Genomic DNA, 62,956 nt, shown 5'->3' with positions numbered 1-62,956 from the left:
AGTGGCTATGTTCTTCCCAGAAGACCTTCATGCTCTGCATTTTTGGTTTAAGGGTACTAGCCGTCAGCCTTTAAGGAAAAAGACATACCTTCTCTTAATGGAGCTGCAGACTAGATACATTATTATATGCCTTCGATATACTTTGCAAAGTCTTGTGAATTCCCTTAGTGAGAAGTATGTGAGTTATGAGTTCCCTGTTGCTTTTGCAAATGATATTAATTATCACTATGCTTTGTTTGTATCTAGGATCCAAACCAAGCAGATGAAGAAGCAATGACACAGATCATCCGAGTGTCCTAACCCCATGACATGTGATGGGGCTGATCAAAATCATGTTCCTCACCACTGCTTCCCACTGTTCCAGGAAACTGATCAACTCTTCCTATGGGACACTGACGATCTCATTCTGCCCTTTTCTACAGGACAGAAACCACTTAGTTTTTAATGAGTGGCTCAGTATTATAATTGCAGCGATGTCTGGCAAATTGAAGTTGCAAGCCTTTGTCTCACCCTTTGAGTCAGGACCTATTTCAGACTGTCGATGATACTGACATTTCATGGATTAGGATGGTGCAAGGGATCCATGCCAGCCCAGCGTACCACATACAGCAGTTACGCTGACTGGTGAAACCAGCCAACCATCTCAGCAGGGGAGAGCAACCTTCTCAACCTAAACTGCAATCAGGGAAGCTGCAGCCTATCCCTTCCCATGGAATCTAAATGGCATCCATCCTTCTGATGGGAGCTCTCAGGCTGACTAACTGAATGGACACTTTGTATTCAGAGATGGCTTCCAGGCAAGGAAGTTCCATCTTACGATATGGAAACAATAAATTATCTGAGATATAGTCATCTAATCTGTGGTTATAAGAATCTCTGTCTGCCCAGATGATAGGTTGGTATTTTTGGACACCAGCCAAAAAAATGCTAACTCTGGGGATAGAATGATAAAAGACTGAAGCACTAAAAATATAAATTGCTGAGAATCCTTTTTTTTAGTTTTGACAAGTAGTGGTCTGCTTGTCCCTCTGTTGACAGGTCATATGGACCATAGTTCTTACTATGGCAACTTTCAAGATAATTAGAGATCTTGAAACTGCCTTTCCTAAGTAGAGAAAATTTAACGTCTGTGCTGAAATACTGAAGACATTTTGTAGTAACTCCTAAACAGAGAGCCAAAGTAGAAATTTTCAATCATAGGCATTGTGACAGCATTTGAGGAATAGACAGGTTCCTGTGTGATTCAGTCTAGAAGAGAGAATTGTATTTATAAAGCTATGTTGTCATAAAGCATGATTTTCCAGTGGATGGATGCCTGGAATGGATTGTTAAGATGAAGAGGATAATTTACATGATAACCTTTATACAAGCATGGAAAGGGAGAAGTCTAAGGTTTGGTTCTTGACAATTTCTGGAACATACTGTTCAATCAAGCTGTCCTGAACATACTCCAGGTCACCTGCTAGAGTTTAAGGTGGATGTTGGCTTCACTCCTGCAGCGCTTTGTGCTGGCCTCAGAAAGCGAACATTCTCATTCTTCTCATGGCAGCTGATTTTTGGTGCCAGTTTCCATGTGTTTCCCCTTTTCTCCACCAGCCTTGTGCAGAAAGGTTTTCACATTGCATCCATATTCTGGGGATAAACTACAGACTGGAAATAGAGATGCCTGCAGGGTCAGGAACTGGGCCACAGTACCCAGAATCGGTTGTGCCTCAAACATCTGTTCTAGATGTTGAACCCTGGAAGAACTAAGATGATATTTTAAATGAGTTGCTGCCTTCTCTGGAAGCAGGAGGAGAACCTAATTCTTTTGACGAACATTTGGGTTTGATTGAAATACCACAAGTAAAAATTGGCTTTTTCTTTGATTTTGCTCTAGTTTGTATTAAGAGGAAAGAGACCTGCTAAAGAAAATGTCACAGAGGGAAATCATTGTAATGGTAGAAATTGGGAAACGGAGTTAAGCAGAGGCACCCGGAAGTGAAGGTTTCTTCCTAGTTCCTGGAATCTGGTCATCTGTCCTGGCTTCTCGATGTCAGGAGGGACCAATGACCTTTTATAGGCTCACTAGAAATTTCTTACTCTATGTGAGTTTGAGATGATAACTTTACCCAGTAAGCCCCATGTCTTTCAGATGATAGATTACTAAAAACAATGAGGATGGAAAAATTTTTATACCCCTTGGTTTGTTTTAGGAGTATTTAGGATGAAAGTTCAAAAAGAAATTCTTCATACCTAATTTCTAGTACTTAAGTCAACAGTTCTTAAATGCTATTTATTTGTGTAAGTTTGTACATAGTAATACAAGCCCCATAATGTAGGATGTATTTTTTTTTCTTCATGAGTTTGATTTGCGTTTTGTTTGAAATGAAATGCTTCTGTTGCATTTCAGATAGCCCATGGCCCTTTAATTGTGGTCATTTTTAAGTACACCATTATAAACCCACAAAGTAGAGAGTTGAGCTTTGGATTTTTCTTTTGTTTCAAGTTCTTTTATTCACTTGTACTTGTGACTGTAGTGATGCCTTCATAGAGAAAGAGTGAGTGGATTAGAGAATAATTGTTTAGTGTGTAGTTATTTCAGTTCTTGAACGCTTTTTTTTTTTTGCAGGATAATTGTAAATGTATGTATTTTAATTGCATTGGTACATTGAACATGTTAGTTTCTATACCACTGGACCAACAGTTATTTCTGCATATTGGGTGCCTGATAATAATGTCTTGATTTTCCTTTGGGACTCAAATATATATATGTATAGGTTTTCCTATATATATATATAGGTTTTCCCTCCACTAGTAGGGGGAGTACAGGTGATGGATCATTGATGTCATTGCAATTGTTATTTTTTAAAATAAAAGTAAAAATACTAAAAACTGAAGTCTACATCCTGTGTGTTCTAGGTTGTGTCATAATATCAAAACACATCAAATCTGTAGTGTCCAGGCCTTCTAGCTGTATCACCTTCTTTTTTGGTCTTCCTACTTGAAATTATTTTCTGTCACCTGGGGCTAATTTGATCTTTCTATTGGAAATGTTAATCAAAATATGAAGTGATTTCATGAGTAAAATTGGCCCTTAATTATCACCAAAACAACCTTGATTTATTAGGCATATGGAAATATACAGTGAAGACAGAATTTTAAAATTTTTTTAATTTCTGCAAGAACCTAAGAATACTTTCTCTGATTGTTAAAATCCACAAAATGCTCATCCTGTTTTCCATGAATCTAAGTAACAAAGACTGCAACTTCAAACGTGCGCGTATCCATAGCAGACAACCGACATAGAAGAAAGCCCTCCCTAACAAAGAGGCTTAACTTAGTCTGGCAATATTAAGTTTTGAAACCATCTTTATTTTGCCTTTTTTTTTTTTTTTTCCAGTCAGATGCTAATGGAACTTCCCCTTGTCAATTAAGAGGTAGCCCACGCTTCTACTCCGGTGTGTGAGGCGATGTCACCTTCCTGACAGTGATCCCGCCGAGGGGTCCACGCTGATTGGCTGGTGGGAGGGCCCAGGCAGGGCCGCCGCTGCGGATTGGTTGCCAGGCAGCAGGCCCTCCTTCCGGTGGCTCGGCCGGCATCCCCGCCGCCGCCATGGTGAGCGGTGAGTGGGTGGTGGCGCCGCCCCTGTGGCCCGTGGAGGCCCGGTTGGCGGCGCTGCTCCCGGATCTGTTAGTCTTCAGGAAGCCCGGGGGATCGGAGCCCGAGCTCGCCACAGCCCAGGGCGTCCTCCTCGGCGTCCACGTGACGGGTGAGGGGCGGTGCTGCTCTCCGGGCCGGCGGGGGCGCGGCGGTTGGGCTCCCCCCGGGCCTCGGCGGTTGCGCGCCCGGGCCCGGCCGGCTGAGGCGCGGCTTAGCTGCGCGCCGCCCCCGCGCGGCCGGCCGGGCGTGCCCCCCGCAAGTAGGCGGGCCCGGGGCCTGAGGGGACTTAGCCCTTGAGGTCACTTCAAATGTGATGAAATTGAGGCTCAGAATGAGAAACTTTTCCGGGGCCCCATGGCACAGGCTTTGAATCCAAGCTTTCTCCTGGCCCCGAGCATTTTCCAGTAAACATTCTGCCTCCTCCAGTTACTGCCTCGCTGGGGCGATTCGTTCTTTGGTCCATTCGCCTGTGCCCGCTGTTGTCCTAGGAGTTAAGGAAGGTTCCAATAACTACTTCGCGAGTCCTTCATTTAACCACCATTGGTGGAGTTCGTGGCATGGTTATGAAGATGAGTGATAGAAGTCCCTGTCCCCGACGAGCTCACCTTGAATTCTCCTTAAAGCGTTAATCTATTCGCCTTATCGGCGGTTTCTCTATCACTCATGCAGAGGAACCCTATAATTTGGCTTCTGGGTGAATCTTCACTATTTGCAACTCCTGGAAATGAGGAGAGGATGGCCCTCTGGTTTCCCAGAGGCAGCCGTAACCAGTCTGCTCTTGAAAACGTTCTAAGAACACCATTTAAAAGATAATGGAATGACTCGTCACAAAAATAATAGGGCCGAAAAGTTTAGGATTGCAGTTAACATGGTAATTTTTGCTTTGTTGGTCAGGGTTTACAGCATTAATGGACAGGTTCAGCCTGACATGCAAGTCAGAAGATAACATGGACAAACTGGCCCACATCTTCAGTTATTACATTAGTGACATCGTGGAGCGTGAGTGACCACTGTAGGGGAGCAGGGAGGTTTGGTGTAACAGAAGGGAACCTGGGGACTTTAAGAGTCGCTAAAGGGTCATTCCTTTAGTATTACTCATCTTTATTTCTTCAGACTGCCACTGACAAGCTGGATCTTTGCCTTACCTGCCGTTCTACCCAGTCTCAGCTGTGGTTTCAGTATTCACAAAAGGGAATAGAGAGCTCTTTTAATTTTTACTTTGCACATTTGTCTTTTGCTTCAAAATGAACTATTCCGCAGGTTCTCTTCTAATAGTAATGTAATGCACCTTATGTGTGCATATCACATATATTTTATAAGACAAAACACCTCATTACATTATTGTGTTTTGATCCTGTGAGGCAGGAATGAGTGTTTATTTTCTGCCATGTATTGAGTTTGTGGATACATGCCTGATCTGGAGGGGGGGAAATTTATTTGGGTAGCAAACATGTTTTGAGTAATAAATACTCTTGTGACACACACACACAGTGATAGGTTTATGGAGGGAGCCAAAATCTACTATTGAGTTTTCAGACTGGTCAGTCCTACTCTCACTTCTGCCCCTGAATCGTTACCTATTATTCCCTTCCTTTACTGACAGTGCCATACAGTCATGTCCACATTCCCGAGGTTGACCAGAATACTTTGTGATTTCACCTTTAGGAACTTATTTATTTGACTCACCCTTAAAAGTTCTCAATTTTTCTCATGACATTTAATGAAAAAGGAAGATAAAAAATATGCAATACATAACACCAGAAATTTCTGGATACTTGAAATACAGAGGAAAATAAGACAGGGTACCTGTCCTCACAAAGTTTCCATTTTAGTGGGGAAGACAGATAATAAGTAAACAAGATCCTTATACATTATACATCCTATAAAGGAAATAAATGGGATGTAAGGTAAACTGTAGGGTAACGAAGGGGGGTTCTATATAGATCTATATAGATAGGGTGGTCATAGGAGGCTCTTCTTAGAAGATATTTAATTAAGCAGAGAAGAAAGTGTTTAAAAGATGGGAGGAATGCCTTGTGATGAGCTAGGGTAAAATATTTCAGACAGAAGAATGCCAAGTACAAAGGTTCTGAGATGGGAGAAACTTGGTGTGTGATCTGGGGTCCAAGAAGGCCAATGTGACCTACAATGTAGCTAGTAGTGGGAAGAATGGCTTAAAGTAAGCTTGGAAAACATGAAGTTCTATAGGCCATGTTAAGAAATTTGCTTATGTATTTGTGTGCTGAGGGACACTTGAAAGGTTCTAACAGGGAAATAGTGTGATCTGACTTTTTTTTTTTAAGCTGCTTTATGGAGATTGGATATAGATGCTGATGGGTGAATAGGTGGTAAGAATGGAAGCTGGAAGAGGCAATTAGAGCAGTTGTGGAGAGAGGAGATGGAAGTTTGGTCTACAGTACTGGTTGTACCTTAAATCACCACTGGAGAGCTTTTATTTTTATAATTTTTTTTACAACATTTTCCATTTTTATACAATGTATGCATTTTTCATCTTGGTTATAGTCCCCGTGAAATTCCCACCACCCATTCACCCATGAACTATCACCATGGTCCCTTGTGCTCTTCCCACCCTTGTTTTGATCCTCCTCCCTTCTCCCTCCTCCCCTGAAGTATGTCTCTGGTTTATAGTTATCTGTTGGTTTTGATTTTTTACTTTATTATAATTTTTTTCCCTGGCCCTTTATTTGGCCCTCTACATTCCTCTTATAAATTAGACCATCCGGTATTTTTCTTTTTCTTTCTGGCTTATTTCACTGAGCATGATCCCTTCCAGCGCCATCCATGTTGCTGCAAATGGCATGAGTTTATCTTTTTTGATTGCTGGGTAATATTCCATTGTGTATATATACCACGTCTTCTTCATCCAGTCATCTATTTTTGGACATTTGGGTTGTTTCCAAAGCTTAGCTATTGTAAATAGTGCTGCTATAAACATAGGGGTGCAGCACACTCACTCTTGAAGTGAAGCATGTAGCTGAGTCAAGGACCAGTCGTTAGTCCCGCACAGCCCTGTGGGAGCTGATGGTAGATTACCTATTGTAAATAGTGCTGCAGTAAACATAGGGGTGCAGGTGTCCTTTTGAATTAATGTTTTTGTGTCCTTTGGGTGGATACCTAGGAGTGGAATTGCTGGATCATATGGAAGCTCCATTTTTCGCAGATTGAGGAACCTCCATGCAGCTTTCCATAGTGGTTGCACCAGTTTGCACTCCTACCAGCAGTGGAGAGCTTTTAAAAATCCTGATGTCTAGGGTTTACCCCAGACCAATTAAATCAGAATTTCTTGGGGGCAAGCCTAGCATTTTTAAAAGTTGTACCAATGTGTAATCAAGGTTGAAAAAACTGGTATAGAGATATAGCAGTGATGCTCTGTGTATATGGATTGATTTGTAATCTCTTTGGCAGGTTCAACACATAGGATTTGTTGGTGTATTGAATTTCAATGTGATGTAGTGGTGTTTGTTTTTTGGCCTTCATAACTGAATTGATGGTGGTGTCAAATCAAAATGTGTATCTGGGGGTTTTTTTTAAAATTTTTTTTTTTTATGTACAAGAACTGGGGTGTAGGCCAGCAGTGTGGGGAGTGAAAGGATTCACCAGAGACAGAGTAGGAAGCAGAACAGGCAGATCTACTGAAATACACTGCTATGGGGAGCCGTGGTTGAGACAGGAGAGGTCTGCTGCGCCTTACACAGTGGCTGGCCATAGCTTGATAGCACTGAGACTTTAACCCCCTATGCCACCAGGGAAGCCCAAGACTGGGCTTTGAGAAAGAAAAGCAAGGGCGCTTGATATTTTTAATTCATTAAGTTTGAGATAACAGTAACTCATTCAAATAGAGCAATGATTGGGCCTGAAGCTCAGAGAATAGATACCTGTTAGTGATTAAAATATGAGTTGGTTTCACTTATAGGGGGAATATAGGGGAACCAAATAAGACATCAAGGGAAAAAAATAATAGCAATGTAAAACACAACAAAACAAAAACAGACAATTAAAAACCAGAGACATCCTGCAGGGGAGGAGGAGGGAGAAAGTTAAGATCAGAGGGAGGGAGGAGGGAGCACAGGGGACTGAGGTGGTGGTGCACAGGTGAATTGGTGAAGGAAATTCTATGGGGACTACACCTGAGGCGGGTGGGGGGGAGATAAAAAAAGCAAATGTTGTTTAAAAATGAACAATGATGTAAAATATTGTAGATGGCAGGAATGGCAACTGAGCAGGTTTTCTGATACCATGCAGACCGGGTAAAGGAAGAATCAGAGTTCTCAGTGGTTTTGCAGGTGTTTTATTGGGGTTCACGAGGTATATGGCAGGCAGGGGTGCTGGGGGGCCGGGAGGCTGGCAGTCCTCCCAGCCCCCAGCAAATCTTCACTCTCTCTGGGCTCCCCGGTGATCTCTGCTTCTGCTTCTTTGCTTCTCTCTCGGCTTCTGCTGGCGTCCCTGTGACGCCACCCTTAAAAAGCACAGTCTTAGCCCAGGTGAATCCTATCTACATCTGCCCACACCCTACTCCAGGTGCCTGCCATCAGGCATGCATTCAGGACCTCAAGGATCCATCATCTATCCTGATGACGGGAGGGCAGAAAAGCCTGACCTTTTCTTTACCCTACAGTCCACCCCCTCAGGGTTTTCTGCCATGCAGTCTATATATATATATATATATATATATACACACACACACACAATTTTCTTATCAAACAAACAATGTAGCCATGGCCCACAAAAGCAAATATATCACAATATAACAAAATACAACAGAACACAAATAAGTCCAGGCAGGGCCCCAACCTAGTGGCAAAAGACAATTATTGGTACCAGCAGATGAGCCACCACATCTGCTGCCGAAGGCACTGCTCATACGAGGGAGGGGAATCACTCACGGCATCTGCTGTAACACACCAGGAGCTGTCAGGCTTCCTGGCCTTCTCTGGCTGTAGTCTCGGCTGCAAGCCACACACAGCATCCACCCCCAGGATGCACTCGCTCTGGGATTGGCGATTCTATTCTGTTGGGGGTAATCGCCAACCCTCAGGGTTTCTGTCTGCAGTCGCTCCAAAATTCGGCCTTCATAGCCACCAATGCGACTCGCAGACCCCTGCACTCAGGCCACCCCACTGCACAAGCACATGGGTCGGGGATCCAAACTCTACATGCGGCCTCTTTCGGGTCCCCTCTTCGGCTTGGGCTCCACCCCAAGCCATGTTCCCCACCCGTCCCCCAAGGACGGGTTCCTCAGCTCCTCAGCCTCACTCGACAATGAGCAGGGCATCACCCACAGGTGATTTTACGAGACTCACAGGTCTTCAGCATACTCAGGCTGCTTAACAGCCGCTCAGGGCTTCCCAAACTTAGCATCAGCACCAGCTTTTGCCTTCTCAGTTGGCTTTTCTCCTCTGCCTGGCTGCTGGGCATACACAGGCTGCTTTTGGCCACCAAGGCCTACTGGCCACCCCCATATTCCCATCTCCTGGGGTTTACAAACAAAACTGTTCCACCCCCAGGGTCCCAAAACGTATCAACCTTCAAAGTCCTCCGCCTTCTGGCGGGATTGTCAGTCCAAGTTCATCAGTCCATGTCCGTCAGTCGAAATCCGTTGGCCTCTCCCTGCATCAGCACTGGCAAGCTCCGAATCGTGGTTCTCTCTTCTGACGATTCTTGCTGCCTCTGGGTCGTTGGCTGGTCCTCTCGGGCTTCTCCTCCTCCAGCTGAGGTCTCGTCCCACAGCTCCCGGATGGTGTCCACCTTCTTTGCCACCATGGCACCTCCAGCATTGTCACAGTCAAACACAGTCTGTTAGTCCCTCCAGGTCTTCGGAGGGCTCCAATACCCGTCTACATGGATCATCTTGCTGACTTACGCCAATTGTAAGGGCAGGAATGGAGACAGTGCAGGTTTTCTAGGATCCCATGCAGACCGGGCAAAGGAGGAGTCAGAGTCCTCAGTGGTTTTTTTGCAGGTCTTTTATTGGGGTTACCAGGTACACAGCAGGCAGGGGTGCTGGGGGGCCAGGAGGCTGGCAGTCCTCCCAGCCCCCAGAAAGTCTTCACTCTATCTGGGCTCTCCGGTGATCTCTGCTTCTGTTTCTGCTTCTTTGCTTCTCTCTCGGCTTCTTTTTCGGCTTCTGCTCAGCTTCTGCTGGCGTCCCCGTCACACCGCCCTTACAAAGCACAGTCTTAGCCCAGGTGAATCCTATCTACATCTGCCCCCCCCCCCACTCCAGGTGCCCGCCATCAGGCATGCATTCAGGACCTCAAGGATCCATCAACTATCCTGATGGCAGGAGGGCAGAAAAGCCTGACCTTTTCTTTACCCTACAAATATATATAAATTTAAAAAAATATGAGTTGGTGGAATAAAAATGCTACATAAAATAAGGATTGAGTCCACATGGGGAGAGTGTAAATAAAAAGAACCTAAGACTAGAGCTTGCGGGATTTTTTTTTTTAAAGATTTACTTTATTTATACAAGAACCGGGTACAGGCCAGAGGGGTGTTTGTGTGTGTTGGTGGTCAGAGGATTCACCAGAGACAGAGTGGGGAGCAAAATAGGCAGATCGAATGAAATACACCGCTGAGGGGAGCAGCGGGTGACACAGGAGAGGTCTGCTGCGCCATGTGGGTTGCTCCCTGGCTGGCAGGGGATCGAATTTGTGCTGCAGGGGATCGAACTCCTGCTGCAGAGTCTGCAGATAGCTTCACAGTGCTGTGCTCAACTGCCTATGCCACCAAGGAGGTCCCGGCTTGAGAAATTCTTAGGCAAAATTAACAATTTGGGAGAAAGAACCTACAAAAGGAAACTGTGAAGCAGCCCAGTAAGGTAGGGTATGCTGGTGTTGTCAAAAGAGAAGTAGTGTGTCTAATAAGATGACAGCTGGAGCAAGCTGGATTGAAATTAAAAGGTTATCAATAGTACAGTAAGGCCAAAAACATTGAATTTTGCTAGGTGAATGCTGTTGATGATTTTGATAATTTTAGTGACGTATAGAGATGGATGTCAGATTGGAATAGGTTGAGAAGAGAATGGTGGAGAAAATATATGAGTGAATAGGATATGAGGAGAAAATTGTATATAGCTAATTCTTTGAGAATTTTTTTTTGCTGTGCATATAGTTTAAAAATGGAACTGGGCCTCCCTGATGGCGCAAGGGATTAAGCACTGCTCTATGAAGCTATCCGCAGCCTCTGCAGCACAAGTTCAATCCCCTGCTGGCCAGGGAGCTACCCAAATGGCGCAACAGACCTCTGCTGCTTTGCCCGCTGCTCCCCTCAGCAGTGTGTTTCAGTCAGTCTGTCTGTTCTGTTCCCCACTCTGTCTCTAGTGAACTCCCTCACCCCCCACACCTCTGGCCTGTACCCCAGTTCTTGTATGTGTAAATAAATAAATCTTAAAAAATAAAATAAAAATGGAATAACTAGATGTAAGGGCAGGAATAGACACGGTGCAGGTTTTCTGATCCCATGCAGACCGGGTAAAGGAGGAGTCAGAGTCCTCAGCGGTTTTTTGCAGGTCTTTTATTGGGGTTCACCAGGCATATGGCAGGCAGGGGTGCTGGGGGGCCAGGAGGCAGGCAGGCTGGCAGGCCTCCCAACCCCCAGCAAATCCTCACTCTATCTGGGCTCTCTGGTGATCTCGGCTTCTCTTCGGCTTCTGCTGCTGCTTTCTCGGCTTCTGGCGTCCCTGTGACGCCATCCTTAAAAGCACAGTCTTAGCGCAGGTGTACCCACTTCAGGTGCCCGCCATCAGGCATGCATTCAGGATCACAGGGTTCCCTCATCTATCCTGATGGCAGGAGGGCAGAAAAGCCTGATACCTTTTACCTTACCCTACACTAGAGAAAATGGTAGAATTAAGAATAGGTGGGTTAAACTTGTTGTGTTCTGTTTTTTTTTAAGATATTGATAGAAATGAGAGAAGATGAGGAGGGAGTAAAGCTCTTTAGAGGTTGAAGGGGCACAAATGGAGGGGGCACTTTAAGAGAACAGGAGTACTTCCATTTAGAGTAAATAAATATAGATATGGCCGACTTCAGGAAAAGTCTGAAGAAAGGAAGTAGGAGCCTGAGTCTCAGGGTGAACAAATAGATCAGAAAAAAAAGAAAGAAAGAAAAAACTCAATTGGCCATTCTTTTGATCATATACAATGTACATCTCTGATTTTTATTCATTTTTCTCTTTCTCGTTCCATTTCAGATGTGCTCTGTTTTGGAGGCGATATCCTAAATATCACAGGTATCTTTCAGTTTTTCTTGATATTTAGATGACTGGAAGTAAGGAAGACTATTATTTAGGTGAAATTTGGTGTATTTATTCAGCATTGTTTACTTAATATATTGTATATACTGGGCAAGAGGAAACAAAGATGAGAATGATACAGTCTCTGCCTCAGGATCTCCTAGTCTAATGGAAAAGTCTTGCCCATGTGCTTGCTCACGTGTGCTTTACATTTTGTAAAGACTGAATGATAAGAAAATAAGTGCCTATAAAGCACTTTCATAAAAACCAGAGACACTTGGTCTTTAATAGCAGAACATAAGTAAGATAGGGAGGAGTCAGGAGTCAAGAGTTTCTTTTTTTTTTTTTTTTAAGATTTATTTATTTATTTATACAAGCACTGGGTACAGTCAGAAGCACGGGAAGGTGTGAGAATTCACCAGAGCCAGAGCGGGGAGCTGAACAGGCAGAACGATGAAGTACACTGCTGAGGAGAGCAGCGGGCGGCAGGAGAGGTCTGTGCGCCATGTGGGCCCCTCACTTGCCGCCAGGGATCGAACCGGCGCTGCAGAGGCTGCGGGCAGCTTCGCAACCCAGTGCTAACCACTGCGCCACCGGGGAGGCCCAAGTCAAGAGTTTCTTATCTGGAGAATTTTTAGGATCGTTAAGCACGGTATTACACAGAGTTGGCCTATCTTTTCATTTAAACTTAACTAAACCGATCATAAAATTAGAGTTGAACTTTAACCTACATTTTGTGAACCTCTTTACTAGTATTACTCCTTTATGTTAGTGTAACTATGGAGGGAAGATTACCAAAAATACCTTTAAACCTTAGGGAACATTTCAACTTCCACCTCATCAGTTTACTATATGCTAAATATTTCTAAGGATCTGAGGCAAAATCTTAACTTAGCAAAATGGGTAGTGCCAACAGACATTGCCTGACACCTTGTTATCTTCTGCATTATTGGAAGCTTTAACCTGGACCAGGTGAGTTCAGGTGTTTGACCTCTAGCAACCTGTCTTGTATCTCCGCAGGGAATGTGCTCCTGGCTCTCTGGACAGTGGAACAGAATCAACTGAGTGACATCATTACCCTCGTGGCAAAATGCAGTCTGGAAATACAGGAGAAATTTGGGATCTATCATACCATTGAAGGCCAGGACCTGCAGCTAAAGATAGGTAGTATCTACTAAAAGAGTGACCAAATTGGGGAGGGGGAAGGGAAAATCTGTAAAAAATTCAAAAAATAAATGAAAAACTGGGGGAAATGTATTTACAACACATCATGACGCAAAAGGTGAATTTTTTTAATTTAATTAATGCACTAACAAGATTAATTTTCTAAAAGAAACAGTAGGCAAAGGACATGAATGAATGGTACTTCTTTTTTTTTTTTTTTTTTTTTTATAGAGGCATGCTTTATTTATTTGTTTGCTGGTTTGTTTGTTTGTTTTGTTTATACATGCACTGGGTACAGTCAGAAGCGCGGGAGGGTGAGAGAATTCACCAGAGCCAGAGCGGGGAGCAGAGCAGGCAGAAGGACCGAAGTACACTGCTGAGGGGAGCAGCGGGCGGCAGGAGAGGTCTGCGCGCCATGTGGGACCCTCCTCCGATGGCCGGGGAGCAGCCGGGGATCGAACCGGCGCCGCAGAGGCCGCGGGCAGCTTCACAACCCAGCGCTCAACCGCTGCGCCACCGGGGAGGCCCTGGTACTTCTTTTTTAATGTGAAAAGATGGTCAGCTTCATAATAAGAAAATTGCCAATTGAAGGTACATTATGATCACTTCTCACCTAAGGATATGCAGAAATTCAGATGCCAACAACACAGTTAGTGGGCCTGTGAGAGAAAAATACTTTCTGGGACAGTGCTGGTGAGAATCAACAGTGATATAACTTTTATGGAGGGTGATTTAGTAAGCCCTAGTAAGATTACAAATGCATGTGTTCTTCAGCCCAGCAATCCCACTTCTGAACATTTACCCTACAGGCATACTTGTGTATATATAAAATACTATAAATATAATTAATTTCAATCTGGTTTGTAATGGAAGGTTAAAAACAACTCATCTGTAGAGACTGATTAAAAAATTAATAAAATGTCTACTCAAGGAGATTATCTACAATTTGGAAAAAAAAAAAAAGATGTTCTGTTATTGTAGTATCTCCAAAATGTGAGAAAACATAAGATGCAAAGGGAAATAATTAATTTTCTTGTTTGTTTATGTTTGTATAAAGAAATATAAGAAACAAAAGTTACCTTTAGAAGAAAATAATGTAGTTGGGAACATAGGTGGAAGCAAGACTTTTTAATGTATTTTTTATGTGGTTCATTTTTTTTTTAACTATTACATCATTTACATAATTTAATTACATAATTTAAAATTCTGTGAAATACGGGGCCTCCCTGGTGGTGCAAGGGGTAAAGATGCAACCTGTGAAGCTATCCGCAGCCACTGTAGCACGATCCCTGGCCAGCCAGGGAGGTGACCCACAGGCGCAGCAGGCCTTTCCTGACTTGCCCACTGCCCCCCTCAGCAGTGTATTTCAGTCATTCTGCCTGTTCTGTTCCCCACTCTGTCTCTGGTGAATCCTTTCACCCCCCCCCCACACACACACACACTTCTGGCCTATACCCCAGTTCTTGTATGCATAAATAAATAAATCTTTTAAAAAGGAATAAATAAAAATAAACAAATAAAATAAAATACTGTGCAATAAAAATTTTAAAGTTTCACCAGTGACAGAGTCAAGATTGGAGGAGAAGCTCTAGCACAAAACTCCTTCACAGGAGTCCAGAAACCTCAAGGGAGTTTTGAATTGAGAGTTTAAAAGCTGGTCCCACCAGGAAAATGAATAACTATAAGAAAGTGAAAATCAAAATCAACAAAAAACTATGAACCAGAGACACTTTTAGGGGGGCGGGGGCGGGAGGGGAGGGATTGGGGTCAGAATGGGGGGGGGGGGCTGCAATTGTATGGGGAATATAAAAATAAAATTTATTATTTAAAAAATAAATAAATAAATAAATAAATAAATAAAAAAGCTGGTCCCAGCTATTCATTTATATTTTGAGGGCCAGTTGTGAAGAATCAAATTCTGTCTTATATAGCATCTCTTCTGTCTTTCTATTCTTTTTTATTCTTTTGGTTTTGTTTTATTGAGGGATAATTTATAACTGATACTGTACATAGACATTTATACACTTTTGAAGCCGTCACCACAATGAGGATAATAAACTTATCCATCCCTCAAAAAAGTGGACTCGTACCACTTTTTAAGCCCTTCCATCACTCTCTTTCCCTGTCCTCTTGTAACCACTGGTTTCCTGTCACTAAAGAATATTTTGCATTTTTAACAAGTGTTATGTTTTGATGACTTTCATTCAACGTAATTATTTTAAAATTTATTCATTTTATGGCATGTATCATTAGTTCATTCTCCATTATTACTGAGTGGTGTTCTTCCTTATGGATACACTACAGTTTGTTTATCCATTCACTTCTTTTTAATTTAAATTTTATTTTTATATTCCCCATACAATTACAACCCTCTTACTTTGACCCCAATCCCTCTTTTCCTCACCCCCCACCCGCCCATAGAGTGTCTTTGGTTCATAGTTGTTTGTTGATTTTGATATTTTCTTTCTTATAGTTATTCTTTTTCCTGGTCCCTTATTTAAGTTTTCTAGATTCCTGTGAGTGAGACCATCCGGTATTTTTCTTTTTCTTTCTGGCTTATTTTGCTGAGCATGATCCCTTCCAGCGCCATCCATGTTGCTGCAAATTGCATGTGTTTATCTTTTTTGATTGCTGAGTAATATTCCATGGTGTATATGTACCACGTCTTCTTGATCCAGTCATCTATTTTTGGGCATTTGGGTTGTTTCCAAAGCTTAGCTATTGTAAATGGTGCTGCTATAAAAATAGGGGTGCAGGTGCTCTTTGAAATTGATGTTTCTGTGTCCTTTGGGTAAATACCAAGGAGTGGAATTGCTGGATCATATGGAAGCTCTATGTTTAGTAGGTCAAGAAATCTCCACACAACTCTCCATAACGGTTGGACCAGTTTGCACTCCCACCAGCAGTGCAGGAGAGTTCCTTTTTCTCCACATCCTCGCCAACATTTGTTGTTGCTAGTTTTTTTAATATGTGCCATTCTCACTGGTGTAAGATGGTATCTCATGGTAGTTTTGATTTGCATTTCCCTGATTACAAGTGATGCTGAACATTTTTTCATATGCCTGTTGGTTCTTTGCATTTCCTCTTCAGAGAAGTTTCTTTTTATCTCTTCTGCCCATTTTTTGACTGGATTATTTTCTTTGTTTTTGTTGAGTCTCATCAGCTCTTTGTAGATTTTTGTGATCAGTCCTTTATCATTAGTGTTGTGTGCAAAAATGTTCTCCCAGTCGGTGGGGTTTCTCTTTGTTTTGGTTATTGTCTCTTTTGCTGTGCAGAAGCTCTTTAATTTGATGTAGTCCCAGCTGTCTATCTTTGCCTTCACTATCACTGCTTTAGGTGATGTGTCTGTAAAGATGTCTTTGATGTGCATGTCATGTAGTGTTTCACCTAAATTTCCTTCTATGTATTTTATGGTTTCAGGTCTTCTGTCTAGTTCTTTAATCCATTTTGAGATGGTTTTTGTGCATGGTGTGAGGTAGTCAAGCTTCATTCTTTTGCATGTAGCAACCCAGTTTTCCCAGCACCATTTATTGAACAAACTTTCTTTGCTCCAATGCATATTCTTTGCTCCTTTGTGAAAGATAAGTTGACCATACATCAGTGGGTTTATTTCTGGATTTTCTATTCGATTCCATTTATCCATTCACTTTTTGATGGACATTTGGGTTGTTATCAGTTTTCAGATATTACAAATAAAGCTACCATTTACATCTATGTGTAGGTCTGTGTGTGGATATGTACTTTCATTTCTCTTAGATAAATACTTAGGGGTAGAAGGGCTACTTCTACTGGTAAATGTGTTTGAATTTTTAAAAAATTGCCAATCTGTTTTCCAAAGTAGTTGTGCCATTTTACATTCCCACTAGTAATGTATAAGACTTCCTATTTCTTTATGTCCTTATTAACATTTATGACTGTTTGAAGTACTTCATTTCACACAGTGTGGATTTGGTAGAGATGTGTTTGTTCAGCTCTTGTGTCTGAAAAAAATCTTTTATTTCACTTGTTTTTGAAAGGTAATTCCATGGATACTGAATTCTAGGTTGACAAAGTTATTTCTTCCCTTATATTAAAACTTGTTTTGTCCTGTATCTTGCAGTGTTTCCAACAAGGAATCATTCAATTATATCTTTGTTTCTTTGTATATAATGTATCTCTCCCCTCTCTTCTGCCCCTGGCTGCTTTTGAGATTTTTTTTCTTTTATCACTGATTTTAGGTAATCTAATTATGATGTACCTTTGTGCAGTCTTTTCATTTTTCTTGTGCATGAAACATTTTGGATCTACTGGTCTTTAGTTTTCATCAAATTTCAAATCTATTATTTCTTCAAATAATTTTTTCTTTCCAATTAGGCTGCTTGAAATTGTCTCACAACTTACTGTGCTGTGTTCATTATCCTTAGATTTTTTTTTTCTTCCTGTGTTTTATTTTGGATAGTTTCTATTACTATGTTTTCAAGTTTACAAACCTTTTCTTCTATAATGTCTAATTTGTCTTTAATCCTCTCCAGTGTATTTTTCATCTCATGCATTGTAGTTTTCATGCTTGCAGTTTGCTATGTCTCCACTTACTCAGTCTTTACATCTGTGAACATATGGAGTACAGTTTTAACTCTTGTAATGTTCTTGACTAATAATTGTACTCTGTGTTATTCTGGCTTGGGCTTGATTGATTGATTTTTCTCCTCATTATGGAACATATATTTCCTTATTCATTGAAAGCTTGGTAATTTTGGTGGGTGCCAGGCATCATGAATTTTACCTTGTTACACGCTATAAGTATTTTTAAGCTTAGTTCTGGGATATGGTTATATATTTATGGAATATAAAGAAATGAAGCAAACAAACAGACACAAATAGACCCTTGGAATCTGGTAACAGAGCTGAGGTTTCCAAAGGAGAAGGGAAGGTTGGGGGTGGAAGCAAAGGGTAGAGGGTGTCCAATGTCAGGTTATTAGTATTTTGAAGGTGGGCATGGTGTAGTATACCTTTGAAGCCATACGAGCCTGTATTCTTAAAACATACAAACATGCAAACATGTTTTAAACCAATGTTGCCCTCAATTTAAAAAGAAAAGACAAAAAAAGAGGTAGAATGAAAAATGGGTGGCAAAGTCCATGTTTGGTTAGATGCTAATTGCCCACTCACTAGGCCCTGGTTACATGTAAGGAGGGTAGCAGTTTATGAGTATAACCATTAGCTGTCCTCCTGAGTTCTTTGCCATGGACCTAGCTGTCCATTAAAAGAGCAATTTAGAGACAAGACTGTTTGAGGCCTAAGATCTCTTGTTTCTTCCCCTATAAAACCCATATTTGTTAGAATGTCTGCATTTGAAACAGAAGGAAATATAGGGCAAGTTACTGTTTTTGAAGGGAAGCTCACCTGATGCTTCTGCAGCTGTGGGCAATAACAATATTGCCATGATGTAGAGAACAGGGTGAAGATTTCAGACCCTAGCCTTTGCATTCCAATGGAGTTTGGTTATTGATCACTTGCCTCTTCTGGACAGGTCTGTCTGCAGGTCGGATATCCCAGGTTATTGTTGGAGACAAACAGCGGCAGTACCTGTTAGTGATTGGGCGGGACGTAGATGACGTCCAGTTAGCTCAACGTTTGGCTCAGGCAAATGAGATTGTCTTGTCTTGGAATTGCTGGAAGCTCTGTGAGCAGTACATGTTTGAAGTGGAAATCATGAGGGAAGATGAAGCTGTGAAGGTAGGAAACTGATCCCATCATTGCTTGTCCTGAAAAGGCTTCCTTCTACACAGAGAATCCTCTGGTGGTATTCACATAATGCCTGACCAAACCAACAGCCAGTGGAACTCCATTTTGGAGGGAGGTGGGAAATATTCTCCTAAGAAGATAAGGCATCACAGTAAAACTGGAAAGAAATGATAAACAAGGGAGATGGCATCCTCAGCCCCTCTGTTAAGGAGCCAAAGGTAACCCAGTATGTAGGTGGGCACAGAAATTGAGCAGTTTCCTTTCTATAGTTAAGAGATATGCGGATCATTGGCCCATTTGATTTTGATGAGCATTTTGACAAGTGCCTTGATTATCTGCCACATTACCGGACAAGTGCTGGTAAGTTACTTTGTCCTTTCTAACTAAGCCCAAAATTTTTAAGATTAATTTTCCACCTGGTTGGAGACATTGTTTTTCTTTTCTCAGATACCCTAAGAACTGCTCTAGAGTTGGATCCAGACTCTGCACTTGAACAAAGCCTGCGGAAACACATAATGAAAAGCCTTTTGAAGAAGGTTGTTTCCTAGTTTTTGAGTCATCATGTAGACTGTGTGTGTTTGTGTAAACAGGTGTATATTTATGCGTAACAATTTTTTGTATTGATTCAGTTCATTTACTGTTCCACTGTAACACCAGCAGATTTCCACATCATAACTTTAGACTTAGAATCTTACAACTCTTATAACTTCATAATCCTAGGAAATAGAAGCCATATTTACTTTTTTCCCTAAAGAAGCTAATATACTGTAAACAAGATATAGTGTACATGTTTGGTAAATATGTGTTAAATGATTGTGTATATATGAACCTATGTGAATCTCTTAGTTAAATAATATAGTGACTAATAGAATTGGACAAATCAAACTAACTCTTGGAAAGAACATATAAAAGCCTAGAAAAGTTCATGAGTGAATTAAGTTTAAAGTAAAACAGTTTTAATTCCAAGCACCCCAGTTAGTATATATTCTATACCTCTCAACCTGAATTTTAAATTTTTGTCTGATATCCATAAGTTATTTTCTAAAGCTCACCACAGAATATATAATTAAAATGCCTAAATATGATGTTGAGAATGGAAGGCAAAGTAACTGTCCGTGTCTTTGTAGATTGATGAAGGCCAACCTATGGAGTATATATCCGAATTTCGTACCGTGACTATGGTTTTGGTCAACCTAGAGTTTCACAAGACAGCATGGATGTTGCATTTGTGTCATCTTATCCAGGAGGCTGCCTTATACATCTCTACAGTCATAGAGAAAGGGGGTGGCCAGCTGAGCCGGATCTTTATGTTTGAGAAAGTAAGTACAAAGGAATTTGATCTATCTATATTACAGGTAGGTAAAGAAGAATAATCTGGCATGACTAGTTTATCTTTCACATAACACAAGCATAAGTCAATTTCTGCTACTTATTTTATAACAAGCAGTATTACATAAAACTTCAGCTAATAATAGTTAAGGAATGGGATATTCTAGTTAATTTGCAGAATAAGTGAGGGTTACTCTTCATATCTTTTTTGATTTAATTGTTGTTCAAAATTCTTTTTGAAAGCCTAAAGAATATTTTTTGGTTCTATTGGTAAAGTAAATGTAATCTGATCTTTCTCAGATAATTGAGCAGCTTGAAAAAGAATAGTATCGTATATAATACTTGACATGGGTGAAGAAAATGTGGGAAGACACTTTGCTCACGGTATACACTAAAAGTTGAACTTTTGGCAAGTTCTTTTTTTTTTAAAGATTATTTATTTATACAAGAAACGGGGTACAGGCCAGATGTGTGGGAGGGTGAGAGGATTCACCAAAGACTGAGTGGGGAACAGAACAGGCAGACTGACTGAAATACACTGCTGAGGGGAGCAGCAGGTGAGACAGGAGAGGTCTGCTCGCCATGTGGGTATCTCCATGGCCGGCAGGGATCAAACCAGCACTGCGAAGGCTGAGGACAACTTCATAGTGCCGCGCTCAACCGCCTGCGCCACCCAGGAGGCTCTTGGAAAGTTCTTGACACCAATTTTTTTGTATTTTAAATTATAGTTCTTTGAATAAATAGTTTGTTAAATCATGATTTTATTTCTTCTTTTTTAAATCTCCATGTTGAAATTACCCAGAGTATCCATCTCATGAATTATGTAAAATCCTGCATTTCTAACAGAAAACCAATTAGGAAAGGGTCTGGCTTCATTCAGGGGGATTGGTTCAGTTCTAGGCACGCCTTATTCCTTCCCCTGGTAAACTTGTCTTTTTTTTTTTTTTTTTTTTTTAATCTATCCCAGGGCTGCATGTTCCTCTGTGTCTTTGGTCTTCCTGGGGATAAGAAGCCAGATGAGTGTGCACATGCCCTGGAGAGTTCCTTCAGCATCTTCAGTTTCTGCTGGGAGAATCTTGCTGAGACCAAGTGAGGAGGAAGGTGGGGCAGAGAGGAGTTTTTCAGGTCCCAGGGGGCTCTTCAGGCAGTAACAAGTAGCAGGGGTTGAGGGCATTCAGAATCTACCTAGAGAGGAGGGAGCATGCCAAGAGAAATCAGAAAAAAAAAAAATATTAAGAAACTATGAAGTGCAGAACAAGTTACTAAGGGACAATGAAATTTCCATACAGTAGGGTAAGATGGAGAGGCGCAATAAAGATAGCAGGATTCAAAACATTGCAAAGGAATAGCCAATATATAAATTAATATGCTACAAATAGTATCTGTATGTGGAGGGGTTGCAGAACAAAGGGGAGGCATGGGAAGAGAAGTTATAGGGCAATTTACTAGAAAGAAGGGGATCACAGCCAGTTATTGCACTCCTTTTTGACTTTCTCTAGCCTATTGATTTTTCTGGAATTCATAATGAACCCATTTCTCCTCCATAACCCAGTCCCCATCTTCCCACCTTCTATAAAAACCTAACCCTAATAAAAGTATAGAGAAATTCATTTTCTTACTAGTTGTATGATGACAAGGTTGATTGGAATTTTTCTTTTTTTTTTTTTTAATAGAGGCATGCTTTATTTATTTATTTATTTGTTTGTTTGTTTTGTTTATACATGCACTGGGTACAGTCAGAAGCGCGGGAGGGTGAGAGAATTCACCAGAGCCAGAGCGGGGAGCAGAGCAGGCAGAAGGACCGAAGTACACTGCTGAGGGGAGCAGCGGGAGGCAGGAGAGGTCTGCGCGCCTTGTGGGACCCTCCTCCGGTGGCCGGGGAGCAGCCGGGGATCAAACCGGCGCTGCAGAGGCTCTGGGCAGCCTCGCAACCCAGCGCTCAACCGCTGCGCCACAGGGGAGGCCCAAGATCCAGATTTTCTGTCCTCAAACCCTATGTTGTTTATTACACACAACTGTCTCCTATAAAATACAGGTATTTCCCAAATGGGATGATAGACATTGTTAATATGATATAGGAAAGACATACTTATCAAATGTTAGTACTAAAAAGGAATTCTGAGATTATCTGATCCAACTCCTTATTTTGCAGGTAAGAAGTTACTATACTTGCTTCATAGATACTTGGACTCTTAGCTGAAGGCAGATGTGTTTTGGCACCTCTTTCAGGCATGGCAGGATCTTGCAGATACTACAGCCTCATTCCCAGTCTTACCTGTAGTATGATGTGCTGGACCATCCCTTCCAGTGCTGGTCTGTTCTGCTCCAGAGGTTTTGCATTTACATATGGTCTTCAAGGATCCTGCCAGTGGACCTTACTACTGAGTGAGATAGTCATTTCTTTGGCCCAAAGGCTATCTTACAAGTATCATTAAGGATGCCCTCTATGACTCTTTGGCCATAACTTGCCCCTTTCAGTCTTATTTAATTTAGAATATAGTATATGTAAAGAGCTAGACAGGATCTTAGAGTTCATCTAATCTGACCTCCTTAATTTAAGGAAATTAACATCCAGAGGTTATGTTGGTAAGCCAAATAGCCAGTTTCAAATTGGTATTTTTTTCCTTAAAGATAATTGTAATTGAGTAAATTTCCCACAGTGTGTTTTGTAGAATATTAATTTTTTAATAGTTCATTAAAAAAATATTTTCATGACCAAATATGTTTTAAAACTATGTTTTACTTCTTGAGGCTCATACATTAACATCAAAGGTTCTGCATAACCTTATAGTAATTTTTCATATTTTGTTTTATTTAACATTTTTCAAATTTATTTGGTCACCAAACACTTTTCTCCAGGAAGATCCTTAAACATCCAGAAGAATGAATGTTCTAAGGAACATATTTTTGGAAATTCTACACTAATTAGTTGCTGAAGCTAGCCTTCTTCACCCATAATTCAAGGACAGAGACCTAGTCTCAGTGCAGTCTGTGTGGCCTCTGCCTCGAATCAGCCTCACCTAAGCCCCAAACCATATTCTATGCCTCTTTTTTCAATACCCTGTTCTCCTTGGGCCAATTTGCAAGTTCCTCTTTTGAATCTAAGAAATGCCTTAAGTTTTCTTATTTTTTTTACAATGAGGTTTTTTCTTTTTAAAGATTTATTTATTTATACAAGAACTGGTGTACAGACCAGATGTGCGGGAGGGTGATCTGAGAATTCACCAGAGACAGAGCAGGGAGCAGAACAGGCAGACAGACCGAAGACACTGCTGAGGGGAGCAGCGGGCGAGGCAGGAGAGGTCTGCTGCGCCATGTGGTTTGCTCCCTGGCCTGCTGGGAATCGAACTCGTGCTGCAGAGGCTTCAGACAGCTTCATTGTATGGTGTTTAACCCTATGCGCCACCAGGGAGGCCCAGATGAAATGACTTGTTAATGTCCATCTGGGAACCCATAAGGAAAAAATGGTAGTAATAACACTTTCTTTGTAAACTGCACTCAACCCACTGCGCCACCAGGGGGGCCTGAAATGCCTTCAGTTTTCAACTCATTTACAGGAGAAGATTCTCTGAGTCCATTGACTGATCAGGCTTTTTTTTTGATTTGTGACTATTTCTTTAGGATATTTTTGAGAGCTAAAGAGTACAGTCTCAGAATCTCATCACTGTAATTTTCAGCACCAGAAATACTATGTATATATTTGTATATATTGAATAAAAGTATATTCTCCAGCACTAAAGAAAATTTTTAAAGGAAGAAAGGAGCATGGACTATAAGGAAGAGCAAGGGGGAATAATAAAGCCCAATAAAGAAGTAACTAAGTGAGAAATGTATTATTTGTTCTTTATCATAGTCTTGTTAATAACTGATTTTCTCACATGCATAAGTATAGTCACTCAACGGGCATTCATTGAACCGTGAGCCAGGCACTGTGCTAGCTGTGATGGGCATAAAGAGAAATAAGATGTTACCCCCTCAGCTAAATAAACAACTAACTTTAACACAATGAAATTTAAGCACAGGAATAAAATGGTGTAAATAATGCAGACATAACAGAGACCAAGCAGAAAATGTCATGTGACAGATGATAAGATATGTGATGGACAAAGAGGGTAAAATGAGACATAAATAGTTTCAAGTTAAATCTAACAAATAAGCCATTTTCATTTGTTCATAAGGAACATAAAAAGTAGCAACAATCTAGCATTATTGTCTGCTAGGTCATCAAAGTTCTCCTGTGTTCCCCTAAGGATAGATGAGGCTCTTACCAGGCACTCACTGGGCCCACTGCCCCAGGAAATAAAGAAACACCCAAGACAAGAACCAGGCAGTTGTTATGCTTATACCGAGAATAAGACCAAAATTCTGACATCTGATAATACTTTCTAAAATGCCCTTTCCCACTTTCTCTACGTGCTAAGCTCCTTCCTTTCTTAAGTTGGTCAAAAGTTATCTTTTATACGCAAGAATTCTCTGAGAAGTCTAGTTGGAGAAAATTAACTATTTCTTCACTTTGTTGCAGCTCCTACAGCATTTTATTCATGTACTTAAATTTCATTGTGTTAAAGTTAGTTGTTTAGTTAGCCGAGGGGGTAACATCTTGTTTCTTTTTATGCCCATCACAGCTAGCACAGTGCCCAGCTTATGGTTCAACGAATGCTTGTTGAGTGACTATATGTACGCATGTGAGAAAATCAGTTATTAACAAGACGATGATAAAGAACAAATAATACTTTTCTCACTTGGTTACTTCTTATTTCTTCATTGGACTTAATCATTCCCCTTTGCTCTTCCTTACAGTCTGTGTTCCCTCTTTTCTCTGTTAATTTGCTCTCCTAGTTTCTAATATGTAATATTCTCTTGCTAACTTATGACTATGTCTCTTCACCTTCCTCATACCGACCACCCATCTCCCCAGATTGGACTTCTCCAGGATAGAGTATTTTAAACACCTCATCCAGTACTTAGTACTTTCCATAATTCTTAGTGCTTGTCAAAATGAATGAATGGATATATGTTGTATGAATGAATAAAATAGTATTACTCATTGAAAAAAATGTATTCCTAAGACAGTTTGCCTCAGGAAGGCTTCCATCAGCTGCCTGACATTCTGATTATTCCTTTATTCTGTTTGATCCATTAATCTTGTGCTGACATCTGTTTATCTACTTTTCATTTGGGGATTTTATCTGAGGCAGCATATTATAATAAAAATGGCATCTAGGAGTCAAAGCCTGGATTCTCATTCTGTCTCTACTCTAACTTTTGCTGTGTAACTCTGGGAAAATTAATTAACTTCTTTGGTTATTTTTCTTTTGTCAAATGGGTTTAAATGCTTGTTCAGCATACCTCACATTTGTTATTAATTATTCCTCAAAGGATCAGGTGAGGTGATCAACTTGAAAATACTTCAAAAAAGCATATATAAATATCTGACAAATACAAGGTATTTTTAATTTTTTAGTAATAATAACTTCTCAACTGAAAATCCTGGTGGAAGGTAACCATTTTGTTCCTAATATTTAGTAATTTGTACACATCATATGATATAGACTGACAGCAGCCTATAGCCTTTTCTATTCAGAAGCCTAAAACTAGACTTCGGATCTAGCAAGTAGCAAATCTAGTACCTGACTTGGAGGCGTCTAGCTATTTACCCACTGTTGCTTTTCTCTTCCCCAGGCTTGTTTCCATCAGTATCACCAATGGACCAGTATTCTGTGGTGTGGTCGGGGCAGTAGCAAGACATGAATATACAGGTATAAAAGGACAATGGACTGTTAGTTCTATAAATTTGGGGGCGGAGGTGTGGAGGAAGTGGTCTAAAAATTCTACATCCTTTTATTACTATTTCTCTGACACAGTTATTGGCCCAAAAGTGAGCCTTGTGGCCAGAATGATAACTGCTTATCCAGGTTTGGTGTCCTGTGATGAAGTAACATATCTAAGATCCATGTTGCCTGCTTACAACTTCAAGAAACTCCCAGAGAAAATGATGAAGAACATCTCTAACCCAGGGAAGATGTATGAATACCTTGGCCATAGAAGATGTATGTGAGTGTCATCATGTAGTTCATTCCTATCTCTTTTACAGAATTAGGGTATCAGAGAATCAGGTTTTGATTGTATAAAAAGTGCTTCTAGTACTAGGCTGTGCAAATGACTTAAGAGGAAGGTTTCATGTCCGAGACATTTAGCTTTTATATTTAGAATCTTCTATGGTCTGTTAGTGAGCTTCCTGCTAGTCAACAGGAAGTGTGCGGTTCCTAATCTACATTCTTTATTCTTTGTGTAGTTCACAATAAGGTTCCCTGAGCCTGGAACAATAAATACCTGCTCTTCCTCCTCTCAAAAATTTTTAGTTTTTCAAAAACTCTTTTATACAGAACTCTACCTCTTTAGTTATCTGAAAGTATTCACTTATGAAGACAATTTGTTCTCTATTTAGCAATTTGTTATCTGTTTATACAAATCCCAACATTTATGTACTATATATATCCCAATGTATATATATGCATATACATACATACATATTGATTTATCTAAATAAAAGGACTTGTCCAGGTCCATTTGAGTTGTTGGCAGAGCCAGACCATCTCCCAAAGTGGTCTGATGCCCAGTTTTTTTGTTTTTTTGTTTTTTAAGATTTATTTTATTTATGCCAGAACTGGGGTATAGGCCAGATGCACGGGAGGATGAGAGGAGTCACCAGAGACAGAGCTGGGAACAGAACAGGCAGACTGACTGAAACACACTGCTGAGGGGTGCAGCGGGTGAGACAGGAGAGGTCTGCTCACCATGTGGATTGCTCCAAGGCCGGTGGAGATCAAACCAGCACTGCAGAGGCTGCGGACAGCTTCACAGTGCTGTGCTCAACCACCTGAGCCACCAGGGAGGCCCTGATGCCCAGTTTTTATATCATTTCTCATAGAGAACAACACTAACTAAACTTAACTACACTCAAACTTATTTCTAATTTTCCAACATTATTAAAGATAGTATTATTCTATAACTTGCCCATTGTTTACTACTATAACCCCGCCCCTAAACTTGTTATTTTTTTCCTCAACCTATATTTAATAGACATGTTTCTCTTTGTCCTTTTCCTCCAGAATGTTTGGAAAGAGACACTTGGCCAGAGAAAGAAATAAAGATCATCCTTTGTTAGGTGAGTTTTACTTTGTACTTTTTTTTTTTTTCAGCTATAGATGGTTAATGTGATTTTTTAAACAAATGCAAGATTAACTCTTCTAAGCTTATATTTTAAAATAGAAAACAGCCTTTTTTGAAGAGGACTTGCCATTTTTTTTGCCATGTTAGATATTAAAATTCCAGGTGAAATTCTACTACTTTACCTAGAAGTACCAACATTTAGTAAGAATCTTTGTAAGTCAGAATTGAGCTATTGTGATGTGACTATTTTTGTGGTCAAATCATCTTTGGAAGGAATTTCTTTATTCTTAAATGTGATAATAGCAGCAAAACTGTTGAAAGCCCACACTGTATATTCCCCATCTTTCTATTCATTTTACCTATATTTATTAGTCCAGCATCTTTAGTAGCAGTGACAGACTCTGAAGACTGAGTTGTTGTTACGGACATTTTTATTAAAAAAACAGATTATTTAGTAGCTCCCATGTTCATGTGATACCTAATTGCTCAGAATATTATTACTTGTGCTTTGGAGCAAAGCCCCAAGCCCACTACACATTTATGGAGCATCCAGATGCTTCATCAAAAATGTGATTCTGCCAAGCATTGTTTTGGGAAAAAGCATGGGTAGGACTTGGGGAGCCATTCTGAGATTCACCTTTGCAAATTAATTCAAATCAACAGTATTACTAAAAATGTATAGCAGTTCTAGGTGTTCCTTGTCTCTCTACAGATCGGGAAAAAGAACTAGAAGCCTTCCGAATGGCACAGCAAGGGTGTGTGCACCAGAAGAAAGGACAGGCAGTTCTCTATGAAGGTGGAAAAGGCTGTGGAAAAAGTCAGCTATTGGCTGAAATAAATTTCCTGGCCCAGAGAGAAGGGTATAGGTAAAAACTCCTGCTTCTTGACTTAGCATCTACTTCTCTTGGGGTTCCTTTCCTTTATTGGTGAGATTTATATTTTAGATTCTGTGTCCTTGGGTTGGTGAAATGAGTAATCTCTCTGTGGGCCAGGGATTCCCAGTGACCATAGTAACATTCACCAGGGTGTTGCCACTGAAGATGAAGGAAGCTAATTCCAAGCAGTGCTTCTATGCCATCCAGACCCTCATGGCCATCTTCTTTGAGATTGATACATGCCCAGCCTATTCCCGCCAAGAGTGTCTACACAAGCAGCTCCGAGGAGTGGTAGAGGAACCACTTTACTGCCTATTTAATGAACTCTTCTTTGTGAAGGTAATCAAGGCAATGGCTCTCTGAATTGGATTATGATTTTTTTTTTTTTTTTTTTTTTTTTTTTGTGGGCAGTTGAACCCAGGGTTGTCTTCTGATATCCTTAGGCAGGCTGCCTGTCTCTTTGTCCGTCTATCTATCTATCTAACTGTGGCCTAAGAACTTTTAACTAGCAGTGGAAAGATTGATATTTGAAATCCCTTTGTTCCTAAAACTCAGGCTTCCTCCTTTGTGAGGAGAGTAGATTCTAGGACTGACTCTGACACTTGCTAATTTTATGTTCTGGCACAAATCACTTAGCCTTTCTGAGCCTGAAATTTTTTATCTGTAAAATAATGATTGTAGTTTTTTATGGTTCTTTAAATGATATTTGTAGTTCCTTATATAGAGAATTTTAGAGGAGATATATGTAAGAGACTGCATTGTAAATGTGAAAATGCAGAATCTATCAAGGTGACCTTGACTAGCCAGCATCCTCAGCAGTTAAATCTATGTATTCTCAAGCTGGTGGAAATATTTTGTTCTTTAAGCCTAACATTCTCTTTCCTAGCCAGGGAGTATGACATTTGAACCAACATCTGAATCTCAGAAGTTTCTAGGGGTATAGGGGTATGTGTGTTTCCCAATAGCAAGTAGACTAAGAATTCCCTCATCTGCAATTACATTTATTCTTTCTCCATCATTTCTCCTAATCTACTTAGCCTGAAATTCATCATGTGTAATGGAAGACAGAGAAAACTAACATCTGTCTAATTTCTCAACATGACCTGTCCCTAAGACAGGCTCTGTCTGGGGTTCTGGCCACTTGCCAAAGTAGTCAAGACATGTTTTCACCTTTTGGTCTCAGTCTGTGTGCCTCAGCCAAGCATAGGAAACAGTGGTAGGAGATATCCATTGCAATTCTTTTCTAACAAGTCTCATTTTGATGTGCTTGACATAAACAGGGTACTAGAACTCTTCAAAGTGACTCTGCTAAGTCTGACTTTCACTTTACTACTAAATCATGGCCTTAAGGGTTTGCCAGAATCGTGTGGAAAGGAGCTATCTATCTCTCTCTCACCATTTCTGGACTTTGATTTTCATCTTCTGAACTACATATTGATGTTGGATTGGCATTTGTAATGCTATGCTCAATCCTACAGAAACTTTTTCTCACTCAAAATAGAATTATTTTCTGTTCCATTTTGAAAAACTGTGTATTTTATTAGATTGTCATCTTCAATGCTAATATATGAATGATTTTCCTGGTCAGTTTCCCTTATCCTTCAAAGTTTCACATATGGATGACCTGGCCCGGCAAAAGAAGATTAAAGCATGTTTTTTCCAAATGCTTCAGGAGGTGGGTACTTTTGCTGCATATCATTAATTCCTAATATGTGGAAATAATATATGCTTATTTTAATCTAGCTAAATCACTCCTTGATGTAGGCATTTTTTTACCTATTTATTGATATCTTCTTTGTTTATGTCTATAACCTTGAATCCATACTACAGCACAATGTAAGAGAAAAGATCTTTGCTCTTTCCTGACCCTGTTTCTTATAATGAAATTTTAGAAATTTAATTTAAAACTGTGATTTCTAAATGCAGGCAGATGGCTATTTTACCTTCAGTCTATTAAAAATATGGACATTCAGGACCAACCCAGAATTATGGAATCAGAAATTTCTATTAACAGAAACTGATGTAGCCATCCTGGAAAGTAGTCTAAAAGTAACTGTTCAAATTGTAATAACATGCATCCTCTGGACCCAGCATTTCCACTCCTGGGTATCCCAGAGAGGCTGTTGATTGCAGTGTGTGCTTGTGGCAGCTAGGGAGGTATTGACATAAACTCATGGATGAATAATATAGTGTGTAATACAGGAATTAGTAGTAAGGGAATAGGTGAAAACACAACAGCAGGGAGTAAACTTTAAAACAGCCCTGAATAAGAAGAGAAATCATGAGATCTGTAATACAGTAGCATTTACATAAAAATAATTTACTTGACAAAATAACAAATACAACACAAACTGAAAGTTATACAATGAACACATTAGAATGGAAGCCTGCAGCAGTGGGGAGAGGAATAAATGTTAGGAATGTGGATGGAAGTAAATATATTTTTTTAAAAGTCTATGTGAGTTGTACCTTATAACTGGTAGTTTTAGCAGTCACTCTCAGGTGATTGTGATGTGCAGCCTAGTTTGGGAATTCTGGTTTAAAGTATTATGAATTCCCACACAGTTTGAAGCCTTTGCCAAAGTGAAATATTTAGAAAGTTTCAAGTTTGATTTGGAGATTATTTTGCTGCTTATTTTATTTTTCAGTTAGAGTATTTTCTTGTCCAAGGAAACTCAGTACATTTCTTTAGGAGAGGTAACCTAGCTTGTGTTGACCTTTTATTTAAATTGTTGGAAGGAAATTCATGGTAGATTTGAAAATCAGGTGACTTTATTTCTAATCAGAGGTCGTCCTTGTTTCTTTGCTGTTATTTCTAGGCAGTGAGGGAAACACCACTGATTTTCCTCATTGACGAGGCCCAGTATATGGATGCAGCTTCCTGGAAGTTTTTGGGAACATTGCTCTCCAGCGTGCCCATCATCATGGTGATGACATTGACCCCTACCTTCGCCTTGCATGGCTGGGCCCAACACTTCCTGCAGAGCCCTCAGACTAACCATGTGCCCATTTCGAAGCTGGCAGCAACCTCGCTGTTGAGAATGGCATGTTGGGAACTGGGGGTGGTGAGCATCCCCCAAGAACTGCAGATGTGAGTGGCTAGGGCTAGCTGGGCACTTCATTAAGGGAGGAACCAGTGCCATAAATGAGAAGACTTTGGTCTCACTGGAGTTGGGGAGAGAATGGCATAGTAACCATGATCAGTCCCAAGACTAGATTTAAGGGTAGACAGTGTCCTAGTAAACCAGTAAGGGTTTCCACCCAGGTTTCACAGGACAGTCGGACTTAGATAATCTGTCAGCTTAATGTGTCAATTATATGTGTCAGGTCAGTGTTTGCCAGACCTTAGCAAGGGATGTTAGTTCCTTTTAACAGCAATAAAAGCAAATTGTTAAGAAAATACTTTTCAAAACCAATCAGAAATTTTTATTTTACATTCTGTGCTGCTGCCTCTTTCTGTATATCATCAAGAGCTGATGTTAACAAAAGTTCTTCTGTCCCTCAGTTCTTCTATCCCTCAAAAGAACTATCCCTCAGTGTGAAATACCCTTACACTTGGCTCTCTTCAAGTGGGTATCATTAGTCAACAATCCCCCTACTCACTTCTCTACAGTTACCTTCTCCACAGGTGCTTTGGAAACCCCCTCTACTGTGAGGTCCTATGCCAGGACCTTCTCTCTAAGGACATACTGCTCTTTCATGACTTCCAAAAGGAAGAGAAGGAGAACACCAAGTGGGAGACCCTCTCAGGTAAGCTTAGCTTCCTCTGGTTCTGCCTTGGTCCGACAGCTGGAGTTCATTCTTCATCTGGCCCCAAGGAGACAAGGGCCTATTCCCTGCTAAGCACACTACACAAATAGTATGCAACTATAGTGAAACATCAAAAGCCTGCTTTCATTGAGCCAAAAATCAAGTTATTGTAGTTCCTTTCTGAGCAACCGAGCAGTGGATTAAAAAAATCCACTGATTAAAAAAAAATCCTGAGGGCCTCCCCAGTGGCGCAGCGGTTGAGCGCTGGGTTGTGAAGCTGCCCGCAGCCTCTGCAGTGCCGGTTCGATCCCCGGCTGCTCCCCGGCCATCGGAGGAGGATCCCACATGGCGCGCAGACCTCTCTTGCCGCCCGCTGCTCCCCTCAGCAGTGTACTTCGGTCCTTCTGCCTGCTCTGCTCCCCGCTCTGGCTCTGGTGAATTCTCTCACCCTCCCGTGCTTCTGACTGTACCCAGTGCTTGTATGTATGTATGTATAAATAAATAAATAAAAGATGGAATTTCAAAATACTTTAAAAAAAAAAAAAAATCCTGAAAAACAGGATTTTTAAACATGAGTCCACAAGAGAAAATTTATAGACATGAGAGTCCAATAGAGAATTACACTGAAGAGTAGGATGATCTGAGAATTTGGATGGGGAAAAAGGTGAGAGAAAGAAGGAGGGAATAAAAGAAAGACAAGTGTAGAAATATATATTAATCCAAGAAGATAACCTAGACTTGTGATATAATAAAAGTGAAAACTATTTTGCAGAGTAAACAACAGAAGTGAGAATGTTAGAGACACACAGCTTCTGCAGCGCCGGTTCCATCCCCGGCCTCCGGCGAGTGTCCCACACGGCACACAGACCTCTCCTGCCGTGCCCGCTGCTCCCCTCAGCAGTGTACTTCGTCAGTCTGCCTGTTCTGTTCCCTGCTCTGGTTCTGGTGAATTCTCTCACCTTCCGGCGCTTCTGACTGTACCCAGTGCTTGTATAAATAAATCAATAAATCTTTAAAAAAAGAGAGAGAGAATGTTAGAGACTGTATGGTACAGAAAGTATAAGTTTCTAAGAGAAAATTAGAGAACAGGCAGGATGAATGAGGTAAAATACGTCAAACATGGTATAGTCCATCTTCAGTGTCGTGGTTGCTTTTTTTAAATTTTTTATTAATTTTTTTATTTTTTACATCATTGTTCACTATTAAACAATATTTTCTTCCCCCTATCCCCTCAGGTATAGTCCCCATAGAGTTTCTTTCCCCAGTGCATCTGTGCACTATCACCTCAGTCCCCTAAGCTTCTCTCTCTTGCCCTCCCTCTGATCCTCTCCCAACTCCTCCCCTGCAATATGTCTCTGATTTATAATTGTCCTTTTTTGCTTTGTTGTGTTTTGTACTGTTATTATTTTTTTACAACGATGTCTTATTTGGTTCCCTTATATTCCTGCTATAAGTGAAACCATCCAATATTTTTCTTTTTCCTTCTGGCTTATTACACTGAGCATAATTCCTTCTAGCTCCATCCATGTTGCTGCGAATGGCATGAGTTTATCTTTTTTGATTGCTGAATAATATTCCATTGTGTATATATACCACATCTTGATCCAGTCATCTATTATTGGGCATTTGGATTGTTTCCAGGTTTTGCCTATTGTAAATAGTGCTGCAATAAACATCAGGGTACAGGTGGTCTTTTGAATCAATGTTTCTGTGCCCTTTGGGTAGATCCCTAGGAGTGGAGTTGTCGGGTTGTTGTAGTTTCTTAACTAAATTCTTGTGCCTTTAAAACTAGTCATTGAGCATAGTGTTTTCCTCAGTCATACTCTTCTTTCCCTACAGCCAATGCTATGAAATCCACAATGTATAGTATTTTTCCTGCCAGCTCTGAAGAAGACCAGGAACTTTATGTCTGCACAGTCAAGGATGATGTGAATCTGAATACAGTGCTTCTCCCACCATTGTTAAAAGGCAGGTCCCTTGTAGACCTCAAGTGAATGGATAATAGATATCATTGCTATTAGTAATTGATGGGTGATTGAGTATAGTTCTCTCATTATCATGATAGCTTCATTTTCTTCTGAAGAAGAAACCTGCCTTCCAGAAATAAGTTCTGGCACTACCTAAAGAGCTACTTGAGTAATGTTTTACTTAAATGAACCCATTGTCCTCTTTGGATCTGACTGATGATTTGGACATGTTTTCTAGTCATTAATAAAAATTATGTCCTGAGTTTCTCTTTGTGAATATTCACTTGCTGGAGGAAATAATAATCAAGGTAGCTAATGTTGCTGAGATTTAAAAATCCATGGTGCAGTGAGCAGTATTACGCACACAGCAGGAGTTTAATAAAAAAGAGTACAGAGTAAGTTTATAATGACTGCTGAAATGAAGAATGAAGCTATCAGAATTGGGTAGGCATCATTGGACAGAGGGTGTTCTTTTTAGAGATGAAGTTTTTTAATGTTCTATTCAAGGTGTTTGATGAGCAGGGTATTATATGAAGTCCCTTGAGAGATATTATGATGAATAAGCACACCTTTAAGTCAAATATAATCTTGCAGAAGATGTAAGGCATGCATATGAACTAGCAGAACAGAACACCACAGTAGTTAAGAGCCAGGACCCTGGAGTCAGCAAAGCCTAGGTAGCATTGGCTTCTCTACCTCCTAGCTGTAGAACCTTTAAAAAGTTAACTTATCTAAGTCTTAGTCTTCTCATCAGTCAAATGAGGATAATGATAGCTCCTACCTCATGGGGTTGAATATTAAATCATGGTACATAAATATAAATCATGGTGCATGATGTCCAATGAGTGTTAGCTTTTATAAGCTGTTCACTTTGGAGGTTTTAGGTCCATCTAGACAGTTCACATTCCTACACCTGCAGTAGACCACACTTGGTGTTAGCTTTACTAATTTCAAAGCATGTAGGCAGGAACACAGCATGCAAGCAGGACATCAATAGGTGTTGTTCCTCAATGGGAATCTTCACATTTTCCACTGATGTTCTCTAAAGTCTTAAGGATAGTTTAAGTGTGTTGGAATCAGACCATGATGGGGGGGGGGTGCTTATAGGCTCCATGTCTCAATGAGGAACTGCTTTTTCTTATTATAGACCTGTAGGTATAGCTTCCAGGCCCTACCGGCGACATAACCAGTTACAAGAATTGCTATACCCCAGGAAGCCCAAAGTGTGGCTTACTACCAGCTATTTTTCCTAATCTAATTTTCATCATTTATTTTTCATGTAAGCACTGTTACTTAGTAACTCAACCGACACTCTAATTTTATCTAAATCCTGGGAGATAGCTAGAAAGTTTATCCCACAACATTATCTATAGAGAAGGAAAAAAGATTCATTAACTTAGAAGCTACAATGAATAGCTCAGTTAGCAAAACTTTGGCCTAAATTAAAAGCCAAAATTAATTATGAAAGATAAATTATAAAATTATTTTAAAAACATATTTACATGATTTTGTTTGTATTTTAAATACATAATTTACCACTAGTTTAATATGTTTTTGGCATGAGAATGAGAGGAAATTGGATGTGCAAAATTTAGATATGCAAAGCAGGGAATTACAGCAATTCACATGAAAATTACCACTTATTCTGAAATTGTTTAGGAGGAAGTATGTTCAAGAACATCTAGAAGAAGGATAAGTGGGTAACTAGTCATTTGTGGGGTAAAGAAAAAGGCTTAGGATTATTCCATGATTTTGGATTTGGTAACATGTTGGTTCAATACCAACTGCTTTACTTTTTGGGTCAGAATATGGAACAATTTACAAAATGCCTAGAGTTAATTTAATCTTTACAATTAGAGATCTGGGGCCAGGTTCCTGGCCTCCATGTTTACTTGAAAGTAAGAGAAGGGTGTGGGCACCTTTTGGTCATGGAAATGAGAAGAGCTGTTAATATAGCTGAGTGATTCAGAGCACAGCTTCAGGTCTACCAACAAAAGGTTTGGTGACCATGGGGAGAACGGTTACAATGATGTGGTGAAAACCTGATCATTGTGGATTGATAAATGAGTGCTGAATGAGGAGAAATGAGGCATGGATATATACCTGGCTTTTTTAAGAGGTTTGGCTGAGTGGAGAAGTGGACAAAAAGCAAGCCTTTTAATTGTTTTAAATGAAGAGATTATATATTTGTGTGTGTGGAAAGCTTGTTCACTGATGATTTTTTTTCCCCAGAAATAGCTGTAAACCAACTAGATCAGTTGAGCCCAGAGGAACAGTTGCTGGTTAAATGTGCTGCAATCATTGGTCACTCCTTTCACGTAGAGCTGCTGCAGCACCTCCTGCCTGGGTGGGAGAAAAATAAACTCCTTCAGATACTAAGGGCACTTGTAGATATACAAGTACTCTGCTGGTTCAACAAGAGCCAAGAGCTTCCTGCTGAGCCAATTTTAGTGCCTTCTTCTATTGAGATTATTGAACAAACCGAAGAGAAGAAGAGAATGCCAGGTGAGGAAGAGCTGCTCCTGTTCTCTGAACAGATTACCTTGCCTGAGGGTATCTGTGTTAAAAAGCACATCAGTGTCCTATATCAAGGGCCTGGGACTCTTAAGCTTATTCTAAGAAATGATTATTTTAATCATGAAGGAACCTTGGGTATAATGAATGATCATTTGTATTTTTCAGAATTGTCTTAATTTCAAGAATTCTAATTCTTTGTTAACCCCATGTGTTAAGTATTTGTGTTTTGATTTTTGGTACAGAAAATACTGCTGTAATCCTTTATTGGCTTTTAAGAATAATAAGAAAATAAGATAAACTATTTCTAATTATAGAAATTCACAAGTTAAACACGTGACATTGAAACATAAATGATCAAAGCAAGTTAAGTAGCTTGCAATATCAGATTTTCTGTGCTAAAGAATAAAACTATAGTGGATTACCCAAAGCACATGTAATCCAAAAATAAATTTCTTTTGGCTTTAAAATATGTTTGGGCCTTACATTTGAACAGAACATTTCTGATGATTTAATGATTATGATAATTTGTAATAAAAAAAGTTCCGTTTAGGAGGAACTACCAAGAAATCTCTCAGGTGTGCTTCTATACCACTAATCACTTCTTCCCCTTAGTACCTTATACCAGATAAAGTCAGTATCATTCAGATTGGTATAAAACTGAACAAAGGGGGCAGTAATACTAAGGGAAATTGTTTTAGTTTAGAAAACAAAAAAGTTTTCTTAGAACTAGCAACATTTACTTGGGAGTGTGCAATATGATTACATAAAAGGACTTTAGGAGAGTCTCAGTTAGATTTTCCTATATTTCAGATGCTGACTCCCCTCACAGGCTACAAGAAGAACTATTTCTACCTCAAACTGATGTGCTAGAATTTGGAGTTCCTCTATTGCGGGAAGCTGCTTGGGAGCTGTGGCCCAAGGCACAACAGATAGCTCTGCACCTTGAATGTGCCTGCTTTCTTCGAGATTTGGCCTGCCGCTGTGGGAGCTGTCACGGTGGAGACTTTGTTCCATTCCACCGTTTTGCCATCTGTTCTACTAGAAGCTCCAGGAAGACTTCCCAGTTCTGTAGTTACAAAGACAACGGCTCCATACTAACACAAGTGATCACTGACAAATTGCAGCTGCCTTCTTCCCAAGGTAAACCCTGGGGACAGTAAGAGGACAGTGGGTAGCACTTCCCTTTATTCATCCATTTGGAGCACTTCATACAAAAAGGAAGTAATATTAAAGGAGAAAGAAAATAGATGGAAAGAACCATTTATCCCTGAAATACCAGAAATAAGAAAAATGTTGTTCAAAGTTAAAGGAACTTTGGAGATCGTACTTGTTTTCCTTGCTAGCTCTTGGCAATCTTGAGCAAGTTACTTAACCTCAACTGATAGAGAAAAATAACAATGCCATTTTCATAGAGTTGTAAAATGTGCATTGAATGTATGATGTGCAGTGAATAGTGCTGGCCACATGTGCTCAATATGTTTTAGTTACTGTTTTTATTATAATTATTTAGCTCAATACAGATATATCGAGTCTTTATATATATCAAATGCTGCAAAGAGGTGTTAAGAATTCAAAATAGGGGCCTCCCCAGTGGCACAGAGGGTTGAGCACAGTGCTGTAAAGCTGTCTGCAGCCTCTGCAGCATGGGTTTGATTGCCAGCCAGCCAGGAAGATTCCCACATGGTGCGGCAGACCTCACCAGTCATGCCCGCTGCTCCCCTCACCAGTACTTTCTGTCTGTCTACCTGTTCTGCTCCCCACTCTGTCTCTAGTGAGTCCTCTCACCCTCCCACACCTCTGGCCTGTACCCCAGCTGTTTTGTGTGTATATATATATATATATATATATATATATATATATATATATATATAAAGACAGACTTATGTTTAAAAAAAAAAAGAAAAGAATACAAAATAAATCTTGACCCCTGAAATTATTCATTTTGGGGATGATACAGACATTATTTTAAATACAGAATTCCACTATGGCATGGTAAAGGCAATAAAAATTGCAGCATAAGGCTGGGCTATCTAGACAAGGGGCTGTTCTCCCAGTCAGAGGAATGAGCAGAAGGTGACTCCCTTGAAGGAGATTATAGAAGTAAGACTTGAGGAATAAATCAGAGTTTGCTCTTTAAAGCTTAGATTGGTGGATAAATATTTCCCCAATACTGTAATCCTTCTACCACATTGCAGATAAGAGTTCACTTTTTTGTTTTCAGTTAGATTAACTTATAGGACATCTCATTTCATGGTCAACAGCTATTAGAAAGCTTATTCTTTCGTCAAGTGAAGTGTATCTTCTTACAACTTCACCCATTTTTCAGAGTTGTGCCTTTTACAGTATTTAAAGACAGCTGTCAAAACCCAACCAAATCTTCTCTTTCTCTATTTTGATAGAAGAGAAATGGGTGTTGACAGGGGAGAGGAATATAAGAGGGATGATGAGTTGGTGATGGACAGGGTATAAATGAAGAAGCTGATCTATGATCCCACTACCTCTTCTGGCTGTGACACTCTGATAACTGTATGAAGGGGGACAGGGACTTGGAGAAATCCATTGAGTGATGAACTCTTTCAGCATTTGCACTTTTGTACTTTCTGAGGGGAAAGAGAAAACAGCCGATGGCTTCATCTGGTATTATGAAGAAATTGTGCTATCATTCATATTTTTCCTGTGGCCTTTTGCTTTTGAGAGATCAATATCAACTAATTTACCTACATGAGAAAACCCGCACCTTCCCAGTAAGCCAAACCCTGAGGCTTCTCAGACCCAGGGCTTGTGTGTGTAGCCATGCAGAACATGTACAGCACAAATTTAGAGGTTGCTGTTCACACAGACTGTGATATGATGGTGCCCCTGGGAAGTGTGCATTGCAGTAACATTGTCTGACTCCAGTTTCCTTAGTTACCTCAACCTTACTTTACCTTTTTTGACATTAAATGATCAGATAGCCAATCCTTTTTACTTAACACAAGTTCTCCATAAAACAGTTCTCTTAGACTCTTTCTCATGCCTCTGAACCCCAATAGGTAACATTACAACAACATTTCTTGTCTTGCTTTCTCACCTCTGAAAAGGTGTTTGCAAAGAATGAGTCACATCTGGAGGATAAAGTCTATTTAAGGCCAGCTAGGTAAAGTCGAAAACATCTGCTGGCCACTGTGACTCTAGTGGACTGTGGCATCTTCTAGTCATGATTTTCTTCACTAGGTCATGGGCTCCATGGTTCACTCTCTTCTAGTCATAAACCTGAGCCAGATATATTCAGGGATGTTGCTGTCAAACCACATGGATACATTCTTTATTCATTCCTTTAACTGTGAATTAGGAGCTACCTTGGGAAATTTTGACTGTTGGCCCTTAGAACACATGGGGTGAGACACACCAAACCCCTATACCCCACACACCCCCTTCCCCCCACACCTGTCATAGTACGGTCAAAAATCCATGTATAACTGACACCTGCGACTGGTTGAATCAGAGAATGCAGAGCCCATAGATAGAAAAAAAATCCTTATGAGTAGGCCCACACAGTTCAAACCCATGTTACTCAATGGTCGACTGTATTTGAGGCACAAAGAGTTGCTGTTAAGTATTTTGCATTCTATGATCCTGATTTTGTGTGTTAATATTTAAACTGCCCATTTTTATGATAAGGGGAAGCAATTAGGTTAAGAAGTAAGCTGCAGAGGAAAGGTAGCCAGAAATGAAAATATTCTCGGTTGATATGAACATGGATAATTGAAGATAATCATCTTTTTGTCTCTACAGATAATTTTCAGTTCCAGACACGATCATCCAGAAGTCAGGAGACTTTCACAAGTGAACACTGCAGGTAGAGATGCTGAGAGTCAGCATGGAGAGACCAGAGAGTGAGGCACAGATGACCATTAAACTGGGAACTTGCCACTGCAGACCAGGGAGGCAGTAGTGACTCTTGTACTCAGCTTAAAATTCAAGTTAACAGAGATTTATTTAGAAAAGCATTTTTTTTTATTCTGAGTAGGGAATTCCTTGAAGTTAAAGAAAAACGATTTAACAGCTTTCCAGTGCATTGTACATATAACATTTTTTTCAGCAGTAAATTTGCCGTCTCAAGTATTTTTGACCCCCGATAATATAAAAATGAATTTACATTTCCTAGCCATGTACCTCCTGGCTTTCAAATGCCTATACCATCAGTTCAAAATGTCCCTACCTTGAGTTCACCTGTCACTCTCCACTTCCCTATTCTACTTAACCAACCTGATTTCTTACAGCCTCCAAACAAAATCTATCTTATACATGACTAACACTAACCCATGTGTGTTTGCTCTTACAGTTCTTCCTTTTTAAAACACTAAGAAGCCTCCACATCCTTCTACTTATCAGGAAGTTCACCATCATTCAAAGTTGTCCTTAGTTCCCACATTTTTCCATTATTCTGTCTCAGAGAGATCTGACCTTTTTGGAACTAATGGTGCCTGTGAAAGTGCACTAGGCTAGTAGAGGGGTGAGCTCTGTCTCTTGGCTCTCAGCATCTGTGAGATCATATATAAGTCACTTAACTTCTCTGAGCCTCAATTGCCTTATCTGTAAAAGGAGGTAATTTTTGCCTGCCTGAATACCCGAGTATAGGAAGAGATGTTGGCATTGCATAAAATAATAATCAAATGTGCTGTGACAATGTTCAGATATTCTAATAGAGACATGTATTACTACTTACTGCTTGGTACTATTTTTAAGTTTTTATTTAACAATGTTAGTTTTCTCTTCAGTTATGGTCATTTCCCCATTTAGTTTGTAAGACACTTAGATTAGCTTTAGTTATTTTAAAATTCCTAATAGGGCTTTGCTCTTATAGCTAGGTCCCTGGCTTTCAAAAACTTTTGAAGCAATGGGGGAGAAGGATAGATATAGAATTAATGAATTAAGGAAAGCTTCCTGGGGAAAGTGCCCTGAGATCCAGTGACACCCTGGCAAGTATGACCACTTTGTGCCTCTCTCAGTTCTGGTCTTCTCTCCACAAAGAACAGAGGAAGACTTTCTGGATCTAGTGAACAGGAAGCTGACTCAGACCAACCCTGAAAAAAACATGTTGACAGTGAAGCCCTGTCACTGTGAGGAAGTGCTGAAGTTTGTGCTCTCCCCGCTCACCCAGCACTGCCTGGTCATCGGAAAAACCAGTTGTGCATTTTACTACCTGCTGGAGGCAGCTGCTGCCTCCTTGGGCCTCTCAGATAATTACATGGTGAGCAAACTCTGCACTCAGCCCATCAGCCATGCCCTTTCACTCGGGAGACTTCTTTGTATCAGTAAACCTGAGTGAAAAGTAGAGGAAAGTAGGAGAGAGAGGAGGTGGCAGGGGGTTTGGAGAAACCGAAATGGGAATGTGGTCCTAAAAGAGCAACTTACCAGTCCCACCTGGACACCTGCCCTGTAGTTCAACTCCCATGTCCAACTCGCTGTCAGCTCTGGTTCACTCAAGTCTTGACCCTCATCATAACCTTACTTGAGCCTAACCCAGTTTCACCCCTTGTCTCTTTGGAGGCCTTCTTTTATTTGAGGAAGGCAAGCAGTCTTCTAGGCCCACGCTCAGCATTTTCATTTTTGAAAAAGCGCAAGGTGAAGATCTGTCAGTTTGAGGAGGCCACTTTCTGCTGTCTTCGGTCAGAGGTGAGTGCGGGAGGTAACCTTAAAGTTTCGGTTATTTCTCCTTTAGGTTATCCTATTCTTTCTTTTAAAATCTTTTTGATTTTTGTATGTAATTATAAATGTGATAACGTCATAAAGGGTTATGCAAATTCAAACATAGAAATATGTAATAGGGGCCTGGTGGTGCAAGGGGTTAAGACACAGCACTATGAAGCTCTCTGTAGCCACTGCAGCACTAGTTCAATCCACAGCCAGGGAGCTACCCACATGACACAGCAGACCTCTCCTGACTCACCCACTGCTCCCCTCAGCAGTGTATTTCAGTAAATCTGCCTGTTCTGCTCCCCACTCTGTCTCTGCTGAATTTCTCACCCACCACACCTCTGGCCTACACCCCAGTTCTTTTATGCATAAATAATTAAATCTTAAAAAAAAAAGAAATACCTAACATGTATAAAGTGAAAGAGTATTCACTGATCCTGTGCCACCCTTAGCATAGTTAGTAATTTGGAACAAATTCCACCAGCTATACACACATAGTCATATCATTTTGTTCAATGCTACTTTTTAAATAGAATCATAGTCTACATTCTCCTTTCCCTGAAGTTTTTACTCTTAATAGTACAGATTGGACATAGTTGCATATTGCTATACCTTTAATCACAGTACAGCTTCCAAATTCTCCATAATGATGTGTGTGTGTGTGTGTGTAAGTTTACTTTCTTCATGTGCATTTAGGTTGTCTCTAATTTTCAGTTGTTATAAACATTGCTACAGTGAATATTCTTATAAATAGCTCTTTATTCCCTTGTGAGAATGTTTCTATAAGAAATTTCCAGAGGTGGAAATGCTAAGGCAGAAGATATGGATGGTTTTACATTTAATGAGTATAATCCCAAAATTGTCCACCCAAAATAATTATATCAATTTGTTTGCTTCCACTTTTTACATCTTCACCAGATATTAAGTCTTTTGAAAATTTGCTACCCCATAGATGAAAGCTATATTGTATTTTAATGCATATCTTTTAACTAATAAGGTATGTTAACATTATATGTTTATTAGTTATTTCTGTTTCTGTGAATTGCCTCTTTGTGTCCTTTACTCATTGGAGTGTATGTGAACTACACAGGAGGTGGTAATTAATATCAATGAAGATAGTCAAAAGGTCCCAGCTTTCAGTTATAAGATAAGTTCTCGGGATCTAATGTATAACATGGGGACTGTAGTTGACAATATTGTATTGTATTTGAAAGTAGCTAAGAGAATAGATCATAAAAGTCTCATCCCAAGAAAAAAAAATATAACTATGAGGTGATAGATGTTAACTTATATGGTGGCCACTTCATAATATGTACATTCATCAAATCACCATGCTGTATACCTAATACACAATGCTATATAGCAATTGTATCACAATAAAAAAATTGTGGCATTATATACCTTAAATTTACACAATGTTTTGTGTCAGATACATGTCAATATTACTGGAAGAAAACATACAGATGAAAGATTTCCCCCCCCACCCCCACCCAACCCCATCACTCAGCCACTGTCTCCTCCCTAATTATGTATCTTTGGATAGTCTATACCAGAGGGGTTCCACATTCATGTAGGTATATAGTCTCCCCCTTTATTTTTTTATATACAAATAGGAGCTCTCTATATGCTACATCCTCTTTGGGGATAGGATGGGTTTGGTGATACTTCTGATGCTTTCTGTGGCATCAAAGCATTGAGTTTCTGCCCAAATGACAATCCCAACTCAGTGTAGCAGCATCACTTTCTAAATCACAGCTTCCTATACTTCTTATTGACAGGTGTGTGGGATGCCAAAGAAAAGTGCTTTCTCCATAATCCTGTTTTCTTACTCCTCTGCTTGCTCATGATGCTATGGGCGCTTGTTAGTGTGGCCAGATCCTGTTCCAGTTCAGCTCCAGTATGTCAGTGACCCTAGCACACCTCCCAGATATCCAGAACCTTGTCTATATACTCCTTCCACATTTACATTGCTGTTCTCATTTTCTCATCTCCAGGTCTGTTTTAACATGGGACAGATCACATTGGCCAAGAAACTGGCTAGGCAAGCCCTTCGACTGCTGAAAAGGAATTTCCCTTGGACCTGGTTTGGTGTCATTTTTCAAACATTTCTGGAAAAATATTGGCATTTCTGTTCCCTGAGCCAAACTTCAAACAATCCTAGTGAGAAGTGAGGAACATAGCCAAGTTACCCTGGTTTCCTCTAGGGCCACAAAGACCTAAATGAGGACCCAACCTAGAGTTTTGCCTATATTGACCCAAGACTCTTCTTTTCAAGTATATAGCAGACAGCTCTATTTCTCCTGCCTTACTCCCCCAGTATATTAAGTGTGACAGAATGAGGACTTCTTTTACATTTAGAATGTGGTATTATTACCTGGTCTCTTTCAACTATAGATGCATATATGTATGTTTGTGTGTGTGCATATATATATATATATATATATATATATATGTAATATTAAATGGCTATCTAGTTATTAAGCTATAATAACTTATAAGAAATATATTCAACTAACATTAGCAATTCAAAGAATGAACATTTAAAAAAAGAAAAAAAAACTTCTTTGAACTTATCCTGGTTAAGAGCGATGCATTGAAAAGGTCTTTAGTGTTAGAAGTAGTGGGGTCCTAAAGACATTTCTGGGTGGGCCCCCCCGATGAGAAAACTTAAGTTTCTTATGGGGAGGGGGTGCTGGGCCCTGGTGACACTGCACTTCACCACACTTCACCCTGCGCTTCACCACAGTAAGAAGAAGTTGGCAGTCCTGCAGCAGCGCGTGCACTGCCTCTCCCTGCTCTGGCAGCTCTATAACCTGGAGGCCACAGCCAGCAGCCGCAGATTTGCTTGCCTGGCTACTCTTATGCAGAAGAATTCAGCACAGGAGTTTGCAAATGAAGCCCAGGTAAACAAGTCCTTGCTTTACCTTTGGATCCCACTCAGAAACCTAAAATGCCAGGGATAGAGACCTCGCCAAGTTCCTGATTTTAGCTGGGTTCTACAATACCACAGACTTAATGGGACACCACAGATCATGTGTCTGAGTAGGATTTCTCAATATGAAGTTTATAGATAGATTTCCTTGGCTATCTGTGAACTCCCTGTACTGAATATGGAATTTTATGTGACTTCAAAAGAGCTTTTAGAGAGTGGTGGAAGCAGAAAAAGATAATAGCTTTCATCACATGTTCAAAGAAGCCCATAATCTTAAAAAGGATTAGAATAGCTGACTTAGGAAAAAAGAAGGGAAATGTGTCTTCCTAATTTTAGTGTCCTATCTGTCTGTCTGTTTTTTTCTCCATTTGTTCAACAAATGCTTGATGAACACCTATTATATGCCAGCCACTGATCTTGGTTCCAAGGAAACAGATGAGAAGAGAAATGTATATATTAGGTGATGATAAATGCAATGGAGAAGAAGGAAGTAGAGGCTGAGGTATAGGACTTCTCAGAACTGAGGAGTACAGCATACATTGTAGTCAGGAAAAACCTCACTGAGCAGGTGACATTTGGGGAAACATATGAAGCAGTGAGAAAGCTTCACTCTCCGTGGGAGAAGAGTGTATGAACAGAGAGCACAGTCACTACACAAACAGTAGCCTCTGTGTTTGAGGAACAGAAGAGCCTGTGTCACTAGTGGTGACAGAGGGGAGGGGGAGCCACAGAGTTGAGACAGAGATGGGGAGGGCAGATGTAGGCCATACTTGGGGCTTTAACTTTCAAAAAGATGGGAAAGCACGGGAAGTCCTGAGAAGGGTCACAGGGCCTACTTAAATTTTAAAAAGATCATTCTGGCTGCTGTATTGAGAAACTAAACTGAAGAGGGCAAGAGAGGAAACACCAATCAGGAGGCTACTGCCCGAATACAAGCAAGAGATAGTTAGCTTGGATTGTCGTGGCAGAGGAAGTGGGAAGAAGTCTTCTGTCTCCAGAATACCAACAAGACTCACTCCTGCATCCATTCTGGGATCCATGTGAGAGGAAGAGGAGAATCAAGGATGATCCCAAGATTTGCAATCTGGACTTCTATAGGGAGGGAGGTACTCTTAACTGGAATGGGGAAGTCTGCAGAAGGAACAAATTTGGGGGAAGATTGGGAATCAAGTTTTGAAGATATCTGATTTAAGATGCCCATTAGATACCCAGGCAGCAATATGGAATATGGTGGGGGTAGGTCACAGGAAATGTCAGGGATGGAAATGGAAATAGGGGAGTCATCAATGTGTAAATGGTAGTCAAAGCTGTGAAACTGCGTGAGGTCACCCCGGCAGTGAGAAAGGGTCCAATGACTGACTTAGCAGCTCCGGTGTTAAGAAGTGAGCATCATAAGGGAAAATCAGCCAAGAAACAGAGAAGCTACCAGGGAGGCTTCCGGGGAGAACCAAGAAAGTGTGGTGTCCTGGAAACCGCACTGAAGGCTGCTTCAGAAAGAGCTGTCAGTGTGCACAGAGTTAGAACAGAGATCTGGACAGCAGTTCTGAAGGGACAAGAGGCCTTCATTAGAGATTGCACAGAAGAGATATGTTTCAGCCAGTGTTTGAAGGGCAAGGACTTGGATTGGAGAAAAGAAGAGAGTGATTTATTTAAAGAACAGGTGGTGAGATGATCAAATTAGAAGTGCAGGGATAGGAAGGAGTATGTTTTCTCAGCCAGGGTGGAAGGTAGTGGTAGGGGCACCAGGAAGGAGTCCTGACCAAGTGGGCAGCAAGGTGCCTTAATGGGCTCGCACACAGGAAAATGCCAAGAGGAAATGTAGCGTGAATGTACAGCTGGAATCTTTTGCCCTGTGTTTGTTGCCCTGCAGGTCGTCTCCTCCTATGTGGCCCTTTCCCAGTTCTCCCAGAATATGGGTGACAGGGAGAAGTGGCTAGACTGTGAGCGGATGGCCATTCAGAAAAGCAGCCTGTGTTGGTTCTCCAGGGAGGGATTGTTGGCCATAGCCCAGCTCATGCAAGCCTTGGCCTACACCAAGCTCTGCCTTGGCCACCTTGACTTCTCCATCAAGCTGGGTAAAAGGGCATGGGGTTGTTGGGCCCAGGGCTTTCAGAGAGGCCAGTTTTGCACTAGACATCATACAGTGCTTTTTAACCTCCTCAGGTTTTCAAGCTCATGAGATATGCAGACACCTCAAGAAGCCAGCTCTGGAGAATTTGGTTCTCTCGGTTCTCTTCAGATCTGCATTTCTGAGAAAGAAGTATTAAGATCATTTTCTGTGATTTGTCTCTGTTGCCTAAGAGGGGAGGGTATGATCTCCTAAGTGGTGGTGTTTTCTGTTTGTTTGCTATCATTTTCCTGCAGGAAAATTATAGTAGCTCAAGATCCCAGAAACTCTCCGAGGCATTCTCTTACTGCCTTTGCGTAGGGACAGGTCTGATCCCAGCACAGATGCTTTCTATATAAATAGATTGATGGAGAGATCTAGGGGGTGTTAGGCTGCTTTGAAAGTGTAAGATCCCCTCCTCATCTCTCCTGCACCACCTCCCCACACCCCACCCCCACTCCCTGGCTGGTCCCAGTGGCTCTGTCTCTCGGCAGATTTGATCTATGTGTCCATGTGCTGGAGAGTCAGTGGGCGCTCATTTCCCAGGGTCATGATGTCCTTGGCCTGGCCTGCTTCTATTCTGCTTGCTTAGATCTGCTGCTCTACGGAAAAGGTAAATCATGTGCAGGGTGCTGCTGTGCTCATGAGGGATTCAGACCTCCCTCCATCTGGAACCCAGGCACTCATGAGCCTGTCCCTCTGGTGTCACCTTTGCTCCTGGCTCCTTAAAGTCTAGAAACTGTGTTGTGATTCAGGAGTGTCTACCATTCATGCGTTTTCTTCGCCCCTGTGCCATAAACCTATACCAGTTCCTATGTGGACAATTTATACTGGCCTAGTTATCTTCTCTACCTACAGGATTGCTGTGTCGGCCCTTTGGGGAGTGTCTGCATTTCATTCAACATTATGAGCATAGCTGTGTTCTAACCTGTCAGAACAATGTCATGCTGGGGATCCACTCCTCTCTGGCCATGTGGTAATGTGGGGTACCAGACTCGGGTTCTATGATAAAGGGTAGAAGCTTAAGGGCACCATGAAGTCATTTAAACTATCACTGTTTATCCCTTCAGCCAGGACTGTTCCACATCTCTAACCCATTTGTAGAGGCTATTCACTTCCCATTCCCCCATCTTATCCAAAGATTCTCCTTGTCTCTTTCCAGGAGTGGGCCTGTAGGTTGAGGCTTGAGTTTAGGGTTGCATATAAGAACTAGATAACCCATGCAACGTTGAATAGCATTGGTCTCTTTTCAAGTCTCCTTGTATGTGAGTTCATAGCCTTGGCTACTTTCCAACATCAGGAGCCTTATAGAAGTGCCAGTTTTCTGAAAGAGCCATGGTTGGCAAGCAAAGGAAAGAGTCAAGAGCTGTGATTCTTTCCTTTCAGGTTCGCCCAGGACTCGCAGTGGGACCTGTTTGAGCACCACTTCTCCAAGGCTCGCCAGTTGGTGAAAAGAACCAATGCCTCACTGTTTGGTTCACATGGCTTTGTCCGATTCCTAGAGTGCTATGTGCTAATATTACAGAAAATGCCAGAGGGTGTCTTCAGGCATATTCCCTTAGAGACTTGCAGTCAGATTCTCAAGGTACCTGTTTCCCCACTGTCCTTCCCCTAACACCTAGGAAATCTCCACCTACTTCATGTACCCTTCCATATATTCTTGCATGTAGTTCAGGACTGGACTCTTTAACTTTTCTGTATTTGCACAGCTACTACCCAATACCATTAAAATGTTAACATTTAGCCCTTCTGGCTCAGACTATAATTTGACACATCTCCCTACCACTCTGCCTTCTGAGCCTAAGACATTCTAATTCCTCTTTATCTCAAATCTGCTTTCTGAGCCTATTTTATCATCGATAATACTTTGCCTCCCTGTTCCCCCAGCCCTGAGTATGCTGAGTGGGGTCTGTTGGTAAGTTTTAGTGAGGGGAGTGGAGGGAAGAATGTACTAACACCTGAGCTAATGGAACTTTCTTTCTTTCCAGTACTTCAATGAGTTCTTCTCGCGATGTGTAACCTGCCCTGTTTATCACCAGTGGGTCTCTGAGCTTAAAGTCACCATAATGAGATATGGAAAGAGAGAATCCATGTCCTTGGCTAATATCATCAGACCTTTGGATGCCTTCTTGACCAGGATCTGGGCAGAGGGAGAATTCCTGGAGGAAAACAATGCCTTTGAAGAAAATATAGGAAGACAGAGTAAGCTCTCCTCCCAGGAACCCTTGCCTAAGAGACATAAAGAACAGCCTCAGACTCATACATACAAGCAGTCAAGGTTGTAAGAAGGGACACCCAGACCTAATCAGTTAGTCCTTGCTCCAGAGATAATTATGTCCTCTCATGAGTGCTCTGCTGCGCGTGGATAGACAGCGAGCCCTTCTATTTTTAAACAACGTGAGAGCCTCTCTCAGCCCTTTGTTTCAGTATCTGGACCCTTACGTGTTGAAAGTTCCTTCTTGGTACACACTTAAACAACTATTGATAGATTGTTCCCTTAGAGTAACTAAATGGTCACTGAGGGAAAAAGAGGGCCTTAGAAATCACAATGTAATGTCTGTGAAGGTAAATGGTAAGAGGTGGGCAAGAAAAGAGAGGAAAATGCCTAAGGGACGCAACAGTTCTCCTCGTCCAGGGCATGAGTTATATTTGTAACTGCTGAGGGCATTCTGTGTCTGTTATAATTCCCTATTTTCTGGCTTTCAGGATTTGACAGAGTGGCTGATGTCAAGGAGAATAATGATGCCGAAATTCAAGAATGTGTATGTTAAAACAAAATCATCTGAAGGGACCATGCTTCTCTTATGGGGTATAACACATGCACTACAAGTTCTCCTTTTAAAGATACCACACAGTGTACATATTAAATATATAGCTTTTATAGTCACCACTATCTGTATCTTTGCCAAAATAAAAGCCTATGTTTCTGAAGCATGAAATGTAGACCTTCTTTAATTCTTAATAGTTATAGCACAACAGTGGCAGAAATTAGAACCAGGGATAGACCGGAAGCCTGGAACCAACCTCTGAAATGAACTGATTCTATCTCATGTAAGGTGGATTCTATCAGCAGATGGAAAAGACGGCCCCGCTGAGAAGTTGACTCATTTAAGGAAGACTGGCAAGTGTGTGTGCTTTGGTGTGCCCTCTTCTGGCACAGATGTGGGAACTGGCTTCTAAGAAACCTTTTGAGAGGTACATATCTGCGGGAACCCATTACTCCTTTGCAATGTGTGATTTGGGTATTCACGTATGAAATCACCAGTGTGCTTGGCCCTAGCTCTCTTCTTTGTTCTCCTTGTTGGAGTTGCCATCTTTGGCCTTTATTTGCTTGACGGTCTCTTCCATAGAGCATGAGCTCCTCATTAAAGTGTGTAGCTCAGTCATCTAGCGTGTGTACACTCTTAGCTCATGTTGTGCTATTGTTCACTTACGCTGTGCCAGGCACTGAGCTGAGTGCTTGAAATGCATTCTTTAAAACACATCAGTTCTGTGAAGTAAGTGCTTTTTTTATCCCTATATTATAGATGAAGAAACTAAAGTTTAGAAAAATTTTAGCCCAAGACACACAGCCAAAAAATGGTGGAACTGGGATTCTAACTCACCTTTGATTCCAGTTCATTTTCTTAACCTCTAGGCCACACAGCTTTCAGAGGAAATAACAGCATCTGTACCCAATCTTCAATATTTTGCACAAATGACCGAGATGTTTGGGAAAGGAAGCCTATATATGCCCTTGAAATCATCTTGACGTTCTGTATGTTCCTTTCTTCCCTCTCCTCTCTTCTTTCCCCCACCCCCTTGTTATCCTTCTTCCCTCCCTGTATCCCTCTTGCCCTTCCAGCCCTCCATCTCTCACCCCTTCCTTCCTCCTCACCCACTTTTCCCGTCATCCTCCGCTACTCCTTTAAATATATGACAGACAACAGAGAGTAGTGGTCAACAGATAGGACTCTAGAGCCAGACAGCCTGGGTGCACATTCTAACTCTGCTTCTTTCTGTGTTACTTTCAGCATATAAATTACCTTTATGCTTCAGTTTCCTTTCCTGTAAATGAGAATACTAGTGGAACAAGAAAGTCATTGCTAAGATAAATAAATATAAAGTACCTGGGACATGCAGTAACACTCAGTCATTGTTAGCTGTTCATTTGATTTTTTATATTTAAAGAGAATAATACATTTTTGTGGCACAAAATTCAGAAAAAATAGAAGTGTTTGAGTCTTTCCCACTCCTATCCTCCTAATCAGAGCTGATCTGTACTACCACTTGCTGATGTATCTTGGCAAAATTATTTTATGCATATGCAAGCCATTGGTATATATTTACTGCACCCACAAGGGACAGTAACTAGACACACTGCTAATTTTTTTCACCTTCCTTTTGACAATTTTTTAAATTAATAGAAAATTCACATAATATAAAATTTACCCCTTTAAAAAATTGTACAATTCAGTGGCTTTTAGTCTATCACAACCATTAGCACTAACCATTAGCACACATTATCTAGTTCTAGAACATTTTTATCACCCCAAAAAAGGAACTCTGTGCCCACTTGCAGTCAGCCCTGATCCCTCTTCCCATAATCCCTGGAAATCACTAATCTACTTTCTGTCTCTATAGCTTTGCTTATTCTGGACATTTCATATAAACAGAATCATGACATAACTTTTTGTGTCTGGCTTCTTTTACTCAGCATAAAGGATGCCAAAGTTACTTAGGTTGTAGCCTTCCTTTTTATGCCAGGCTGACATTCCATTCCATTGACATTTTCTTTCACCATTCGTCAGCTGATGGAAACTTATATTATTTCTACTTTTTGACTATTATGAATAATGCTATTATAAACATTTGTGTACAAGTTTTTCTATGACTGTATGCTTTCAATTCTCTTGAGTATATACCTGGGCATGAAATAGTTGTGTTAAACAGAAACTCTACATTGAAACTTTTTGAGGAACTGTCAAACTGTTCTCTCCAAAGCTGCTGTACCATTTTATATCCCCACCCAATGTGCGAAGGTTCTCCAGTTTTCCACATCCTGACTAACACTTGATATTGTTTGTTCTTTTAATTATAACCGTTGTAATGGGTATGAAGTGGTCTCTCTCTGTGATTTTGGTTTGCTTTTCCTTAATGACTAATGATGTTGAACATATTTCATGAGCATTGGCCATTTGTGTATCTTGGAGAAATGTCTGTTTTAAATCACTCATCCACTTTTTTATTAAGTTATTTGCTTTTTTATTGGTGAACTTTAAGGATATTTTAGTAAGTTATGGAAATGAAATCCTTAACATATTTGCTTTGCAAATATTTTCTTTCATTCTGTGAGTTGTCTTTTTACTTTCATAATGGTATTGGTTTGCTACACAAAAGTGTTTAGTTTTGATGAAGTAATTTATCTTTTTCCTCCTTTAGTTATTTGTGCTTTAAGAGTCATAATTTAGAAGCCATCACCTAGTTGGAGGTCACATAGATTTGATCCTATTTCCTTTTAAAATTTCTATATTTTTAACTCTTACGTTAAGGTCTTTGGTTCATTTTGAATTTTTGCATTATAGTGTGAGGCATTGTTCCAAATTCATACTTTTGCTCTGCTTCATCAAAGGCAATGAGCCTAATAAAAATCTATAATCCTACATCAGATATGGAGAAACTGCTAATGACCTGGACTGAAGACTAAAATTCCTCTCAGCACCATGGTGCTGAGATGCTTACACTGTTAAAAGCGATAAAGGCTGTGCCTGATGAGAATGTTGAATTTACTCCTAACTTGGGGTAATTTAAACAATTCAAGAATCATGATCCATAACATAATGTGAAAGTGGTGAGCTTAGGAGTGCTGATAGAAGGCAGATGAAAATTTTTGAGACTTCTAGATAAGCTAATTTCAGAGGACAATTACTTACCAGAGTAAATATCAATATGGATATAGTCTCCCTATTCTGGAAACAGATGCCTGAAAGGGGTTTCATCCATTCAGAGTCTGAGTCAGTACTAAGTTTCTGGCTTTTAAGGGCAAGATAACCATCTTGCTTGAAAGCAGTGTTCACATAACAATGATATCACCTAACGATGCATTTTGTAAACCGTATATCCTATATTTCTATATCCTATATCCCTGTTTTTCAGCTACACATGACTGCATGGAGTGGCTACTCTAGCTACTCTTTAGCTAGTTTGCATGAATGTTTTCCCATCTTTTTCTTTCTTTTTTTTTTTAGATTTATTTATTTATTTTTACAAGCACTGGGTACAGTCAGAAGCGCAGGAGGGTGAGAGAATTCACCAGAGCCAGAGCGGGGAACAGAACAGGCAGACTGATGAAATACACTGCTGAGGGGAGCAGCGGGTGCGGCAGGACAGATCTGTCACGCCATGTGGGACCCTCACCGGTGCCCTGGTATTGAACCGGCACTGCAGAGGCTGCGGACAGCTTCACAGCCCAGTGCTCAACCGCTGCACCACTAGGGAAGGCCCTCATCTTTTTCTTTCAACCTACTTTGTTTTTTTTACCTGAAGTTTGTCTCCTATTGGTAGCATATAGTTGGACCATATATTTTGTAATCATTTTGCCATTGGAATACTTAATTCATTTACATTTTATGTAATTACTGATACATAGGATTTACGTCTTCCATTTTGTTGTTTTCTATTTGTCATGACTTTCCCTATCCTCTATTCCTCTACTATCTTTTGTTAAATTTAGTAGGTCATTTTAATTTAACTTCAATTCCCTTGTCATTTCTTTACAATAAATTTTTTGCTTATTTTCTAAGTGGCTGCTTAGAAAATTAGCGTTTTAATCTAAGACAGTCCAGTTCAAATTAATATCAACTTAATTTCAGCAATATAAGACAGACATTGTTTCTATATAGCCCTATTCCCTCCCCCTCCATCACATTGTTATTGTCATCAAAGTTACATCTTAATAAATGCTATGCCACAAAGATTTTTAATATTACTTGGTGAAATTGTCTTTCAAATCAGATGTGGGGGCAGTCATTTTTATGAATAAGCATTCCTCATTTTTTTTTTTAAAAGGACTTATTTATACAAGAACCAGGGTACAGGCCAGATGTGCGGGGGGGTGGGGTGAGAGGATTCACCAGAGACAGAGTGGGAAACAGAACAGGCAGGCAGACTGAAATACACTGCTGAGGAGAGCAGCGGGTGAGACAGAAGAGGTCTGCCACACCATGTGGGTTTCTTCCTGGCTGGCCAGGATCGAACCCGCACCTCAGAGGCTGCGGACAGCTTCATGGCGCTGCACTCAACCGCCTGCACCACCAGGGAGGTCCAGCATCCTTGTTTTGATGCAAGCCATCAAAAGGCTGCGGGCTGCAAAGCTGTCCACTTGTTTGTTTGACTACTTTCTAGAATTATGAAAAAATTGATTCTATTGTTTTTGCTTTGTTTTCATGTGTATCTCATGGTAAAACTTAGGTCAATATTTTTATCTTAGAATTTACCTTTGTAACTACCACATACTTCCTACCATTGTTCCTACCATGAACAGTGATGGAATTAATATACTTCCCTCCCTCCATCCTGCTTTTCCACCAGTCAATTAATACCTTCCTTAGTATTTTCCTTTGGCCTGTTAAATATTTCCCTTTGTCAAGTCCTATGGAGTTCAAAATACTGACCAGGGTCAGGTTTTTGCAGAAGGATTCTTTTTAAGATTATATTCTGGGGCCTCCCCTGGTGGCGCAGCGGTTGACTGCTGGGCTGTGAAGCTGCCTGCAGCCTCTGCAGTGCCGGTTCGATCCCGGCCGGCCAGCAAGGGTCCCACATGGCGCATAGACCTCTCCTGCCTGGCCCGCTGCTCCCCTCAGCAGTGTATTTCGTCAGTCTGCCTGTTCTGTTCCCCGCTCTAGCTCTGGTGAATTCTCTCAGCCTCCCACACTTCTGACTGTACCCAGTACTTGTATAAGTAAATAAATATATCTTTAAAAAAATTATATTCTGCCCTTCCCTTGCATCTTGGGTCCTCCCCCTCTCCGCCTCCCCCCCTGCACCGCCACTACCACCCCACCTCCCCAGGCAAGGCCCCAGTCATCTTGGCCAGGGAAAAGGAGGACTTAGTTGATTGGTGGGTAGCTGAAGTATATTTAGGTTTTGTCATAGGCTAAGTGAGACTTTTATCAGGGGAAGTTCAGAACATCCTGCCAGAGCTCCCTGAAAATAGCATCACTGGGCTTATACAGCTGGAGTTCAGGGCACGGCCCTGACCTGTCCCTTCTCCTGAGGAGCCCAGCCCAAGCTTAGATCCCGTCAAGATGGTGAAGACCTCTCCATGCCTTGCTCTCCATGGTTATAAGAAAACTGGATTCCTGAACTCTCCATCTTGTCCACTTAAGTCTCTCATCTTAATGGGAAATCATTTTTACACTGAACAGTTTCAGAAGAAATCCTGGCAGAGATCATAGGCCCTCCCAGCCCAACCTGGACTTTCACATATACTTGGCCATGACCTTGGCATTCATACCCACCACCTCACCCCCTTTGCCTTTTCTCCACTGTGCTCTTCTAGTCTCTATAGTTCAGGCTGAAGGGAAAATGTTACCTACCAGATGGCGATCCAATAGAAAAAAGCCAGCTCTAGTAAAACTGATATCTGAAAAAGTCTTTTTATCTCCTGGTGCTTGAAAATCTTTTTTTCCTGCCTAGGAATAGGCCTAGTGTCTATTTCCATTTCTGTCCTCACACCTGTTTCTTTTCAGCTCCGTCACTTGAACTCCATCTGTCCTGCATCTCCTTTAACTAATTATCCCCCTCCTTCCATCCTATGCTGTCACCCTGTAAGGTGTCACTTGTTCACAAGGTGTAGAACGGACAACAAAAGAGATTCTAGCCTTAAGCAAATGAATCTATGCTTTCAGATATCCTGAGAAGTGTAAGAAATACTTTTGAAGAAGCCCTTTTAGTGCATTGCAGCCATCTGACCAGGGAATGAGATACCACATTCCCCCCCACCCTGGCGGGATGGGCGGGAGACCACTCAGCACAAACACCAGACCAGAGTCTTTCAGATCCTAGGCCATGCGGTGAAAAGTTGAACTCAGGCCCTTACCTTCCCCTTCAACCATCAAGAGTTATATATCATCATTTAAAGTTTATTCATCCCACTGGCGCAATGACAGAGGAACCAACCTGGGGGTTTCACTTCAATCACATCCAAGTGTTATTTTCCAGGTCAGAAAAGTCAATGCATTAGATTAGATCCTAAGGTCGCTAGTTGCTCTGATACCCTCAGGCTCTAGAGCCCAAGCTGACTGGCTGACTGTACAGGATCCTGGAGATGGTCACTGAGCCATGCAGTTTGGTGAGCAACTTAGCTGGGCAGAGTCTGGCTAGTTGGTGGATCCTGAACTGGCTCACAGGGGGCCCCTCCACCTTTGGCCCCTCCAGGGAAGATGACTGTGGCATACGTCACAGACTTAGAGCTTATGTCACTCTTTGGAGGCAGAGGGGGCAATGAGGATGGGGCTGGGGCTGGTTTCCCTGATGCGGGGTCAAGAGGTAGGCTGGTATAGGTGGTATTGTCGAAGAAAGGTGGCGAGTCAAGCCAAACATATGGTACATCTGATGGCAAATCTACAGCCAGGCCAGAGTCACTGATGTGGCGGACCGCTGCAGAGGGGGCCTGTAACAAAAGCAGGCAAATCAGAACAAGAATACCTCTCTCTGCCACTGCTCCCTTTGGTGGGAAGCCTGGGACCACTAGATCTGTCTCTCAAATCCTGAGTGTATCAGTGGACAAGAGGGCACCACTCTGAAGACTTTGAAGCCCAATTTTCTCCCCAAATCTGACACAGTGAGATACCAAGCAGGAAGGCGGGAGAGCTTTGGTGCCGAGTTTACAGCATTTAGAAGGAGGTTTGAACCCCAGTTCTTTCTCTACTCCAGGATCCTGGAACATTCTGATGAGCATGGCAGATGGAAGAGCTCAGGGATTTGGCTGGGGGCTGCAGGGGTCTCTTACCATGCCCGAAACTCTGCTGCTCTGGAATTGGCCACAAACTCCAAGCCTGCTCCCTGGTGGGACAGGGGGCAGAAGCACAGTTGCTTCTGGTGCTCGCTGAAAGCCCAGCCACCCCCACTCTTCTCAGAGGCCTCCCCAGTCCAAACTCACCTTCCTGCTCTCCCCACCAGACCTTTCCCTGTCTTCCCAGTGCCCATCCCAGCCTGCTCTAACTTCCCATCCACTCAGTGCTTTCACAGCTACCTTCAACCTGCCCCAGCACTCAGGTGGCAGGTTGCCCGACCCCCTCCAGCTACCTGCCCACACATTGCACGGTCCCACCACCCTTTCCAATCCCTGCCTTTCCCCAGGCGGGCTCCCATTGTATCTCCTTCACCCCCACTTCAAACATGGAAGCTTGAGGGTCTGGTGGCCTCACTAATGCCCAGACAAGGGGAGATCATTAAAATTCTTCTCTCTGTAAAATCTCCCTCTGTAAGGGGAGATGACTTAGAGTCCCAGACTCTCTGCTGGACTGGCTGACACTTGTGAGGGCCATGGACTTGAGGGACCGTACTGGAACAGATGACCAGCAGCTACCAACCTCTCCTTTTGGCCATCACAGCAAACAGCACCACCGCCGCCAGCAGCAGCCCCAGCAGGACCACAGCGCCCCAGATCAAGGGGATGCTGAGGGACACAAAGGGATAGGCAAGTTGAGTCCATAGCCCAGAGGGGAGTTGCTGGGCATGAACCCAGGGCATTGGCAAAAGGGTTCATGCTCATGGTAAGCCACATTGGGGAGAAGGAGATTTGTGGTTTGGAGTGAGGAGGGCACGCTCAGACAAGGGAGAAGGGGGGCATATTATCAGGAGACACTGGCTGAAGATCCATGGGATGAAGAGACCATTGCTGAACTGGGATAAACAAGAATGTCTCCCTGCCTGAGCAGAAGTCCCCCAAGGTGCAAGGAAACATTAAGGTCTCCCTTTGATGTAGTCTGAGGTTCTACAGGAGCCATATCTTCACCACCACCCTCTCCTAGCCACCCAAACAGATGTGGTCAGTACCTCTTCTCCTGCTGGCCGGGTTCCAAGGGGCTGGCACTGCCTGCAGGGTCTGACGAGGAGCCCTCCACCACACTGCCAGCCCCAGAGGTCTCCTCCTCTGCCTCCTTCTCTTTCAGGTCAGAAACTGAGTTGAAGGAGATACTTAGTGAACACACATCCATTGTGGGCTAGTTCAGGGGCTGTTGAGGTGTGAGGAATGGGGGAGTGGAGTAAGAAACACAAAGAAAGGGGCTTGGGATAGTCCTCAGGGTACCTCCTCCTGGGGGTCTGGGAATGCCGCCCCATGTGTTTACCAGGTGTGAATACTTACCCTTCCACCAGCTCCCACTCCCCACGCCCACCCCCACTTCCTCGCCTTTATCTCGTCCCCCACTCCCCCTCTCCAGACCCCTTGGGCTTATCAGGCTGCTCAGACTAAGTTTAGGATGTTAATTCTTTTTTTTGTTTGTTTAAGATTTATATATTTATTTATACAAGCACTGGGTACAGTCAGAAGCGCGAGAGGGTGAGAGGATTCACCAGAGCCAGAGCGGGGAGCAGAGCAGGCAGAGGGACCGAGGTACACTGCTGAGGGGAGCAGCGGGCGGCAGGAGAGGTCTGTCGTGTGGAACCCTCGCCTGGTGGCTGGGGATCGAACCGGCTCTGCAGAGGCTGCGGGCAGCTTTGCAACCCAGCACTCAACTGCTGCACCACCGGGGAGGCCCTAAGTTTAGGATGTTAAAACCTTGAGTTCCTGGACCTTAGAAGTCAAGGAAGAGGACAGAGGATGAGTGGGGTCAGCAGCAGCATAATATAAACTATTAGTTGTGGCCCACAGAGGAGAGGGATTTTAATGACCTCTTAGTCTATTCTCATAATTCATAGCCAAGACAAGGGAAAATGACTTTTGAAATTTTATTATTTGGGGAGAAAGGAAGACCTGAAGATGAAAGAATGACTGCATCGCTATGGAGAGGCAGCCGTTGTCTCTGCTTCAGCAGATATTATTTGCTGAGCATTAACTTTTTTTAGAATACCCTACCTTCAAAAAAATAATACTTTGGGGGTCTCCCCTGGTGGCGCAGTGGTTGAGCGCTGGGCTGAGAGGCTGCCTGCAGCCTCTATAGCATTGGTTCGATCCCCGGCCGCTGGCGAGGGTCCCACATGGCACACAGACCTCTCCTGCTGCGCCCGCTGCTCCCCTCAGCAGTGTATTTTGTCAGTCTGTCTGTTCTGCTCCCTGCTCTGGCTCTGGTGAATTCTCTCACCCTCCCATGCTTCTGACTGTGCTCAGTGTTTGTATAAATAAGTAAATAGATCTTGAAAGGAAAAAATAATAATAATAATACTTTCAAGTGTGCTTTTACTAAATTCTTAGACAATGGAAAGTTGTAGGCTGTGAGAATCAAACTTAAAAATAAACCCTTTTCTATAATGAGGACAGGGCTGAGGCTATGGGCTTAAATAATAAGGACATTTTTCCATTTTTAGAGCTGAATGAATTGGGATAGCTCAGGTTAGGAATGTGCCCTGCTTGTAGGTGAGGCACGATAAGATATGAAGTCAGTGAGTTTTAAGCCATCGAACCCATTGTAGAGTAATTTAAAAAAACAGCATTATATAAAAAATTAATTTTAGTTGTTATGTCTGAATTAAAACTTCGTTTCAAATATCTCTAAGGGTGAGAAAAATAGCATCCAGAATGGCGAGAATGCTGGAGAAGGAGCAGGCCAGGGTCAAGGCTGGGGGATGGAGGAGCCTTCCTGTGGGGGAATCCCTGTGCACCAGAGGGCTGGGGGCCAGAAGGCTGCTTGGCTGATTTATCTCCAACTTCTCGACCAGTTTGGTTTCTGTTTCCTGGAAAGCTGTCAAGAGAATATCTCCTCCCTACTCCCCCCACCCCCTCAGGGACCCTGCATCCCCAAGAAACCAAGAGCGGCTGGTGGGGGCAGGGAGGGTGAGTGTGGCTTGGCTGCCAAGGATAACTCACCTGCAGGAATTACTTCTAGATCCACTCTGTGCACGGTCTGGAGCCCCGTGGCTCCCTCCACCATGCACCAGTACTCCCCAGCATCCTCCTTCCGCAGGGAAACCATCTCCACCTGGAGCAGGCCGCCCCCCAGGTCGGTGAGAAACGCACGCCTGCCTCCCGGGGCTCCGCGATTCACCGCTGAGGACGCCAAGGGCTGGCACCCCTCTGGCAAGAACCGGCACCACACCTTGCGAGCCTTGACATCCTGGAGCTGGTAGTGGCACTGTACCAAAATGGAGCTCCCCACGGGGGCCTGCAGCATCTCGGGGGTACTGCCAGCCAAGCCCTGACCTAGGGGAGTTGAGGATGGACTTGTTGGGCTGGAGCTGGGACACCTTGCAGCCCTCCTGCTGGCACCCCACTGGGACAGGAGGGCCACCTTCCAGCCCGCCACATGTTATTGCTGCCACCAAGCTCCCCGGGGAGAGGAGAGAGAGGAGTATATGGGGGGCAGAAAGCAGCGCCTTCTGACCTTACCTGCTGGACCCTGGAGCAGCAGCAGCAGCAGCAGGTGGGAACCCATGGCTGGGCAGGGAGATGTCAGCTCCGGGGCTTGTCTGGGCACTGACACAGTTCCCCTGGGGCAGGAAACATCTGCTTAAGACAGTCACATGGGTCTCCCCTGCCCATGGGGTGGGAGGTCGGCACTGGTGGGCCCCTCCAGGGAGGAGATAAGGAGCTTTCCCAAATCCTGGCTGACTCTGTGAGCCTGAGGGTGAGGGTGGGAGGCAGGGTGAGAAGCCCAAGGAAAGAGGAAGCCTGGGCCAGGGTCCAGCTAAGGGATGAGTGAGCAGAGGATGCTGCAACTAGAGAGCAACAGAGGAAGAGGGAGATGCTTTTCAGAGTCTTCTACTATTGCATTTGGGGGTGCAGAGCTGTGGGGGTGAGGAGGGAAAATGTCCTACCCATGACCCAAGGCCATTCCACCTCTAAAGTCGGTGTCTTTATTTACTGTGCTGGGCGTTCTCTAAACCATGAACCCACATTCTTCACTTGTGGGAATTGTATTATTTCTTTGCTTGTCACTACTCAGTTTTCTCCCCACCCCCACCCCTCTATTGTTCTGGAACTCCTTAATTAGCTGTCATTTTCTCTTTGTCCATGTTCTTCTGATTTCTAGGATATAACCTCATCTTGTTCGCCCATCTCTTCTATTATTGTCATTTAAATTTCTACTCTAATGTGCAAATCTCTTATCCTCTAAGCATTTCTTACTTACAGTGTATTGTTTTTGCTTCATTAATATTGATACACTGTCCTCTCTTTTAGAAACAATTCTCCATCAGGATGTTCCTGTTTCTGCGGTCTGTGCCTTTTGAGCAAAGGGCACTGGCATAACTTGTTCCAGGGAACAGAACAGCAAACATACCTGGGAAACTAGAGACTGTTATCAGCTCCAGAGGGTTTGCTCATATCCTGCCCCCCACTCCCATTTTCAGAGCAAAGGTCTCTTTCTCTAGATTGGAAGAAGGTCCAATATTCCAGATTCTATATAAACTCCAGATCTCATAATTTGGGGTTCTTCACCCATGACACAAACCCGCTCCTTGCCCAGGAAGTACCTGGCCCTGGTTGGTGCTGCCCTGTGCAGAACTGGGGAACCCACAGACTATGAGCGATAAGCCTGCTGGTCTGGGACACCAGCGGGAGCCCCAGTGCGCAGAGACCAGAGCAACATGGCTGGGGTGGCTGGAGGGGTGCGCTGCCCTGACCTAGATGTCAGCCCTAGATATCCAGAAAATAGACACATCTTCACCTCCCCTCCAGCCTCTCCTCCTCCCATCCCTGTCTTCCTCCCCGTCCAGGAGCAAGGGAGATGAGAAATGGAAAGCAGGAGCAGGATCCTGAGGAGGTGGCTGGTGTGTAAACTGAGCCCAGCGGAAGTGATACGAGAACGACCTGTTGGTCTGGAGCGGAGGGTTTTCCCAGGGAAAGGAAGGTCTCAGGCAAACCTGTGGGCAGGTCACCCTAGTGGCTGACGTGGAAGTTTACTTGGACACAGGGAAGTTTTCTTTTTTTTTTTCCACATTAACTAGCCACCTGCAAGTATTGCATGAAGAGAGACCTGTCGTCAGTATTTATCCAGGTGCCTAAAACAGAGGCCATCTACAGCTGGGAGCCTCGCACCGAGGTGACCAGGCAGGATCCTGGCCTCCAGGGAAGTGTCGTAATCCTGATGTTGGAAAACAGAGAGGATGCCAGTATTTCTTGAGGATCTACTATGGACCAGGCATCTGGCCAGGGATTTTCACTAATGGTATTTCCTTCAACCTCGTAAAACCCCAGCAAAGTAGGGTTACTGTTGTTTTCACAGATGAGGTCCCTGAAGTTGAGGGGTTAAGAAATTGGCTTAAAATTCGTTAATAAGATGCAAAGTTGAAATTTGAAACCAAATTATATGACCCCCCTTCAGCCCAGTGTGTCCCCCAGAGGGTCCAAAACAGGGTTTCCCAATGGTGATCTGAATCCAGATGTAGATGACTCTGATGTGGCAGAGCAGGAAAGAGAAAAGGCCAAACTCTCAAGAGGGGGAGAGTTCCAGTAGTGCTCCAGTGCCAGGCAAAGGAACCCTCTTCCCCCAACCCCACCCTGCCATCTGACCCGTCAACATCGGTGCCCAAGGAGGCAGGGTGGGGGGGGTAAGTGGAAATTAGACTCAGCTGAATCTTTCCTCCCATCCCCCATTCTCTTCCACCATTCTCTCAGGGAGTGGCACTTCCATTTACCTGGGTACCCAAACCAGAAACCTCAATTCTTGGAGGCTCCCCAACTCTCACCCTTTGTATTTA

The 62,956-nt window shown here is 42.0% G+C and overlaps 2 protein-coding genes across 2 annotated transcripts; one reads left to right on the top strand and one right to left on the bottom strand.

Annotated features, from left to right (window-relative positions):
* Window positions 1-3,622: 3,622 nt before the first annotated feature.
* Window positions 3,623-49,887, top strand: LOC311186494 (adenylate cyclase type 10-like; the record flags this gene model as incomplete). The annotated part of the gene is made up of 32 exons (XM_084257534.1): window positions 3,623-3,752; window positions 4,538-4,642; window positions 11,858-11,896; window positions 12,920-13,063; window positions 18,573-18,778; window positions 19,057-19,147; window positions 19,235-19,323; window positions 19,915-20,106; window positions 21,084-21,205; window positions 25,799-25,875; window positions 25,981-26,170; window positions 27,229-27,284; window positions 28,002-28,155; window positions 28,314-28,503; window positions 29,753-29,839; window positions 30,984-31,255; window positions 31,778-31,914; window positions 33,754-33,882; window positions 36,114-36,386; window positions 37,209-37,538; window positions 40,173-40,236; window positions 41,412-41,631; window positions 41,931-42,056; window positions 44,072-44,244; window positions 44,824-44,980; window positions 46,880-47,084; window positions 47,173-47,269; window positions 47,611-47,729; window positions 47,975-48,092; window positions 48,503-48,701; window positions 49,105-49,318; window positions 49,823-49,887. Exons 2-32 carry the CDS (start codon window positions 4,552-4,554, stop codon window positions 49,885-49,887), a joined length of 4,626 nt encoding a protein of 1,541 aa, XP_084113660.1. The 5' UTR covers window positions 3,623-3,752; window positions 4,538-4,551.
* A 6,569-nt stretch (window positions 49,888-56,456) lies between these two features.
* TREML1 (triggering receptor expressed on myeloid cells like 1) lies at window positions 56,457-60,690 on the bottom strand (the record flags this gene model as incomplete). The annotated part of the gene is made up of 6 exons (XM_084259115.1): window positions 56,457-56,768; window positions 57,108-57,156; window positions 57,687-57,776; window positions 58,157-58,280; window positions 60,126-60,458; window positions 60,645-60,690. The coding sequence occupies 6 exons, from the start codon at window positions 60,688-60,690 to the stop codon at window positions 56,457-56,459; spliced, it is 954 nt and encodes a 317-aa protein (XP_084115241.1).
* Window positions 60,691-62,956: the final 2,266 nt, after the last annotated feature.

Source organism: Talpa europaea, assembly GCF_964194135.1.
Source record: "Talpa europaea genome assembly, chromosome: 2".
Classification (NCBI taxonomy): Eukaryota; Metazoa; Chordata; class Mammalia; order Eulipotyphla; family Talpidae; genus Talpa; species Talpa europaea.
Note: the sequence above shows the minus strand (reverse complement) of the source record. Positions and strands in the feature narration are given on the sequence as shown.